The 72,089-nt window shown below is 36.1% G+C and overlaps 1 protein-coding gene across 5 annotated transcripts; it reads right to left on the reverse strand.

Annotated features, from left to right (window-relative positions):
* Nucleotides 1-3,958: 3,958 nt before the first annotated feature.
* On the reverse strand, nt 3,959-52,053 carry LOC131036087 (uncharacterized). 5 transcript variants are annotated; one of them, XM_057967891.2, is made up of 12 exons: nt 51,841-52,053; nt 14,888-16,275; nt 14,361-14,699; nt 13,768-14,278; nt 13,003-13,674; nt 12,617-12,684; nt 12,232-12,526; nt 10,952-11,943; nt 9,420-9,524; nt 9,070-9,195; nt 4,671-7,014; nt 3,959-4,400 (listed from the first exon to the last, which is right to left on the reverse strand). In XM_057967891.2, exons 1-11 carry the CDS (start codon nt 51,935-51,937, stop codon nt 5,152-5,154), a joined length of 6,456 nt encoding a protein of 2,151 aa, XP_057823874.2. In that variant the 5' UTR covers nt 51,938-52,053; the 3' UTR covers nt 3,959-4,400; nt 4,671-5,151. The 5 variants fall into 5 exon arrangements, with proteins under 5 accessions (XP_057823874.2, XP_057823873.2, XP_057823872.2 ...); XM_057967890.2 differs by having other exon boundaries at nt 12,617-12,672; nt 13,003-14,278; XM_057967889.2 differs by having other exon boundaries at nt 10,952-11,937; nt 13,003-14,278.
* Between the last annotated feature and the right edge of the window lie 20,036 nt (nt 52,054-72,089).

Below are 72,089 nucleotides of genomic sequence, written 5' to 3' on the forward strand. Positions count from 1 at the left end.
CTAATTCATGGATTTGATCACATGTCTAATCCACTAACAAAGTTAACACATCATTGCATTGAATATCTTGTCAGAGTTAACATTGGGAAGAGACCAATTGGTTATCCCACGATGTTTCCACGTCATAATGAACAACTTGTCGCATTTACAAGTGATTGTATCCATAAGGTACATCTAGTCAGCACACATAATAATAATGACTCCAAAATTGTTAATATTCAAATCCCAAAATAATACTTCTTGCTCAAACAACAAAAATGCCCAACTTTTGTTAAGAGTTGAAAACCTGGAGAGATCATAATATTCATGATGTTGTCTCTAATATTGTCAAGTACCTATATTATATGTCTGTGCACACACACACACATGCACGCGCACACACACAAACACACACACACACACACACATGGGGCAAAATTTATATACCTATATGGGTTGATTCTCATTTAATTTTTGGTCCAATTTGAAATAATGTATTAATACAATTACATCACAACAAATGACACAATCTCGTGTGAACTTGGGCACGTGTCCGAATCTTTCACCTATCTCCCTTACACTCCCATGTATTTGAGCTTATCTCTTCCACATTTCACACTTTCCTACACATTTTGTCATTTTTACACCTGTCATTTTCACATGTCTAGACTTCTATCCTAGAATAGATCTTTTTGTTTTCCTATCTCGATTCATTCCCCTAATGGAATGATCCAAGATAGGGAAATAATAAGATCTAGGCAATATGAATTTAATTACATGAGAATGTTGTAAGGGGGATTGGTGAAAGATTGATAAATGAAACTGTCGCATGAGATTGTGTCATTTGCTATATAAGAGAATGTATTAACACAATTACATATCAACTATCCCTCTTATACACATTATTAGATATTTGATTGTATCCCTTCCACATCCTCATACTTTTCCCACACATTTTCTATTTACTACACTAATCATTTCCCCTCTATTTGGACATCCATCCCCTTACTAGATCTTATCATTTCCCTATCATAATTCATTCACACATGAGTGGGATCAAAATCACACCCAAATATTTGACATGAAATTCAAAAGCTCATATTCATTTTTTCACCAACTTCTACCTATTTTATTCATGCATTGAACCACCTTGGTACATATTTCACATTATTATTGTTTTATGCCTATAGTCAAAAACCATCAAGGCATTAATTCATAGCTTGAAATCATGCTAAAAGCATGTGCATACAAGGAGCATTTATTAGAGGAACACTTCAATTGGTGCATTAAAAGAAACATTCACTTGAGAATTGTCCTTGAGGACACTTGAACTCTTGCTTGCCAATCTTTAGCACAACTATAAAGCCAAACTCTCCTAGAGGTTGACCTAGGAAAACTTGTCCACTAATAATCTAGTAGCCTCCTTAAGGTATATTTATTTACCATTATTGTTTAATGACTATCTAGCAATGAAGAATGCAATGAATCAAAGAGTAAAAATATACAAACAACAATCCATTGGCCAAAGGATAAATCCACACTTCAAAATTTAAAAAAAATGATCGGTGTAATAGTTTTTATTAATAATTCGAGATTTTAAGCCTGGTCAAAACCAAGTGGGGCTACAAATGGGGAGTCACCTCCCCAAGAAAACCAAGTACCAAAGTGAACAAACCCATAAACAAGTCAAGTCATTATATCTTTTGTTTTGCTTCCCCTTTGGTATGTGATTGAAGAAGCATATTGCAAAGTCTCACCCCATCACTTATCACATTATGCTTCCCCTTCTTTGTTATCCAGTCTTCCTCCTACCCTAACACTTCCTTCAACTCCTCAATAGAAACTTCAAAGGAAAGAATTACCACATCTTACAATTTGTATAACAAACAAGGTTGTCATTCTTCTCAACCCCAAAGCTACAACTAGCATTAACATTGTCATTATTTGAATTTGTTGTCCATTTCAAGACCTTTGATATTCAAAGGTCCTTACTCTGTTTTTCATCAACTCCTTTGAGGAGCCCAACTTCTTTTCCACCGAATAATGATGGGGGGAAACCTTCCTCCAGCAAGTAGCTTGTTTGTTCACATTCCTCTTTGCACACTTAGCTACAACATGTCATGTTTGATAACATCGTCTACATCTAAAAGGGATACCTTCATAATCCGTAAGTTGCAGCCAGCTTCCATTTGAAGATTTCAAAGCTAACTCCACTAAAAAAGCTTGGGTCATATCCATTTCAACCAATATACAAGCATAAGTAGTGTACCAAAAACCTAAGGAACCCTCATCCATCCCCAAAAATCTACCCAAAAATATTCCTACAACTTCAAAGTAAGCTTCAAATCAAATATTGCAACTAAAAGTTTGGAAGTCTTATCCACAATGGAGTCTTGTCGAAAGATTTAGTGGCAGGGTTAAAGGTCAGGTACCATGATTTCAATAGAAACAAGTGTTTGTCCTCCTAGCTCCCCTATAATTTGCATAACATTTTATTAATGTCTTTTTCATTCTCAAATACCACCACAAAAAAACCCCGAGCACTCAAGTATATCTGAACATCCCCCACCAAGATGAGCCTCCAAAATTATCATATCTATTTGTGTAATTTGCCTAGGAAAGCCTTTAAATCTCCCTACCAAACCCAACTAGCCAAAAAAAAAAAGAAAAAACTTCGCATTTTCCATCACTTCATTAGCTATTTCATCTCGCAAACACACCAATGGTTTGTCCATTTCTAACATACCCCATTTGTTTTTGAAGCGACCGCATCATTTGTATTAGATAGGAGTCCCATGTAAGAGGCTTCAGCTCTATTTTTAAGGAAGAGTGGGTCCATAAAGAGATTATTTTTCTGCTACTAGATTATTTGGAATCTTTTCCAAAAAAAATTGGAGCCCCTACTTTTTAGACATCTTCAATAAGATAAAACTAAATTTATCTACAACGAGCTTGTTTAAATTAAGAGTTTAAACTTAAGATGAGACTCCAACATCCTTAAATTTAAGAGCTTGAATTTTTAAATTGAAGTATAATACAAAATTAATGGAACCACCAACTTTTAAAATATTCCTTAAAAATCTCAACAGCTCCCATTCCATTTTTTTAAGGAATCCCTTCATAAAACTCTTCCCCTACGCACCGCCTTCCCTGCTGCCCATTATCCGCCTGCAGCCTCAGTTCAATACTCCTATCCTTCCTGCCCCACTCCTCCTCCACCTTCCACCCCGTCAAGTGAGGATTTTGAAACATTGCCAAAAACACCTCTATTGACAAACCTTCCACTGTCTGATCGAGCCCTATCCGCCCAAGAATAACCAGAAGATCTCCCAACATGATCTGATACCACCGTCTAACGTAGAGATCTTCGCCATTGAGGCAGTCCACATGTCAGAGCTTCCGCAAAAACCTTAGAACCGGAAGGGCACCGCAGCGACTTCATCCTCCAAAAGCAAATCCACACTCAAAAATTGATTGATCCACAAATCCAACTATAAGACAACAACAATTCAACATAAAATTTCGAACAATGAACACTCAAATTGTCTGATTTTTCTATATTCAAAGATAAGCATTTATGCCACATCAGTTTCTTACTTAATATTTAACAACTATCAATAGTTGAAAATTAATTTGTATTTGATTGTCACGTTTCCTTGATTAGCCTAAATTAACACTCAAATATTATCCAGACATATCAATTTCAAATTATTTTATTTGGGCATGAGTTTGTTTCTAAATTCAATTGTATGAGATAATTTTAGTATCAAAAATTTGGATATCAATTTGAAATTATTTTATATGGAAATGAGTAATTTCTAAATTCAATTGTATGAAATATTTTTAGTATCAAAAATTTAGGTGACACTATAATCCATCATCAAGATGCTAGAAAGCTAAACAAGTAGAATTAATGAATTGCCAATTGTGAGTGTTAATTATCTTAGTTGTCACCATTCATTGATCATTGAGCCTGCAATATTGAAATACCTTTTCCCATTGGACGTAATGTCTTTTCAATTTGGACTTTTACACAACCTCTCCGGTTTGTTTTAAGAAACATTTTTCCTGTCAAAAGTTTTTTGACACTGAACCGGACGTTCAAAGAACGAGAGAAAAAAGGGTCCACAAGGACCATCACCTAACAAGGTCAACAAAATTCTCTGAAACTAGCTTGCTAGCAGCCCCCGTGGTATACCAGTCTATCTTGCCACTACTCAACCATCTCCATCAGCATGAACAAAACAGTTATAAGACATATAATACAAATTATAAGATCCCTATTCATAGTTAATCCAAATGAGCTCCTGCTTGGATTGCCAAACAAGATTTAATGTCTAACAGCTCAACAAAATCCGCGAGTCCCAGTCAAAACTTGAAATGAATCCACAACAGCCTCCAAATTCCTGCACAACATGGTGCTAGTAATACACCAATAACACAAAAAGAAGCGAACAGGTTAAAAATGCAATTATCCAAACACGGGGTACTATATAGCATATAGACAATATGAAAGGAAAATTCAAGGACAGTAAATATGCACCAAACTATCCAAACTTTACAGATGCCAAGTGAAGATTATAACTCACCTGCAAAACAAAATGCAATTTGATTATTTGTGAATGAAAGTCAAATATGCGGAAATCAAAAACTTGAACCCTGTATAACTGAGATATCTTATCAAAACCAACCTAATGAAGAATTTTGCAGTATCACTGGATAGAGCAGTCTGCTTCAATTGAGTACTCATACAGGATAAATATTCTTGACGTGACATACTTCTTTAGTTAATTCAGAAGCACCGTCACATCCTTATCTATAAAAATGAGAGAATGAAAAGAAAAATGTGTTAGGTTACACTTTTTTCAACATCAACACTGGTAGGCAAGCTAGAAAGGTAGTAAGTGACCACGGTTAGGTAGCATCCTTATTGCTGTACAGAACAGAATATACAACCTTCATGCCAACATACCTTCTTTGTTTAAATTCCAAAGAAATTAAATGTACTATACCGGTTCCATGCACCTCCATGTCAAGACATTTCCAGGTACAAATTAAAGATACAAGTAGAACTTCTGCCGATCTTTGACTTTCAGGTATGTCTTCTCATTTGAAGATAAAGGCACATGAAATAAACCTTTTCTTTTCTCAAATGAAAATTATTAAATCCATTCAATCAATGTTGATGCCCCGCTCCTTTGCAGTTTCAACCACTCCTGCTAGATTTTCAGAACCCCGACGGAAGTTGAGGAAAGAATGCCATAAAGCAACAGAGAAAGGGTGAACAGACAAAGCCTGCTGGTAAAACTCTTCAAGGATAACATCAACATCTAAAAGCTCTAGGAAATTTACTACTTCTAACCAGGCATTTTCTGGGGCTATGGGGAATGATTGAAATATAGAGTTGATTAAAAGTGAACTTGCCCAGAAAAGGGCAGCCACAGATGAAATGCTCTGTGAATTGCATCTCTGAACTACCATCCTACATATAGAGAGAACCAACTTAAAATTTGCTGGTGCAAGTTCAAGAAGAGCTTCGATAAAATCGACTAAGTCCTTGAATGCACCAAAATGTTCAGGTAGAAGAGATGGGCCATGCCAAATTTCTAGAATTGAATTCAAAAGTGAACAATCTACAGGTATAGGACCCAAAAGATTCTCAATAAAAATTCGGATTTTCGGCTTTTTGATGCTTTCAGTGAAAGCTCGCGACAATGGCTTAGGAAGAGGAAATAACTGGTATCGAAGGAAGCACTTGTCAAATAATTGAAGCATTCTGGTATCAAAGCCATTCTTCATTGGCTCTGATTCATCGGGAACACCAAATAAAGCTAATGCAGCACATTCTTTGATACATTGCTTAACATCTCCATCATCTAAAGCAACTTTCAGTGCTTGGTCTACAGCAGATTGAGCTTTTTGGGGATCATTATTGAGGAATCTATATATTGCAAGATTGAGTAGCGCAAACATCACATCCTGGCACCAACTCCTCCTATCCACCTCTGTTTCTGAAAAAAAATCATGATCTTTTTTCTTCCTGTCCTTATATTCTTCAACTTCCTGCTTGCCCACTGCATGCCCTAGAGGAGAGCATGTAAGATAGTCTATGTCTCTTAAGGAAATAATTCTGTCTAACATTTTATGTTGATCCATATAAAAATACCATTTGTCAATTATGTTCTTGGCAGAGTCGGCTCCTTTTGACTCTAGCACATAACCAACATACTGATTCCAGAAACGCTGAATACCAGGTTTGCTTTCTGGCCAATTAGATAGTGACTCATCAAAGAATGCAATGCCTGCTCTGTCATTCCCACTATGTGATTCAATGGAAGAAGAGATGAGAAGAAGTTCAATACAGAATGGATATAGCTCTCTATACTGTAAACACAGTTTACGTGCACTCCCTAATCCTTCAATTGCTAACACACATTTGACGTGGTTGATAACCAATGCATGTGCTGGTAGAAGAGAATTGCCATCATTCTTCCATGACTGAGAACTGTGATCATGACAACCATTGAGATTAGAAACTGCATTATCCATCATTTTCAAGATACAAGCAATCACTGTTTCTGAAATCTTACGACTCTGCCACTCAACATCAAATGGTAAATTTTGCTCAAATTCAAGCCGCCCCAGGATAGCTTTAGGAAGTTCTCCATACACTCTGTAATATGTACAGCTGACCCAAAGAACACAAGCATCCTTCTTCGTCAAACATGACAGCACAGTAAAGACACTGCTAAAATCAGACTGTTCATTCTTGTTAAAGCCTTCAGTTGAACAGGATAGTTCATCGATCCATGTCATAGCTTTCTCCTTATACCCAGAAAGTGAGAGAAAATTAAGCATCTGCAAGACTAAATCCAGCACATATGAACTACTAGATTTATCTTGCATTTCACTGGCACAAGCTTTCAAACATAATGCAGATATTGCATTTTGGTAAGCTTCCAATCTCTGGTCCATTTGAAGACGACTGTTTATAAAAAGAAGCCAAAGTTCATATGATCCTTCGTTGTGCTGCACCTGTTTCAAATGAAAAAAATTATGCAATATGGATACTGTGTAAGAGTAAGTCTCATAAAAAGAGAGCAGAAATACATTTTTCTGTAGCAGAAATTGCAGAGGACTTGGAAATTACAGTGGAAAGGTAATGCCATGATAAAAGTGCGAAAAAGCAAAAAATATATAGTGCACCAAATTAATGTCTCCCCCTAGGAGCAACATGAAAATAAACAATGATGGACCTTAAAGAGAGCATCTTGTCCTGTTAGAGTGAGCTGGAACAGTGGTAGAGGTAATAGTGGAAGATTTACAATTTAACTTACCAGAAAATTATTGTTGTACAATTGAAAGCGACGAGGCAATAAAGCTTGGTTCATACCAGGTAATTTTCTTTAAGACAGGCTCTAAAGTGATAAGCACACTTTTAAATTCTAACTGCCCTAACAATGATCATTGGAAAATGTATGCGCTTGTGAGATAATATTATAAAAGTACTATATTTATCAAACTTATTTATTGACATGTCAAGCAAAGTAAAAATGAAGCAGCAGATAATCTCACCAATTATGTGGCTGATCTGGCACTTGGGATGATATCCCTTGGTTTCAATGAACTGGTATTGGTATAAGAAATAATGAAGCAATGGTAGTAGGACCCTTGCTGGAAGATACAGCGACCCAGGAGTGGATAGTAGATTTGACATTTGTGGTGAAGATCTGAAAATCCATGAGGGATACTAAGGAATATTAGGCCTTGAAATTGGTTAAGGCATATCCCTTGGTTTCAATGAACTGGTACTGGTATGAGAAACAATGAAGCGATGGAAGTAGGACCCTTGCTGGAAGATATAGAGACCCAGGAGTGGATAGCAGATTTGACATTTGTGGTGAAGATCTGAAAAACCATGAGGGATACTCAGGAATATTAGGCCTTGAAATTGTTTTTAAGGCATTTGATTCAATTCCCATGGTGAGTGACAAGCTGGATGGATGAGATTATTGTACCTAATAATTTTTTAGCTCCCTGCACGAAAGGAAAATGTCAGTATTTCAGTTAGGGAAGTCGGGCATATATTGAAGAAAAGGAAGGCACGATATGTTTTTACTCTGAACCAGCAAAACACTTTTTGAGGGGAGAAGTGAAGTCAAGACCTACAACTTGGAGAGATCTGAAGTATGATGGTAAGGGATTTGAATAGCATGTAGGTTTAGAAATAGACATGGGTCTTTGGTTATAATAGGTGAAGAAATAAACTGTTCAAAACCACACACCCCTTCCACTGCTAGGTGGAAGACATAATCAACCTCATTTAAAACCCCTCTTCCAAATGATCCTTTCCATTGGATGTTTATATATAATACAAAGAAACTAAAAATCAAATTATGGAGTTGCTTGACAAACGCCATATCAGCCCAGTGCTACTTAGCGTGGTACCATTGTTCTCAAGCCAAAGGAAGATGGAAAGAAGAATCTGCATAGAATCTTATAACCCTGAAAAAAAGTCACTTTCAAAAGGTTAAAATATCAATGTCCATTATTGCATTAAATGATCTTGAATGTGTCTACAATGTCCAATACTTCTTCTAGATCAGTTTGGTGATTGGATATAAAAGATAGTAATGCTAGAATGCTATTGGAAGACAGTAATTATAATTCTCTGACTTTTGCATATTATGTAAATATTACTCAAGATCTGATTTCAAAGTATCTTTGAACTACAAAATAACCTACAGTAAAGTGATTTCTAAAGACTGAACTTCCAGAATAAGCAGTTCTAATGCAATCAAGAAAAGCATATGGCATCCAGTCCAGAAAGTCTACAATTAAAACCTCACACCGGAAGGAACAATAATGTCTCTGTAACAAAGAAACTAATTTTAACAAAAAAATAAACTCACATATTAAAATGGATGCATAGAAGTATTTGTGAGTCACTATGTAGAGTCACTCGTCAAAAGTATACCCTTAATAATACTAACAAAGTTTAAACCAGTATTGCATGTCAGAAAACCACTTTCCAGTTACCACATGATATAACAGCATTTAGGTGAACACAAAAGAAGATGCGAGGCATACCGCATGATAGAACATATCATCCTTGCCAATCACTTTTTCCTTCCTGTAGAAAATATGAAGGTACACCACCCATAGAGCTACAGAATTTGGATTGGCCTCAATTGCTCGTGATAGCACACACAATGCCTACACACCAATTTCCAGTGCTGACTGTAAAAAGAAGTTAAACACTCTACAAAGTAAAATTTTGACAAGTCAAATGAATTCTCTCAATTATGAATTTCATTTACAGACCAAAATTTAACATCAGGGAATATAGTATTATATAAAAGTAAGAAATCGGGATTGAATCTTGCATAATCATTATGTTCTCTTTTGTGTATTTCAAGTATATTATCAATTAAACTCACTTTTTTCCTGCCATCCAATTTATCAATATTGCTGTCGAAGTTCATTGAATCAATTGCCAACTCCAACCAGCATTCTACATTCTCAAGTCCTCGGAAAAGATGCTTCTGAAAACAGATTAGCCCAAAAGGTTAAGAAAGAATATAAAATGACTAATAATTCCATTAAAATAACTCTTAAAGGAACATTAAATTAACTAATACAAGCATAGACTCCCTTGAATATCAATATAGGTTCTGAAATCAACAAGCATTTGATCTAATAATCCAGACCTTTAAAATATGTTTTCTTAGCATATTCTGGTAAGAATATCTTTGCTAAGCTAAACTTTTTTCACCATTCTAAACATGACTTCTACAGTTTATTATGGAAAATCATGCAATTATTTACACGAGGATTTTACAAGGCAGAGTTATTTTTCATTCAAAGGAAATAAGATCATATAAGAATTATATGTAATATACATACACCTAGCAGTCTAGCACCAATATTACAATATCTTCTCTTAACAAAAAAACTGGTAAATTTTAATCACAAAAATGGAAAAGCCAGTGCAGAAATCCACTGTTAGGGGGCACCACCAGGTCAAGGAAAAAGACCCATAGAAGAAAAGCTTAAAGTTGAAAATTGAAAAAGAATCATATTGATTAATCTACAGAGCTGATTCAGTATAAGATCAAAAGTGTTGGTTGCCATGAATGGATACATGTTATTTTGAGGAAGTTGATAGGAGGATTGACAGCATCAAGCAGTCCTTTGACCATGGCCATGCAATTCAAGAGTTCAGCAGCTGCCATAGGATTCAAGGGTATGCAGGCAGGTGCTTAGAACTTGTTAATATCTAAACCTTATTTCAAAAATTTCTTCAGAAAATCACATGGAATTATATGTCCATATTTGTTTCTCCATACTAATTAAGTTTGTTTTGGTAAGTTGTTAGCTTCTGTAATTGATGGTGAGGAAGCCACCAAAACTAGTATCTGTTGTAGCTTGTTTTCCAAAGTTTTTATAAATGGTTCATTGTTTAAATATATTTAACTAATTCTGACGGTCCATGTACCACAATACACTATCTATGGCCTGTGGGGAGTCTGCTTTTATCAGGGCACTTAATGTTTCCATGAGTAGCCTTTTTTACTGCTCCCTGGAGATGCTTTCAGGACAGGGTTGAAGCAATCAGATTTATGATGGTCTTATACAGTAGCCCAGTAACAAAAAAAAAAATCATTTACCAATTAAAAATTGCATAAGCATATTTATCTTAAGTCTAAACTCCTCTTCAATTAGTTTAAAATTTTTCCATTTAGCTTTCAATAATCGAAGATAACAATTTACTTTCATAAAAGCATCTGCCTGAAAATGTGTTTAACTGAACGAGAGGAAAGTGGATCAAGAAACAAAACTTGTCTAATTCCTCTTGCCCAGAGATCCATGGTTTGACGCGTGTATGAGACACTCAGATGTTACAATTAGAAAATAGATTATCAACAAAGTACATCAATATTAAAACTGCAAGCATGAAAGATATATTTACCCAAGCCTTTGTATCATCTGGATTCACACTCGAACTATACAAACAAGTGGGCAGTCGACTGTTATTGCCAAGCATCCACTCTCTAACTGCTACACTGTGCAAACATGCCATGTCTGGAAGTAGAAGTCTTTGATTGGCAAATGGAATAGCGAAGGATTGGCAAAAACCCAATTTCCAAAAACGCCAAGTGCTCTGTGCTATCAAGGCACCCACCATTGGGACATCTGCTTTTATAAGATGTGATCCAATTCGATATACTGGTACTGTCAGTCCGTAATTGCTGATGATACGACATGAAAAGCCTTGTTGAAGTACAGAATTTCCAGCAGTTAGTGCAAAGTGAAATTTGAAGCCCCTAGTGATCGCCTCTTTTGTTTGTATCTCAAAGCATACATCTGAATCTTGATTTCCACGACTTACACAATTTCTAGCTGAACTATCCATTTCAGTATTACAGTACTTCAAATGCTCAGCAAATTGTGGAGGATTTAGATTGTAGTCTCTAGCATGCTGCCATGGACATTCCTCATTATTGCATTTCCCACGGTGCTCAAACTTGCAAAGCGGCCAGAAGGGATTAATAACATGACTGCAAGTAATCGATTTGTCAGGGGTTCCATCAGCAGCAATAAGGTTGGAGTAGACACTATATGACTTAAACATATCCAAAGGACTCTCATAAAGTAGAAACCTTGGGAAATATTCCGGTATATCCTGCAATATGACTTGTGTCATCTTTCCACAACAACCACCAATGATTGCATTATTATTTGCAAAAATCGCTTTTGCATAGCTAAATACAACCTTCAATTCAGAAGACATCAACAAATTGCTCTCAAGTAGTTGATTGCTAGCCTCTTCACAATATTTTCTTCTCTTGGCAAAATTTTCTTCAAGGGTCTTTTGACCAGAATAAGCAGAGCCAATATGTTGCATGGAGGAGTCTTGGTTTTCCATATAAGCCACATCAAATGCTACAGATCCACCTGGAACTAAAAGCATTAAATACGTCAACAGATCTTCACAACATAATTTTTTATGAGAAGAAGATGCAACAGAAAGAATTTCGCTCTGTTTATTCTCAAAAAAACAAATCAGCAAACAATATCCTGTAAAAGGCACCCTATCGTCCATCATAAGACTTGTCATGTTAGATGTCCATCCATAATGTTCACTTTTTTAGTTTACATGCATTATGAATTCATTACTAATCATATAATTACAATCCACAAATATTATCAAATCTGACAGATTAGGCTGTTCACAGTCTGGATATTAACCTGAATTGCCTGAAGTTGCCAGTTCCTGGAGAGGGTTTTTCCATGCTGCCATAGTTTCTTTTTCTATGGCACAACCTTCATCAATGCCACTGCCAGAGTGACACTTTTCCTCGTTGCTTTCTTCAAAATTAACCTTCTTACATATTGAACTGGAAAAGTTTGCAGTAAAGCTCTTATTGTTAGCCTTCCCATTCTCAATAGCACTAGCATGAGAGTTCTCACTATGGCATGTACCAGTACTATTTTCATGCACATCATCACCAGTCAAGTGCCCAAGAGCAGTTGTCTTCACAGTCTATTCTCAATGAAGCACAAAAAACGCAAGTCAGAAAGAAATAGTGTAACAAGCAAAACAGTTGTCATTAGCAAAATGCTAGAATGATACCTCTTCAGGCACCTCTTGTGATAGAGAACAAGCATGGGCAAACTCTTCAATTTTTCCTGCAAAGCAAACTACGAAAATCATAAAGAATGCTATCTTCAAATGGAATTATCTTGAGAGACAAAATCCCAAATTATTCTGAAATTACAATGGATTAAAAAAATGTATTTTTTGAACAAAAGAGTGAATAGACAATACAATTACAAATAACAGCAATCTAACATACGAATAATTAGGCTTTAGAACAGAAAAATACACTTAGTAGTCACTATTTTAAAACAAGAAATCTTTCTGATAAGTGATGGTAAAAATGAGGTTTAATAGAATGGCCTCTCAAATTTCTGGTTTATGCACCTAAATTAAAAGAGAAGATTACATCACAGCCATACCTGGGAGCTGAATATTGCACTCTTGATCATAATTCTGAGCATGAAGTGACTCTGCACTTGTTTCTGCACCTGGACTTGCAGTACCCTCTTCTTTGGTTTTCTCCTTTAAGGAAAATAAGTCCATACCCAAATTCAGCTTTGAAACTGATGTGTTTGAAATTTTTGCAAGATCATCAGCACTGCATTCAGAAACTGGAATTTGGTTAGATCGTTTCCTCTTTTGAGGTAAACAAATGTGTTCTGTGGTGACTTGTTCAAAATTGGGTCCTCCACTCTTCTCCACAGCTGGCGGTTTCTCATCTGACAGAGCAACAGGAGTGATAGATGATTTTGGCTTTAGTTCACAATTTTCACCATTTTCTACTTTGGTGTCTATTACACTGTCTTTTAAATTTTTCTCTCTTATCAAACCATACTCACTGATTTTGCATAGTTCCATATTCTCTGAAATTTGTGATTGATGACTTTGAAAGGCTTCAGACATTTCAAATGTTAATTCCCTACTGACAGGATGCTTTTCTTCCATTTCATTTTTTTGTCCACTTGTATCAATCAACAATTCAGGTTCACATGAGTCAATGTCTTGGTTCCGGTTAGCTGCTACTCCTGAATCTACAGAGTCATAAATCTTGCCCATGTCTACTTTTTTGTTATCCATGCATAATCCATTTGCTGCATTGCCAATCACATTAGCTACAGTGAGTCTACCACTGGAGTTCTGCTTAACAGACTGAATGCCATAATTACTTGAAGACCAATTATTACCAATCAATGGTTGCAATGAAGGGTTAATAGCATTGTCCACAATGGAACTGTATTCATTTAACTTGTAGGCTGGCTGTTCTGAAGCCTCCAAGTGATCTTGGAGAAAAGGGGTGACCTCCACAGCATTGCTTAAATTTTTATGACCTGAACAGCTTTGAGGCTCATGAAATTCTTCTTTTCTCCCCACAGCTCGCTCTGGAGATCCTAGAGAAGAGTAAGTTCTCAATGCAACAGCTTGTATTTGAGCAGACAACATTCGTCTCTTCTCATGAAGATTCATACACCTTTCATTAATAGCTTGAACAGCAATTTGGGCATTCCGATAAGCTTTCCAAGCAATTTTTTCTTCCATTTCACACCTACTTCTATGCTGTCGTGCTTCTTCCAATTCTTTGTCAACCGCTTCTTCTTCTTTGATCAAATATTGCGCAGATGTATTTCCACTCTGTAATAAATCATCTTGAATACGAATGCCAATCAGTCTTGTGTTGCTTTGAGAATCTCTACTTCCCTGCATTGCATGGAAAAAAAATGTTAAGTTCAAAGAAAACCCCTAGAGGAGATTAAGCTTCCAGTTAAACAAGAAGCTATACCTGCCAGTGCACAAGTTCCCTAGATGTGAAAAACACTGAACCCCCTGTCTTTTGTTCTCCTTGTGTAATATCACCAAAGGTATCAGAAATAGATTTATTTCCACGAGCAGGTTCCACATGTTGCCTACCATATGTTAGATATGAACAACCTTCTTTGATAAACGGTCGAACGCTGCTTCCATCCTTTTCTTCTTTAGCGTTTGTCCAGCAATTCACAATGGACTGTTCCAAACCTGAATTCATTTTCTGAGAACTATTTTCAATATCTGCCGTTTGAGCAGATTCCCTCATGAACTGCCCCTTAGTCTTTTTAATCTCTAACTGCACTTTTTCACCTTCCTGAACAGGAAGCAATTAAATAGTTGTAATGGATACATGACACCAATTTTGACCATAAACTCCAAAAGTCATTTGACACAAATATTAAAGAAAGCTACATATCTATGAATACTATTAACCCTGGCTCAGGAATAAATCAGATAGAAGCTTATTACTCTTGAAATGAACTTTACATTTTCGATACTCACTTTGTTTGGGAAGCCTTCAACTGAACTGTGTCTTTGATGATCTGGAGTATAATGAGTAGAAGACTGATGATTAGCTAAATGAATATCGCTTCTTGATTCCAAAGATGGTCCATCTGTCTTGCGCTTTTTTATTCCTTCTCTTTCTGGAAAGCAATTGATGTTTGCATGATGGAAATTCTCAGGCATTACCCGCTTTGATGGTGTTGTACAATTCTTTTGAACAGAATCGGAATTTGACTGGATAGTTGCTACTTTATTTCCATCAATAACGTCTGCTGCTTTTTGACATTTTCGCTCTACAGGGTTATCTTCTGCATGTGGTCTTTTATAACCTGCTATATGAAGATTTGTTACAGGATTGTTGTCAATAGAGGCATCCTTTGCAAAATTATAGTTGGTGTCAGTGTTTAAAGTGTTTCTCCTCTGCTGTTGTAGACTACTTTTAATAACCTTCAAATCAGGGAGTTCTTGCACTGTGACATGCAAAACTTTCTCGTTTTCTTCCTCCATTTCCTTATCAGATGTGCCTACCAGATTCAGTGAGGCTGAACTGATACACATTTGTATGCTAGGAATTCCAGAAGTTGATTCTCCAATTCCTGGTGGATGTACTTTGCCATTTGGAGCCGAGACCATGCCTTGTCCCTTTCCCAATTTCATATGCCTCTGGACCTTGAGTTCATTTTCTTTAGTTGCAATTTGCTTCCTCAAGTTCTCTAAATCAACAATACCTTTGTTTGTAATCTGCTTTCTTAATTTCTCTAGATCAGTACCACCTTTTGTTGTAATTTGTTTTCTCAAGTTATCTAAGTTACTGCCACTAGGCTTTGTTACGGATGCACCAGGTTTGACCCCACGTTTCTGTCCTATTGAATTCTTTTGACCAATAACAATCTTTTGCTTGGAGGATGACTTCCATATTGAACCATCTGCAGATGCCCCAGAAGCCGCTCCACGGACTTGAATAGCACTTGACATGCTTGTACGCATTGCAGCTAGCTGCTTCTTCATCATAGCCATTTGATTCAACATTCCAGGTGTATGTTGTGATGCTGATGTCACCATCTGGGAAGAAGCTGCAGGAGAATGGTTTGCAGAAGACCCAACCATAAACCCCCGAAAAGACATATCGCCATGCCTCTCATTCATTTTCAAGTGATTTTCTTCAGCATCACTGTCACTCTCTCCATCAGAAAATCTAATTACAAGGTTATCATCTCTCTCTTCTGCTGAAGAAGATCTCGCAGATTGGTGCAGATCTTGCAAACTGGATAAGAGGGCATCTCTTTCCTTATGGCTTCCACTAACTGATGCAGGAGATGGTGCACAAGAAATCACTGGTGTTTGTACAACATTTGTGTCAAACAAATTACTTGCAGGTGACTTTCCTGCAGTTGCAAAGGCAGTATTTGATGAATGATATGGTTGCAGAAATGGCAAGAGCAAAAAAAAAAACCACCATGCAGAAAGTAAATATGATCCAGCCAAATGTCACATGCTACCAAGAGGCATTTTACAAACCCATATCAACCACTGCTCTTGTTGGGACCTATATAGAGAGGGAGATATGCAGCTCATTCAAATGTTTAGATACTTATAGTTGACAACATAGTAGCAAAAATCTTTAATAATCATTATAAATCACTGCTTAGCCCAGCCAGCAATCCGATCTGTGAATCAGGTTGCCAATTTTTTCCTCTGATCACTGGCACAATTCCCAAGGCTGCCAGTTTTTTTCCTCTGATTGCTGACAAGATTCGCAAGGCCAGTTTAATTGCAAATAAACTACAGTCTTTTCATCCAGTTATTTCAATTTGCCTGTCAAATACTTGTTCTTTAAATTTTCTGTCAAAACCTCAAATTTACATTGCAGATTTGGATTTTGCCCAAGCAACCAAACATTGGATCAATTAAATTGCACTGAAAGGTACTTATCCTTCAATGAATATCCATTCCTTTCTCATTTAGTTAGGTCCTAATAACTGCTTTATAGCCTTCATGCTTAGTTTTTTTAAGGGTTTGGAGATTGGTTAAAAGCGATAAAATTATGAAAAACCATGTGCCATGTGCCATGAAGGTCCATGTGACCCTAAACCCATGCTCTATTTCTAAGGATAAAGAGAAAAAATTGTTTGGGCTGCACCAGAAGGAAAAGTACCCTTTTTCCCTTATATTTCGTTACTCGTATGAAAATTTTAAAAACAGCATTTTTTCTCTATTTTTATGAATTTTTCAGCATTTTTTAATTTCCCAATTAATTGAAAGTCTTTTGTCTTTTGATCTCCAGAGTCTATGCCGAAAGATTTTTGATACTATAATTGAATTTAACTAAAGGGTAATTATATTTGTCTATAGGGTAATTATACTTGTAGTAATATAGACAGTTTGTTGTATTCCAAAGACAAGATGGTTAAGCGTCATTAAAGGCTATTTTTTCTCTATTTTTATGAATTTTTCAGCATTTTTTAATTTCCCAATTAATTGAGAAAGTCTTTTGTCTTTTGATCTCCAGAGTCTATGCTGAAAGATTTTTGATACTATAATTGAAATTAACTAAAGGGTAATTATACTGGGAAAGATGTTACCTTTTGGCATGATTCTTGGAATGGGCTTCCTCCTTTAGTTAATTATGAGATTTTGTTAGAAGTTGTTCCTATCTTCATTAACCTTTGGGGTTCCAAGCTTTGTGACTACATCGCTGGTGTGGATACTCTTTCAAATCAGGTCATTTGGAGGGACCCCTCTTCTCTCCCTATTTCCTCAGATCATAAGAAGTTTTTTCTTTCCATCCTCAACTCCCGTACAACTTTTATCTCCAACGGTATGGACAAATTGATTTGGAGCCCTTCCAAAAGGGAAATATTCTATTAAGAAGGGGTATAATGCAATTCAGCAAATGACTTCCCAAGTTCCCGCTCAGAGAGCTTATACTTTCTGCTGGGTGGTGTTGTCCTTCTTAAGGCTGGGGTTTTTTCCTGGCTTGCATTACATAAGAGGATCCTTACTAGTGATAGATTGGAAAGGTTGAATATAGCCCAGCCTTTTGTTTGTGTGCTTTGTGGTAATTGCATTGAGTCCGTGGACCATCTGCTTCTTCAATGTGAATTTGCTTCCCAATGTTGGTATTTTGTTATTGGCAAATTGTCCTTATCCCTTCCTCTTCCTAATTCTGTGTGGAACCTCTTCCAATCTTGGCCTGTCCTATATTTTTCCTCTTTATTCTCTTGTATCTGCAAAGTAATCCCATCTACTATTATTTGGTCAATTTGGTGGGAAAGGAATAAACGAATCTTCAGAAAGAAGTCGTCCTCCCTATCGGCTAATTCCCTTCATCATTTTAATCCAAACTCAGTATTCACATCTTGGGATGGTCATATCATGAATGTTTGGAAAGGCATTTATATTCCTACATCACCCTACTTTCCTAGAGTGAGGTCCAATACTGTTGATCGTTCTATTATTAAGTGGTGTCCACCGGAACCAATGTTTTTCAAATTAAATTTTGATGGATCCTCTAAGGGGATCCTGGGTGAGGCAGGAGTAGGAGTGTGTATCAGAGACCATTTAGGATGCCTCAAGGCATGCAAATCTCTGTCTATCCCTCCGGGTACAAATAATTTCGCTGAGGCTCATGCATTGCTTCAGGGTGTCTTACTAGCCAAAAGTTTGAGCATCTCATGCATTCATATTGAAGGAGATTCCATGTTAATCATTAATGCTTGTATTTCAAAGAAAATTATTAATTGGCAGCTCAGTTATATTTTCGAGCAAATATGGCCCTCTTATTGCTTCTTTTGATAAATACGTTATTTCTCATGTATACCGTGAAGGTAATCGGGTTGCTGATTTTTTGGCCAATCTGGGAAGCAATAAAGAGGAACTTGATTCTTCGGATCCACACTGGGATTTAGCTCGTTTTCCAGCTCTTAATAAACTTCTATCTGATGAATTGGTTTCTATTTGATTCACTTGACATGGTATCCGGCTTTTATATGTGGTATCCGGTTTTAGTTTAAGCCCTGTTTTTTCTCTGCGAGTTGGATTTTTTCCACTCTGTTCTACTAATTGTGTCCGCTCCAGTATGGCTCGGCTCTACTCTCAAGTTGGTCACGGTCTTGATTACCCCCCGTGCCTGGTCTCTATTGTGGGAGCTTTCTCGCTCTTGCCGCCTGATCTGGGTCAACCTTCATCCGCACAAATGGAAGAATAAGTTCTATTTTTTGGTTTTTGGTGTATCTGGTTTCTTGCTTTTTGCAAGTCGACTTGGGCTTTCTGTGACGAGGCACTTCATTCTGCGTGACATTATCTCTGCTGCAACTATGAAAGGCTAAAATGTTATTGATGTTTTGTAACTCTATTCTTCTGGTTGCATACTCTACTTGCCCAATGTTGGGATTTTTGTAATGTATCTGCAAACTCTATTGTAATCCAGCCACTGGCTAGCTGGATATATTTGTACTTATCATCTGGGGGGTTTATAGTTTTTAGGTTTGGATCTCTCTGATCATTACTTGTATCTAGCCTCGGGCTATCCTGGGGGGCTTCTTTATTAGCTTTAGGAATCTATATTTTGCATTTTCTTGTATACGAGCAATGATCGGAGTTTTTCTTAGTTTTAAAATTTAAAATTAATATAATATATATATTAAGCGGTATCGTCCACTTTGCGCAAAAAACAATAAACAAAAAAAAAATATAGACAGTTTGTTGTATTCCAAAGACAAGATGGTTAAGCGTCATTGAAGGCTATATTTGTGGTCTTTTTCCTTGTGCCAGTTAGATTCTCAGAGACTTTGAATGGGTTGAAGTCTCTCAACTTTGACAGACTTAACATTACGTTAAGAAAACTGATCCCCGTGAAAGCTACTATAAAAGAACATTTAGATATCAACAAAGGAATTACAGTAGCATAAAAATATCAGTATTTTCAATTTAAGTGATCCAAATTCCAATGCTATCCACTCAACAATAATCTAAATTGTTGTAACTTATATGTCTTGCAAGCAGAATAATATAATCAAATCATAATAACAAATTTGGTATAGATACAAAAGCAAAACTAAACAATTGACGAACAAATAGAATATTGAATGGGACCAGTCAATTGACCATGCCTATGAAAAGTAGTTTAGTTCTATTCTCTGTATATGAAAAGAGTACATAATATCACAGCTCACAATACAAGTACCAATGATTGTTGTGGAATTCACATACTCCATTGTTAAGACATCCATCGGGAGTTATGAGAAAACTCCCAAGTCCCAACCAACCATGCGAGAGGCATGCCTATGTGATCCCATGGGATGCATTGATATCTCCATCCAGGAGAAAATAATCTAGAACCTGGGACAACTGACACAATATCTGCATTTAGTACAATAAGAGATATATGGATGGAAGAGATGAATGGATGGATGCATAGAAGTTGTTGAGGACAAAGAAACTGTAGGAGAAAATGAAGCGGTTGCTCTTTTCTGTACAGCCCTTTGTCTTCAATCAGTTACAGATGTCCCCAAATGGAAACCCCTCAATTTATAGGCACCTCTGCCCGCAAGGAAGAAGAGAAGGATGCAAAGGTAGTGAGGCATGTTCTACGTGGAATATTCTCTCCAATGTTGACGATAATTATAACCATAGATGGCACACTCGCCGAAAACTCGGCGAGTGACAAAAACTCGCCGAGTTTTTGGACCTGGCGAGTAGTAATGACTTCTACTCGCCAGGAAAACTCGCCGAGTTTTTGGCGAGTTTTTGTCAAAAACTCGGCGAGTTTTAAAGAAAAACTCGCCTAAGTTAGCATAACAGCAGAAAACGGCCAAAAATACATGCATTATTTGTTTTTCTATATGGTTTTGGGCTGAGAAGGGGGAAACTCACTTGGAAGGGCCACGCTGAGAGCCCACTATGCCCTCAAGTAATCGCCGAGTTTTTTGGTCTATCTGTCAGGATTCATATATGGAATATAACATTTAAGTATAAGTTCTTATACTTTAAGTTATATTCCATATATACTGTCAGGATGTTTGAGAGTGGTTTCGGACCTCCAGGAGTTATAATGCAAAATCTAGTTTTTGGAGGATTCTTCAATTTTCCAGACTTAGTCAAATTTCAGGATCCTTCGGCGATGCCCCTTGACCCCAACTTGGGGCCCTGCCCCCAAACCCCCGTCAAAAAATATAGGGGGAAATTGCGTTGATGGAAGTAGGGAAAATTTAACCTCCGAGTTTGATTAGGCTCCATATAACAACATAATTAGCATTGAAGAAATCCTGGTATTATACATTTTAGAGTTGAAAGTTTGAAACTATGAGTATGAATGATGAAAGTTTGAAACTATGAGTATGAATGATGAAATTTCAAATATGATGAAAGTTTGAAAGTAGTTTTAGCTAGAGCTGGGAAGAGGAAGTTGTATTTACTTTTGGTTTTACAAAAACTATTTACTATTTTGCTTCCAGCCATCAGCATTTCTCATGAGGATGCGATTTTGTAGACACTTTGCATTTAAATATATCTAGAATCAGCTTGTTTCTTTTGTGTTATCATTTATTGACTCATTGGATGCATCTTCTCATTAAATTTTGCAAAAAAAATGCATTTTTTATTAAAATTAAGCGTGTTTTTACGTTGCCGAGTTTTTCGCCGAGTTTTTCCCGAGTTTTCGCTGAGTTTTTTTTTCAGGGGCTTGGCGAGTCGAGCCGAGTCGCGAGTAGTTCAACTATGATTATAACAATAAGAACCACGCTTCCACCTAGATCAATTCAGGTCTACTTTAAGCAGACAAAAACAAAAAAGATATCAATCCAGACTCTGGAATTTCTGGAACGAGAACAAGTACACAAATACTTGAAATTAGGAAAGGATATGTAAACATTTAGTTGTACTCTTCAAGATACATATTGCAAACGATTTCAAAACTCTGATTTAATATATCACCAATGTTCCTTAAGTCAAACAGAAACATTCTTAACCCTGATTTTATATATTACCAAGGTTCCTTAAGTCAAACAGAGACATTTTAATTGACTATAACTGTGTTGCATTTAGCCTGATAGAAGTGATTAACATCTAGGAAACCATCTTTTAATCTTCTCAAACTTGATGGGGCACAAGCAATCTAATTTAGAAGTTACATAATTGATAATACCATATAGGCTGATAATGGCATTGTTGGACTGTAATATCCCCTTTCTAAAATAGAATTTAATATTAATAATAAATTTAAATATAATAAAAATAAAAATATAATTTAAATTAAAATATAACATAATTAAAATATGAATGGTCAAAGGACATGTAATGGAGATTTCTAAATTTCAGTTGATCATCTTATGTATGAACTTATAGAGTTAGTTTTAAGGACATATCCAGATATATATAGTGCTGCTGTGTAAAGTTGCTTCTGCAGAAATTATATTATATTCGATGACATTTACCCAGTGAACAATATTTTACTGACATTATTCATTTGAGAACATTATATCCAATTGCTGCAGAGTGGTATCAATTGGTATAGGAGACAATGTCTGACACAGTTTCTGACACAAGAAAGTTGTCTGACTTTTCTTCTAAACTGCTATACAATATACGTGAAGCCTTATCATCATTTAACTGGAGTTTCGATAGGAGTAGTTAATTAAAATTAAAAGGCAGCGATCAGTCAAAAAGGGCAAATAGTGGTCAAGACGTAAACAACAATAATAGCTAGTCAAACAAATAAATTAAGTACAATAAAAGGGTGCAATTCTAGGGTTGATGAACACACAGTTTAATTAACAAAATATATTGAATATAATGACTAATTCAGATATATCTCAGAAATAATTACTACTTTATTATTATACAAAGGTGTGATTTAAAAAGTGAAAGCGTTGCGACTCTCCCTTCACGAAGGGATAAATAGGGGAGAGATTCATTTGTAGGGGAGGAAGGAATCGATCAGATCAGATCAGAATTGTTATTAAGTTACAGGCAGTAACATCCTTGTTCTTGGTGATATGCATGAGGATGGCTTAATACGTATGCTTAATATATGAAGTCTGATAATGTTTTATGCAGAATTTAATACTAATATTAATATAGATTACAATATGTAATTTCTTATGCAGTGGCAAACCTTTTAGGCAATAGGGTATTAATAACCTATATAATAGGTAATTAGAAAATATATATATATTTGATAATATAATTTAATTCATTTATTTATTTACATTCAAATCAGAAAATATATGATATTTATATTAGCTTGATATACATATATAAATATATTTAATTGACATAATATCAATAAGATTATATTTATATATTTATAAAAACATGAATTATAAATACACATTATTATGAATATGATGGATGGTTTTTTATTATTTATAGAATATGATATAAGAAGAGAATTATATGAAGACAGTGGAATAAATCAGATAATAAATATATATAATCTATACATCAGACGGAAGACTAATCAGATCATACGTAGCGACAATTAATAACATTAAGGCATATACGTCAGGTATACAAATCAGAGGAAGTTATCCAGATAAGCTCCATCTCCCAAACTAGTTTTAGAATCTTAAGTTAAATATTATAATGAATAGTATTCAGTTTGATAAAATTATATTTATTAATATGTTACAACTCTCACTTTAAGTTAGAATTGTTGTCTAGAGACTAAATTACATAAATCCCAAAAGGGGACATTACAATTTAGGGCTAAATTAGGGCATTTACATGGACGAATTTGGGTTTGGGTTTATAATATTACAATAATTCATATGCGAATCTATTGAATGTTCATGTGAAACTACACACACCTTTCAAATGACATTATTTAACTGTGATGAGATTTATACCAAGTCTCCCCCCATTGAAATGATTTGTACTCGAATTATTGTCAACAAAATCTTGCTTCTAACTTGATGTTTGCAAAACTTCAAAGTTCAATCACATACTTTTGTTAGTTGTGTTTCTATCTGTCTTTCAGATAATCTCAAATGAACTTTTTTGCCTCAGTCATACCCAGGCCAAATCCAACAACCAGAAGCAGGAAGCAGAACCAGGTCCAGGCTGGTTTTATTTTGACCATGGTTCCTTCAGAATCCAGTAACATAGCTTAAATCTGCAACCATCTCTAGAATGTTCAACTTCATATGTTGCCACAATGAGAATATATACCAAAAACAATCTCTGATAAGGCAAGCCACTCCACAAGAAGCATGAAAACCTCATCCAACAGTATGTGAATCTGTTGAATTTTCATGTGAAACTACACAAACCTTTCAAATGACATTATTTAAATGTGATGAGATTTATACCAAGTCTTCCCCCATTGAAATGAATTATATTTGAAGTATTGTCAACAAAATCTTGCTTCATACTTGATGTTTGCAGAACTTCGATTACATTCTTTTATGAATTGTGTTTCTATATGTATTTCAGATATTTCCAAATGAACTCTTTTGCCTCTGTAATACCCAAGGCCAAATCCAAAGACCAGGGGCAGGACCCTGGGTGAGCCCCAGCCAGACCTGGACCATGAGCAGAACGAGGTCCAGGCTGGTTTGAGTTTGACCATGGTTCCTTCAGAATGCAGTAACATAGCTTAAATCTGCAACCATCTCTAGAATGTTCCGCTTCATATGTTGCCACAATGAGAATATATACTGAAAACAATCTCTGATGAGGCAAACTACTCCACAAGAAGAGCATGAACACCTCATCCTAACCGGTGGTCCAGCTAATGTCCACAATCTTGTGGATCTTTGGAGAGAAAACCAAGTCACTGCCATTAATAATCTCCTAGTAAGTGCCTAAATAAGACCATACAACATCAGGAGTATTCCAGCTAGCAATGGGGATATCAATACTCGCTCACAGGATCCAAGCATTGCTTCATTTAGTAGACCACATGCATCATCACCAAGAGGTACAAATAACAAAATCACAATTGGAAGTGACAGATTGCCATCCATTAATTGCTAGTAAAACTTTTTTTCAGTGCTTTTACGAGTTCTTCTATTTGTAGTCGCAGTGTAACATCTTCCAAATAAATCTTATTGGAAGTGAATATCTTTGTTTAATTTCTCAAGACATTCAAGCCAATCTTTGGTGATTCAAACCAAATGCTATTTTACTGATTCGTAGGACTGCAGGCCCAGGTCCTTTGGTCAGGTTCGGATTCTAGGTCTGTTTGCCTATGGAAATATGCAGGGTCTAGTCAAAGGGACAAAACTTATTCCAGACAAAGAGGAGGAAGTAAATGCAAAAGACAAAAACCATTCATTATTGCTAAACTTCCATTCTTTCTTCTCATTACTCAAATAGAGTTATTCCTACATGTGTTATTCCTATAAACACTGTTGAAGATTGATCGTTAACGATTTTAAAACAATTGGATTGCTGTTCCTACACATGCACAAGAGCCCATTTTCTACTAAGGAAATCATAGAGAAATATATGTGCAAAAGAGATAAGTTTTTAGCTTTTTTTAGTTTTTGATTGCTTGTTCTGTTTTCATTTTTTTATGAATTTATGTTTAATATATATATATTTTAAGTTCCAAGGGATGGGGGATATGTTTGGATTTTTAGTGTATGAGAGATATGCAAGCTCATACAATCAAGTCAAAACTCATTTGTGTGGTGTTGCTGGAATGGATATCAAAGCTTGGTTCAAACAAGAACAATGCACACATGCCATCATCTCAAGTGATAGAACGTATTAGAGAACATGGAAAAGCAAATGGAGCAGTAGAACATAGAATGAGTCATCGTTTCGAACAGATCTCAAGCAATAAAACCCATTCTTTCCCCTCTATTCCTGGAGTGGTGCTAAACAATAGTTTGTCTTTTAATGCTGTCTGCTCACCAATTGACAAGAAATGGTGAGCAAAATTGATGAGGCTCGAAAAGGGTACGAGGGCACAAGTTTTTAGCTGTGCAGCACCTTATTGAAAAGGGAGGTGAAACTTATAGAAAATTCTTTGAAAATCATTTAGGATTCATGGAAAGGGACGAGGGTGTCCAACATTTCCAATGAAGGTAAGGATGTCAAAAATCAGCCCTTGATCAAAGTGATTACAGTAGGAGACAATGGTTTTTGGAGTTGTGGATAGTGAGGGGCAAACAATGGATACACAATTTATTGCCAACATCCTCATGGGGGGCATTGAGGAAGTGAGGTCTCATAACATTGTCCAAGTCATAATGCACAAGGAAAAAAATTGTATAGCATCTAGAACTATTAGAATAATATCTTTCTCTTTGTGTTATTGATGGTCATTTAAGTTGTTTCTAATTTCGCCTCTAGTTAACGATTGTTTCTTTTAGAAACATCATCTTTGTAACTCTATTTAAAGGAGCTTTGTCTCCTTGATTAATTGAACAACATTGATTCTTTGAAATCCATATGCTTTTGCATTTGTATTATGGTATCAGAGCAGAGAATTAAAAAATTTTGAAATTTCTTTGTTATTCTAAAAATTTTCGAAAGGAATTTTTTAGCAAAAATTTCAAAAGTTTTTCGAAGTGGTTTGCTTCCAGTTCGTGGATTTTTTTGGGTGACTCGTTTCCATGGCTCAAATTTTGTGCCAATGAATTTGCCTTGGAATTTGTGCATGTACTTGTCTCAGTGCATTGAACTTCGTACCTCGGGTTTTGTGCATTCAACATATTCTCAGTATCTCATTTTTCGTGCCTCGAAAAGCGTGAAGATGGCTTATGGGCATCGATGTTTGTTTCGGTTTTTAATATTTTTTTTACCTGAAAAAAATTCTAATGGGTTTTTAATTTTTTTTTCCTTTAAAAAATTTGTGGGTTTTAATAATTTTGTCCTCAAAAATTATCTGTGGGTTTTTAATTATTTTTTGTCCCTAAAAAAAATCATGGGAGGGTTTATGATTTTTTCCTCAAAAATTGTACTTTGATGCAGTTTGTTTTTAGTCACACTTGGAGTTGTTGTGCGAACATCTGCACTAGTCTCTTGTTTGCAGTCTATTTTTGGGCATCTTGCTCATCTGCAATAGTTTGGAGGGTTTGCCGATTTTTTCCTCAAAATCGTGATAGTTGTTCTTGGTGTGTCTCTGGATACAGGGAGGGACAGTTCTCCAACATCAGGTTAGACAGTTGGTGTTGTTTTGGGTATCTCCAAAAGTTTTGCAGTTTCTGGGAGGGTCGGTGGCAAACTCATCTCAAGTGGTAGAGTTAGTGGCAAGCTCTCGTCTTCTGTTGCAGCGTGTTCTGAGAAGAAGGGGGCAACCTTCTCTATTATTTCTCTTGGTAGTTAGAATAATGATCATTAAGGGAGGGTATTAGAATAATATCTTTCTCTTTGTGTTATTAATGGTCATTTAAATTGTTTCTAATTTCGCCTCTAGTTAACGATTGTTTCTTAAGAAACATCGTCTTTGTAACTCTATTTAAAGGAGCTTTGTCTCCTTGATTAATTGAACAACATTGATTCTTTGAAATCCATATGCTTTTGCATCTGTATTAAGAACATTGGTTGAAAGCACGATATTTACACATTTTTTGAACACCTTATGTTATCCACTCCCTCAACCTTATGTTATTAAAAAGAAATGGCAACAAAATTAATTGAATCAAATAGATACATGCCAAGGCTAAAGAGTGTAAGATTTGGCTATAGATATTACTACCCAGGATCAAGGAGCTTCAATGAAAGCACAAAAGACACACAAAATGAGAGAATAATTCTATTCTATCAAAAAGATGCAAATATACAATATATGGTAAATGCTTAATGATAGCTAAAAATGGATATATATACACCACAAAGAAATGCAAATGTACAACCAATCTGAGATAATAAGAGATGGAGCCATATGAGTGGACATCTCCCCCAAAATAACAAGTGCAAGTCACATGATGCAAATGCAACCTACCTAAGTAGATCCCTACATAAGCAAGCTTGTCCTACCCTAAGTGCACATATGCAATAAAATAAATAAAATAACAGACCATCACCCCTCATAGACATAGCTTAGGTGGTAGACAAGATGGATGGGTCCTAACAAATATGTAACCATATTAAATACCCACGTACGAAATATGTCCCTCAAGGAACTAGGAAGGATAAAACCTCATAAAAAGGAAAACTCCCCCATAGAGAAGCCCCTCCCCCAAAAGAATAGAGAGCTGCCCCACTCCAAATAGAGAGACAACAAGAAAGACCATGAAATCCCCCTCAAAATGTAGTCTCCTCCTCTGATGGTAGATGCTTGATTGTGATTGTTGCAGATGATCCATGAAAATTGAACTATATTCCTCTCCATTCAAAGAAACAAACATAAAGATGCATGCAAGATATCTTTTCATCCCGAAAAAAACGTGCGAAGAAAGGTAAAAATGTATAATGTATCTGAATGTTGCTTATAGGTGTCGCCATGTCATTTCTTAGAGGTGCCACAATCAAATCAAGAGTCACAAACCTAACAGAAGAAATTGAAAATCTAAAACCTTGAAAACAAATGTAGAACAAGATGCAAAGTTGAAGTGACATCAAAGAGGATATGGATGTCTTCAAAGATTGTCTTCCAAATTTGCAACAATGGACTCACAAAAATTCTTGTGAGTGTTGATTATTTTGTCATTGATGTCAAAGGTTTGTTGAAAAGAGAATTGGACTGAAATACTAGTCAAGCTGCTAATTATATCAGATTTTCATCAGCTACCTGGTTGTGTGCTTGAGCTACTTGGCTATCTGATTGAGCAACTTGGCTGTGTACTTGAGCTACTTGGTTGCCTAGTTGAACTTGGTTGTGTACTTGAGCTGCTTGGATATCTCTTTAAGCTGGCTGCTTGTGCACTTCACCTGCTTAGTTAGCTTATCTGCCATCTCAACTTTTGAATGTTGACTTCTAAAGGCATGTTGATTCACCTTATTTATGGGCTGTGATAGCTTCAAAATGGTGGGTCAGCGGTGTCAGATTTTATCCTTACTTAGGTGTGATGGCCTGCAGGTTGTAACGCTTTGGAGTGGGGCAGCTGCAAACTTCTATAACGTCTTTATGAACCGACAAGGGTTTTTTTTTAAGATATCATGGATGGAGAGGTCTGCGTTTTTTTGTTATCTCTGTTTAAGATGTGTCATTCTGTTATCAGGTTGTTGTTTTTGGTGAGACTATTTTGAAGAAGATATGGCATTCGCGGATAAAAAATGTTTTTAATCGCATCACATTTCTGAGTTTATGCTGAGAAAAACGCTTTGGCAGAAGCTATTATTGGGGGTGACTGTTTCCAGGATAGTGCGGTCTGTTTTTGTATGGAAAAATAAATGTGTGTATTTAAAAACAACGATTGAAATTTTCGTTTTGTTTTGTAATGCTTATGGGACTTGGTGATTGGGAAATTGTGAATTTTTCCTGTGTAAAAGCTCGAAAAAAAATTTATGAAGTTTTGGCAATTCCATCTATCGCATTTTTTAGATTAAGAAAGCAAGACGTGTGTTGACTAGTACGTGCGATTCTATGTTGGAGACGTTATCATACAAGTGAGTAAGGTATGAGTTTTATCGAAGACTCTACACTGTTCTGGTGAGCGGAATGATTTGCAGGAGATGACATAGAGTCAAAGATCCTGAAAGAGTCCCTTTTTTGAATAAAAAGTCTGATATCTATAATAAAAAGATGAATGCAATTGGTGCTTTGATGAGAGTTGGTGCTCTCTATGAGTGCTCACTTATGTAATCAGAGTTGGTGCTCATTTATGTATTTCTGAGTTGGTGCTCATTTGGCAATTGAAAGCTATTGATGTGTCATGGTTTTTTACCCGAAAAGGTTTTCCACATGAAATTCGGTGTTTGCATCTTGATGTTTGTGTAGTTCTATGTTTTATGTGGTTTCATGTATTTAAAAGTGTTAAAATATTCGATGTTATTAAACAATAGAGCGAGAGATCTATTGTAAGAATTTACAAGAGACGATGTTTCTTTTAGAAACAATCGTAAACTAAAGCTGAAAATAAAAACTAATTAAAGACGACTAAGAAGACCATTAAAGAAACATTACAATATTCTAATACCCTCCCTTAATGGTCATCGTTTTAACTACCTAGAGAAAAATAGAGAAGTCTGCCCCCTTCTTCTCAGAACGTTCTACAACATGAGCCTGCCACTGACCCTCCCAGAATCTAGAGCGCTTCTGGATAACACAAATCGTCCACAAACTTTTGCAAATGAGCATGACGCCCCAAAACAGACTACAAGAAGACAGGATTTTTGAGGAAAAAATCGCCAAACCCAAAATCTGAAGTTTACAATGCATTGTTTTTATCGGAAAAAACAATAAAAACCTAAAGACAGGAACACCTGTACCCATGATTTCCTAAAGACAGGAAGAAGTCTACATGACACAACCTCCTGGACTCAAGGTTGTCGAAAAAGAACACCAAGTGCTCAAACTAGTGAAAGCACCCTATGGCCTGAAACAGGCTCCTTGGGCATGGTACATGAAAATTGACAAGTATCTCGCAGATCAAGGTTTCCAGAGGAGTCCTCCTGACTCAAATTTGTATGTCAAGACTATTGGTCGTGATATCATCCTTCTAGTTATATATGTTGATAATCTGATCATCACTGGCAGTTCGGCATCTTTGATTCAAGGAATCGAGCAAAATTTATGCCACTCTTTTGACATGACCGACTTTGGGCTTTTGCACTACTGCCTAGGTGTTGAGGTTTAATAGCAATCTCATGGCATCTTTATCTCTCAGTCCAAATATGCCAGGGCTTTGCTCGACAAGTTTTGAATGCAGGACTACAAACTTGCAACTACACCTATGGAGAAAGGCCTGAAGTTGTCGACCAAATCCAGTTCTCCCATTGAGAATGAATCTGAGTTCAGGCAACTAGTGGGCAATTTAATATATCTCACTGCCACTAGACCTGATCTGAGTTTTGCAGTGAGTTACATATCTCGCTTCATGACAGCTCCTACATCATATCATTGGGCTGCAGCGAAGCGGATCCTACGCTATGTCAAGGGCACTTCAAACTTTGATATCAAAGCGGGCCAATGGGATTTCATAAAATTTGGCGAATCTCAAAAAATTCTTAACCTCTTCTTACTTGGAATTTTTTTGATTTTTCGATTTTTTATAAATCGTTGGAGCTTTTGTTGAAATCTTTGGAAAATTTCATGGGCTCTTTTGGAGCTATAATTCAAATTTTTTGTGTGTTCGTGGGCAGTTTGGTTATGTCTTCAGTTTGGGCACAGGTGTTGTAACTTGGACCAGTAAAAAGCAATAGGTCGTAGCTCTTTCCTCGACAGAAGTTGAATATCGAGGAACAGTCAAAGTAGCTTGTGAGGCAGTTTGGCTTCGAAGGATGATTTCAGACATCCAGATGTCTCAAGCAGGTCCTACACCCCTCTTCTGTGACAATCAAGGGGTGCTCAAACTCGCCAAAAATCCAGTCTTCCATGAGCGAACCAAACATGTTGAGCTTCATTGTCACTTTATCCGCAAGCTAGTTGAAGATGGATCCGTGGATTTGCAATATGTTCCTACTAAGGACCATACTGCAAATGATCTCACCAAGTCCCTACATTCGGATAAGTTTGTTAAGTTCAAGGGGCTCCTTGGTGTAGTAGACAAATTGACCATTAAGGGAGTATTAGAATAATATATTTAGTTATTTATTTAATGGTCAATATTGTAAAGTATTGTAAATATTAAGTGTTTCTAATTTTGTTTCAGTTATCGATTGTTTCATATTGGAAACATCGATCTTGTAATCTTATAAATGATCATTTGATCATTCATTTAGTTCATTCAATTTTTACCAATTACCTGTGTAATAAAAAGATTAAAATACTGATTCACCCCCCCCCCCTTCTCAGTGTTTTTTGTGTGCATTTTAGTAAGATCTATCAAGTACTCATCCCAAGAAGTTGTCTCTAGAAGAATGATCGTGTTGCATAGAATCGTTGGAAGCCATGGATGTAGCAACAATAGACTAAGCAAAAGCAACAAGAGATAGAGATGGAATGTCAACACATTCTAAAACTTTAGTCAATGGAACGAATTAAGTTTGAAACTACCATATTGTATCTCCTCCAAAGTGTCCATACTAAATGTTTGAGTGTGAACATCAACCAAAGGAACATCAACATCAAAATGTGAGGAAGCATATACAATCTAGACAGATCATCCAACTCCTCAACTGCAATAATATCTCTATTCTATAAATTTTGAATAAACACAATCTAGTATCAATTCTGTTGTTTGTAACTAGGGTTATGTATGGGTTCGGATTGCCTTAAGGCAACATCCGAACCCCCTTTAGGTCCGGGCCCTATCCTAGGGTATCGTGACTCTAATATATGCCCAGCCCAATCCTAAACACACCACCTAATTAAATTAGCGCCAAAAAAAAAAAAAAACCAAAGGAGGCCGACTTGCAATCAAGGATTTCAATGTGTATAAATAAGAGACATTTGCAAGTCTATAATCATCAAGTTCGAATCTCATACAAATGCGAATTAGCTCTGTTGTGCGAACTCTTCAAGAAGGGTGCGAACTTAACTTCAAGGAAGAGTGCGAACCTATCCAAAATGGTGCGAAATTGTCCAAGAGGACATAGTGGATTTTGATGCAACTTTTGAAGCATGCAAAGGGACAGATCTGATATGTGAAGATCAGATTCAAGCTAAGTATTGTACTTATGATTTAGATGAGAATATATGATCTGACCTGTGGGTCTTTCATGCTGGGTTTTTCCTCCTTGGAGGTTTTCCCAGGGTATGCTTGTTTGTCTACCGTTTTATTTTTTATTTATGTTGCCTTATTAAATACTGCAAATCTGATTACAATCTAGGGCGTAATTAATTTATGTTGGCTTATTAAAATACTGCAAATCTGATTACAACCTAGGGCATAATCAATTATATAAATCTGATTAACATACCTAAGGTTTAAAATTACATGGTATCAGAGCCAAGGTTATTCTAACCCTCAGATTTCAGTAAGCTCTTACCTTCAGGTTGCTGTTCGTCTTTTATTAAGATAATGACAGGGGTGAAGTTAGCGGGCATCATCAGGTCTTCATCAAGGAGTCATTCTTTAATTCATTGTGGAGATTCGAGTGATAAACAAAAAAAGGTGCCTTCTCACAAATGACACGAACTCTTGAGAAGAAGAACAACCTCTCATCATTTGAGGTAGGATATAAGACACCATTCCAGCACCCAAGGAGACATAATAAGATTCAGATTTCTACATCTCTCTCAGCAGAATTGGGTTGAACTCCAGTGATATCGTTTCCTGTACACATACATCTAATTGATGACCATTTCTCCATAAGGGTATCTGTATATTTCTGCATATTCATTATATTGTATTCTGTATATTTTAATTGAATACTGCCGTTCTGGATATCCTTGTTGAACAGAAAAAAATATTATGTTCATACCTGCTAAAATAAATCTGAATTATGAGATATTACTGTTGGTATTCTGAGTATTAATTTTATGATAGAGGAAGAGAAGTGTCAGTTAGAGGAAAACGGTGATGGGGTCACCTTCTAGGCATGCCACCTCATGGTATAAGACCGGGGAGTCCCATGAGGCCAAATGGGTACGAAGGGTGCTGCCTTTGGGCCTATGAAGGATGGACTTCCAGGGCACCCTACTGTGACAGCCCTCCTACTCTTCATCATAATGAATTGATGTGTAAATCATGAGGCATAGGGCAAGGATGGCATGATTAGGGAAAATGGTGATAGTATACCTCACTGGGTTCTCCACCTCAGATGGTATGGTAGATTTATTTGCTACTAGTCATGCAACTGGTATTTTGTATTGCTAACAAAATCAGTTGTATATCCACCAATCTTCAAACCCTAGCTGACTGTACTAAGGCACATCAAGAGGAGATTGTGAAGTATGGCTTTTGAAGATAGACTGCAAAGATAGTTTCTTTTGGGGAAAGCTTTCGGTTCCAGTGTCAGTATTATCTAAACATCAACAGGTGTGTTTTCCTTAATTCTTTATTAACTTTGTGATGAAAGACTTTATGATAATTAAAGATTAAGTATTCCTGTTGAATAACTTTGTCAATTTGTTTACATAGGGTTTCATTTGCTTTTGTGTTTATTTAGTAAAACCCTTGTTGGGTTGTGTGAAAGGAAAAAAGATATTCTCCTTGATTTAACCCGTGTTGGGCCAATCATGTTTTGAGGTTCCCTGTGACAGGTGTTTATCCTTGTAGGTTTGCAAGCAAGTTTGCGCCTGTGTTATCCCAAGTTAACATACTTATTACATTTAAGCTCATGTCATTAAATGTTGTGGCAAATGCAGTTTTATTATGTGTCAGTTATCTGTTAAAATAACTGCATGACAGATTGCTTTCAGTTAATTGGTTATGATGATGCTCCTTCCTACATAGTAGAAGTTAGAATGTATTGTTGATTTCTTAGGACTTTTCTATCGATAACATTTATTGGCAATCTTGTTGTGTAATCTCTTGATGGAATTTATCCCCATCTTATCTCAACAATTGTGCTATGGGTCCACCTTATTGAAAGATAGATGGACAGGAGCCTTGAGATTAACATAAAAGATTGATTGTGCAGAAGTTAAGGAGGAGCATCTCCTTCTGAGTTGGTATACTCTAACCTATGTTGGTTGATTACCTTTTATTATGAGTATTAGCATGTAATTCTTTTAATGAGTCAAGCATTTTGTTCCTTTTTCAATTTCATCATAGAGTATGATTTCCTATCCCAGAGTACAGGAAATCGATTGGATCTTTCAGTGGCTTGGAATGCTTCTGAAACAAGGCATACTAAATCTTCAAGGGAAATTATTGGGATGGCAATACACTCAAAGGAAGTTCAAGTACCTTGGAAGCTGTGATTGGACACAGCTGCTGCTGAGAAGGAGTTCCAGCTATTTTGGTATATCTTAAGGGGTTATGAGATTCAGGTTTGCAGATTGAAGAAAGCTCTGTATGGCCTCAAACAAGACTCTCATGCTTGGTATGAAAGAATACTTGTTAAGTTTAGAATTTTGTAAAATGATGCTAACTCTAACATCTACTTTAAGTCATCCAATGATGAAATGCTAATTATAGTTCGATACGTGGATGATTCATTTCTTACTAGTAAAGATGAACTTATCATTAGATGTTAGAAAGAACTAGCTTCAGAATTTGATATGAAGGACTTAGGTTTAATGCATTATTTCCTAGATCTGGAAGTATGGCAAAGGTCTAACGAAATTTTTCTAAGTCAAGGAAAGTATACTATTGTTATTTTTGAAAAGATTTAGAATGTCTACTCCTATGGAATCTAACTTAAAGAAGTTAAGTGTTTCTGCAGCTAACTCTAATTTTGCAGATCCATCAGAGTACAGGCAGTCGATTGGATCACTGATGTATCTAGTTAACACTAGACCAGACATATGCCTTGCAGTGAATGCTCTCAGTCAGCTCATGAGCTTGTCCAAACATGTTTATCGTGTTGTAGCCAAGCACATCATAAGATACTTGCGAGGCACAGTTGATTATGGGTTGAAGCTGCTTAAGTTCAGATTGGTCAAGAAGTGTTACAGACAAGGAAAACTCTTCAAGCATTCACCCACTGCGATCTCTTGGACCTACAGGGACAGTCCTCAATGGCATTAAGTATTACTATAGATAAATACATTGTTTCAAGTGTTGCATCAAGAGAAGCAGTGTGATTTCTTAAAAGTCTTGTTGTGCTATTTTGATTTATTATCAGGGTTGTATATTGATGCCTGACAATTCAGTGTTTTATGGCAGGACAATCCTATGTTGCAGATGTCCTCACCAAGTCTCTTGAAGCTTGAGATAGACTTGGAGCTGTGGAGAACACCGCCTTGGTTGAGAGGGAGTCTCAATCTCTGTGATACATTGTGTTGTATCAACCATCCTCTGCGGGCAATGTAAAATGGTAGAAAAGATCCCCTCCACCCTCTGCAGGCAATGTAAGGTGGATCCAGTCTATGCTTGTGTGCGAGCTGGAAGACTATGTTATGTAGTTCCATTCTATGCTTGTGTGCAAGATGGAAGACTACAATATTCTGATTATGTCTATTCCATTTCTTGCTTGTGTGCAAGATGGAAGATTATGATGTTACATTCTTCTTTGAGAGAGGACTGAGGTAAAGACAATAAATGATGGATATGCGTGATCGATGACATGGAAAGACTCCATGATGTGCATGAATAAATTATGTATGTATTCATGCAAAAGACACAACCTCGAAGCAATAGGGGGGTATGAGAATAAGAGGACGTGGATTGTAGAAGACCATCGAACAAGAGCAGAATCCCTCATATTCACAGCAGGCTGATCAGAATAGCAATATTGAGTTATTGTCCTATGCAGAAAACCTTTAAATATATATATATATGCAGTCTGAATATCTGAATTTAACATAAATATCTCTGTGTTTAATAATGTGAGTTTTTGTTTGCAATAATCAATCATTTTGTGGAAAACGAAGGGAATGTGCAAGGAGGGGGAATGGCGAGGAATAGCTCACTACGCATGCCACCTCATGAGAACGGTTAAGGACCACATGAGGCCAAGGGGAGCAGAGTTTCCGCCCTTGGGCCTAGGTCAAGGGTCAATTTAGGGGCACCCTATTGCATGTCTCCCCTACAAACCCCATATCAATCAATTGTTGACATGAGCTAGAAGGGATCCTCAATCATAAGAGGAGAGAAGGATGGCACGATAGAGGGAAACAGTGTACAAACCCCACTAGGTGCACCACCTCATGAGAAGGATTAAAAACCACATGAGATCAAGGGGGGTGGAGTTTCTGCCTATGGGCCTAGGGTAGTGGATATTTGGGGCACCTTATCATGTATCCCAACTCTACCCTCATTATGGTTGAACCCCACATAGTTGGCTAGATTTGTTATCTTAACCCTAGAATGGATGTGTCTCATGATCTATATCTGCATTATTATCTAACTCGGTTACGGGTTTCCAAACAGACTTATCCTATCTTATCTTGGAAGAGAATTAAATCCCTAACCATATTACATTCTATGTCTCATTTGGATTTGTGAATTTAGGGGAAAATATAGGGTAATCCCAGATAGGGACATTACACTATGATGAAGCCATAAGATGTTTAAGCTCCAAAATTAGGGGTCATCAAGTGCCTGCCCCTTTTGTCTCTCTAACTTTGAATAAGAAGATGATGATGACCCATTGTCATAGTTAAACGACTTGTTTTGCATAACATTGATGTTTGTCACACCCTAGTTTCTTAAAATATTCACATTTGGGCTTCTCGTTTGATGATTCCCCTTCTGAGGAAAAGAGGATTTGGAAGCTTTCTCTTTTTCTTCTTTTGTTTCTTTTTAGGATTATATGATTCTTTCTATCATGTAAAATCACAACCCACTAATACATGTTGCTTAAATGACTTGTTGAGGCCCATTTGAGTTACCTTCTCTTCTTGAAATAGAGAATTGGTAGATGCAATCAAAGGTAGGCACAACATATGTAGCTCTCATAGAAAGCCAATTTGTATAAAAAAACATAAACAAAAATTTAGTACTCTGGACCAAACTTAGATAGCACATTCACAATCAATTCTAAATCCTCTTTATCAATCTTATAATCCTTTAGCTATGTTCTTAACTATTCAACTTTGGAGATATAGTCATAGATACAATCAAAACTGTTATGATCAAGATCCATCAAGTCATTATCATTCTAATATCCCCTAATCTTGTTAGTTTTACCATAGAGTTTTTCATTGCTCCAAGCCTTCTTAGGTGTTGAACATGATTCAAGATGAAATTGCAGATCACAAAACACTAAGGAGCAAAATATAACCAAAAGCTCTCCCATGGTTTATCTTCCACTCCTCTTTTACTCTAGCATCAATAGGTTCAACAATAGTTTCATTTACATATCTAGTACAAACGAATTGCCTTGATAATTGAATACTAATTGTTTCCATTAGAAAAAATTACAAAGAGTTAGAAGATCAAATTGGGTTTTACCTATTGCAAAAACAAATGGTGTAAGAATTGAAATCAAATACAACACACACTCCAAAAGCACTTGATCAAGAGATCTTCCCCAACAAATTATGACAATAGCAATTTTATACTTAATGCGATTACAGCTGTCACTCGTTAAATAATTGAAACAAGCCAATGCTGTACACAACCATATCATGCCACCCTGCTAAAAATGTAATCTTTTGATAGAATGGTATGAATCAAATTATAAGCATGAAAAGCGCACACAAAATTATACACTTTCAAAAGATTGCACCTTAAAACGTTACTATATGAGCCCAAACAAAGCCCCAGAAGTTCACAAAATGAAAACAACCCACCATCACCAATGAAAATCTACATTTTTATTAAAATCCAAACAATAAAATCAAAAACCATTTGCACCACTACAAAGCTCTCAAAAAGCTATTCCAATTCAAAATAGATTTCTCGGTAAAAGAAGCCAGTATGACCAAGAACATAGCCTTTGAAGATTGAGTGCAAAAAACAAAACTCAAGTGGTGAAGAGGGGTGAGATTGGGGAAGGAATTGATGACATCACACTAGCACCACGCTGACATCAGCAAGCACACAACTTGAAATCACCATTTGGGTGGCAAAAAACAGTCTTATGCAATGGAAAACTCCTATCAAAAGTGGAAAACTACTTTTTTTTACTAGCAACAAACTGCTTTCAGGCACATCAAGAAGGGTTAAAGGGCTATACGTTGGAAAAAAGTGGTGTTTTTGGAGGGAGTTGACCAAGTATGCACTACTTGCACAACCTAAGCCACTGCTAAGTGACTACAGATGACCACCAATATAAGATCAATTAGTGACATCGTACTCCCACAAAGGCCCACATTGGTACTTGCTACCACATGGCCACCATATGAGGCCCAATAGTACCTTGTTAAGTACTCTATAGTATGACTACCTATGAATAAAAATGTTATTGTTAATATTTTTTTAAAACAAAATTAATGTTTTTTACTGCCCCGCGGCCTATACATGTGATTGCATCTATGCAAAGCATCTTTTACTTGTGCAAAGAATATTCTGTGGTATGATACATGTAAGGGGAAAAGGAAAAAGTTTTCCTCAAGAAACCAAGGCAAAGTGCTTAAATTTTGACAATTTGACAATCAATCTATAAGTTTTCGAAGCCTTAGCCACAAAGGTAGTGTCAATTTTGCCCCAAAATACTCCAAAAGATAGGTGATCTATAAATACCCAACAAAAAAAGTCTTCTTTCAAACCCTTGTAGATGTGGCCTCCTATGACCAATTTGGACACAACAAACGACAAAACTAACTTTCTAAAACAAACTGAACTCAATGTTATGATCAAATTTGCTCCACCAAAATCTACAATGCACTTGCAATACTAAGCCACAATGAAGAACCCCTCAAACACAATCATTTGATCCAAGAGGAGCATACTCAACTTTTCAAAAAGAAAAAAACTCTGCAACCTACATCTCTAGAAAGACTAAAGAAGCAAAAGCCCATAAGTTTTGATAGCATGTAAAATTTGGTTATAAAGACCCAAAATCAAGGATCTTTAAAGAAAGCACAAACAAAGAATCGAAATGAGATAATAATTGCATTCTACCAAAAGATGCAAAAATACAATTTATAATAAATGTGCTCTAATGAGAGCTACAATTGGTTTTTACAGGATATGCCACTAAGATACGTGAATGTACAACCAATGTGGGATAATAGAAGATGTAGTCACATGTGTGCACAACACCTCCATCAAAATAGGAAGTAGGAGTCACATGATGCAAATGCAACCTACCTAGGTAAGCTTATCCTATTCTAAATAAAGTAAATAAAATAATGCACAAAAAAAGAGATCCAGATGTCATCACCAACCACCAAATGTACTAGGGCATATTCAAAACATTCTCAAAATTGAAGCTACTGAATTTATTTGAAATCATAACAATTTTATTTTTCACTTTAGTGATTTATGCTCACAATAGGTGGGATGTCCAAAGCCAAGCATTCTAGCACCTCTAACTGCTTGCCATCAAAGTTTGATAGCAAACTTTTTATTTTTGTACTCTAAAAGACTCAAAACATTTTCAAGTTTGAAGTTTCATGAATGATTTTACAACTACCTTTGCCACAATAGATTTCTAGTTCATTTGCATCTAAGCAAAACTGGACATGCTTTCACTTCCCAACATGCTTCCTTTGTGGAAGAGTCAAATAGCCAACATGCTTTAATGTGTTGTGGGTGCACTCCTTGTGGTTCTTCTAATCTACCTACATCATATAATTTCAATGATAATGATCTTTTCGAGGACCCATATGACATTGATTGATACAAGAGCATTTGGGCTCACAAGCAATCTTGCATCACAACAAATATATTTTCTTTTTTATGTTCATATTTTGCATTTTTGGTGTAGGGTTGAGCCTCAAGAGTATCTTGTGAAGTGTTGCAGTGATAAAACTTTCATTCATCAAGACTTGGCTTCCATTTCAAAAATCAAAGGCAAAACTAGCTTGTTTAATATGATTACAATTTCAAGGTTTCAAGGTTTCAAGGAGTCCATTGACATGGTAGAGGAAACTTGTAAAGGAATATAAATTAAAAGTAAATTATTTGGATGCCTAGAGAAGCTTTCATAAGGCAAGTGACCTTTGGCATTCCATTCTTGTCTTATTCTTTCAATTTGGATGCTTAAAATGGAGGGAAAAGCTAGTGGTTTTTGAGAAAATATTTAAAAACTCTTCAATTTCCCAATAAGCACAACTTGGTTTACGTTTTTATTCATTTTTCAAAAGAATCTACAGCAACAAGGCGTTGGATGTGGTCAGCAAGCTTGGATGTCATATTTGGAAGCATTTAATGAGGAGTTTCAAGCATATACAAGGGAATTTCAAACAATAATTATAGGGGTAAAAAAAAAAGATCATATTTAGGTGCCTCTTTTTGATGCCTCACAAGGGTTATAATATCTATAAAATGAAGTATTCAATTATGTTAAAAGGCAACAATCAACAGCAGCAAGTTTGAAGAAAAGATTTTGTAGGTAGCTATAAAAGATTGCCCGAGAAAAGTGTAGGAAATCAGCTTGCCAAGAGGAGAGGAATAGAGGAAAGAGAAGAATGAATTTGCAGGTGTGTTGGTGGTGTTCAAGGCAGCCATGAGTGCTGTGGAATGAGGTTAAAATCAGATTTTGAAAGAGAAGTGAAGCCATAAGCATGTGAGGCATGAAGGTTTGAAGATTTGAAGGTATGAAAGGCCTAGAAACATTGTAAAATTTCTGAATTTTGTTTCCTGTTAAAATCCTGTAAAATTTCTGAATTTTGTTTCCTGTTAAAATCCTCCATGTATGTAATTGTTTTTGAGGTATTTTGTTGCATGAATGTATAAATGTAAGTTACAATAAAGATATGTCTCGGATTTTATTTTCATATGATGGATTAGATGACATGTTAAGGCTGCAAGATTGAGTAGTTTGACAAAACCCCCCAATCTTGTTTGCATCATTGATTTCCAATATTATTTTTTTAATATTTAACAATGAATATCAATCATGACATTCAAGTTCAACAAATTGACATTTAAGTAGTATTTTTAATTTTTATGGCGCTTTTGTTTATTATATGATGCTATGTATATTATCATTTATGGAATTAATTCCTATTTTTAGACTGCAAATATGTATATGTGCATGATTTTTATATATTTTTTGTACAAAGTACAAAGAAACCCAACCACCAAAAACATTTTGCCAAATCCACATAATAAACCCCATACCTAAAGCCAAACCAGTAACATAGACCAAATGATTAAGGTGAACATTGGAAACAATCAGACTATCTCCTAAGATATATCTTTCAATTTCAAGGTTGCTACAGATAGAAAGACAAGCCTATCTACAAAAGGTAAATAGGAGTACGCAAGCCATGACCCAAAGGTCAAATAGCATTTCTTGTCTAGCCCTCTCATCTTCAAATATGCTCAAATAGTACCTCAACTATAAGTCATTGGTTTCCCCTTTAAAATCTATTCACCTCTCTATTGCACCAATCTAGTATTTTTGAATTGCTTTACTTATTAGCATAATATCTTCGTTATATTTCTTTCTATTCTGTTTAATGGTCAATATTGTATATTCTGTACATATTAGATTCTTTCTAATTCCGATGATCGTTTCTTAATAGAAACATTGTTTCTTGTAATCTATAAATGATCCATTGATCATTCATTTAATTCAATCAGTTATTTTACCAAATACTTGAGTATTATGGTATCAGAGCATTAGGTAAAGAAATTTTTTCGAAAATCTTATTCAGCTTATATTTAAAAAAAAAATACTAAGTCTAAAAGAAACCCGAATAGGGTTTTTCGTGGCTCCTGTGACTTCCGTCGCAATTTTCTCATCGCTGTTGAAACTCGCGCGACATTCTTTCTGGAAAAATCACGACGGTGTTTTGCGTCGGCACTTTTTCGGTTGGGGTTTTTCTGTGTGGTTTTTTCGCACTCAACTTCTGCATTTTTCTAGCTTTTACAAACCCGCGCGAAGATTTTCTAGTGTCTACTAAAATCGCGACGAGGGTTTTATTGTTTCTGGTGGTGCCTTTTTTTGTGTATTTTTGTGATTTTTCGTAGTCGCGACGCTTTTTGTGCGGCGATTCTCTGAAAAATTCGCAGATTTTGTTTTGGCACCCATTTTTCCTCTGCTCACGATTTTCTGCATCTCTGCCTTGACGGGAAGACATTCTTGTGGCCTCAGTCCCTATTTACGCCACCTTGATTTCCACGACTAGAGTTTTCACTATAACCCTCTGTTTTGAAGTCTGATTCAAAAAACGAGTGCAGATTTATGGTGGGTTTCTCGAAACCACAACTGGGTCGCCATCAAAAAATTTCGGGTGCACAAAAATCCGTACATTGGGATCCGTGCCAAAAAATCATTTCATTCCGCTTCAAAATCCATGCCTCCTCTACCTCAGTTTTATCAACGCGTCGCATTTACGTGATTTCACATGTCTTCTACCTTGATATTTGTGCTTTGACCTCAGTTTTTCTTGATGGCATCTTTGACGAATATTCTGCTTGAGGGAAGTCAGAAATTCAATGGCAGAAATTATGACCCCTGGAAACAGCGGATGCTCACAATTTTTGAGTATCGTGTTATTGATCAATTGATTCTTGGAAAGGCCACCCGTCCCACTACAGCCGATCCTGAACAGACAAAGTTTGATGAATAAAATCGTGAAGCAGTCACGCTCATCAAGCTCTCTGTGACCGACGATCAGCTTCCTCAGATACCTTCCAGCAAAACAACTGTCGAGATATGGGACCACCTTAAGTCGCTACATGAGACGTCCGATAAGAGCAGAGCTACAATGATTAAGGGGATATTCTAACTCATGCTCACCGGCTACAATGATAATCACAAGGCCTACCGACTGATTGACATCGAGACAGATCGTCTCATCTTCAGTCGTGATGTGGTTTTTTATGAGGGTCAAGGGCCATTTCAGCTCTCTCCTCCAGTTGTGGATTCTGAAGATCAACCTTTGAAGGCTTCAAACTTGGGTGTCCATCTTCCATTAGGTACACCTGAGGGGAGGGCTCCAATTGTTCCAACTCCTGCACCTACCCCAATTCCTTCTCCTGCAGGATCACCCAGACACGCAGTTGCACCACTTGATTTTCCTCAAGATTCATCCGATCTTCTGTTTGATTAACCTGATCCTGTTGCACCTCCTGCATTTGACGTTGGCACTTCTACTCTCCGGCCTAAATGGTGAGCTAAGACACTAGCTGATCTTCATGATGATGAGCTCATCGAAGGTAGAACTGCTCGGAAGAAGAGCAAGCAGCCTGATTATGTCAATTTTGCTCTCATGGCCAACATTCATATTGTGTATGAACCTCAGTCATACACAGAGGCGAAAGGAACACCTGAGTGGGAACAAGCTATGGCAACTGAGCACCAAAGCTTGCTGAAAACTAACACTTGGGTTCTGTCAGATCTTCCTCTAGGGAAGAAACACATTGGATGCAAATGGGTCTATAAGGTCATATACAAGGCTTATGGTACTTCGGATAACTACAAGGCTCGTCTTGTTGTCAAGGCTTCTCTCAACGTTAAGGAATTGATTATGAGGAGACCTTTGCTCCGACTGCAAAGATGAGCACCATCAGATTAGTCCTAGCCATGGCAGCTCAGTGTGGCTGGAAGGTCCATCAAATGGACCTCAAGAGTGCATTGCTAAATGGTGAGCTTCAAGAAGAACTATACATGACGCAACCTCCTGGAATCAAGGTTGCTAGAAAAGATCACCAGGTACTGAAACTGGTGAAAGCACTCTATGGCCTGAAACAGGCTCCTCGGGCATGGTACATGAAAATTGATAAGTACCTCACAGAACAAGGTTTCCAGAGAAGTCCTGACTGAAATCTGTATGTCAAGACTACTGGCAGTGATATCATCATTTTGGTGATTTATGTTGATGATCTGATCATCACTGGCAGCTCGACATCTTTGGTTCAGGGAATCAAGCAGAATTTAGGCCAGTCTTTTGACATGACCGATCTTGAGCTTCTGCACTACTGCCTAGGAGTTGAGGTTTGGCAGCAGCCTCATAGCATCTTCATCTTTCAGTCCAAATATGCCAAGGCTCTGCTAGAAAGTTCTGAATGCAAGACTACAAACCTGCATCTACACCTATGGAGAAAGGCCTGAAGTTGTCGGCCAAATCCGATTCTCCAGTCGAGAATGAATCCGATTTCAGGCAACTAGTGGGCAGTTTAATCTATCTCACCTCCACTAAACCTGATCTGAGCTATGCAGTTACATATCCTGCTTCATGACAACTCGTACATCAGAACACTGGGCTGCAACGAGGCGGATCCTGCGCTATGTCAAGGGCACTTCAAACTTTGGTATCCTCTATGGCTGAACCAAAAATCCCAAACTCATCGGTTACACAGATTCGGATTGGACAGGCTCTATTGATGACAGAAAGTCTACATCCGGATATGTCTTTAGTTTGGGCACAGGTGCTATCACTTGGACCAATAAGAAGCAGCAGGTCGTAGCTCTTTCCTCAACTGAAGCTGAATATAGAGGAACAGTCAAAGCAACTTGTGAGGCAGTTTGGCTTCGACGGATGCTTTTAGACATCCAACTGTCTCAAACCGGTCCTACACCCCTCTTGTGTGACAATCAAGGGGTGTTGAAACTCGCTAAAAATCCAGTCTTCCATGAGTGGACCAAGCATGTTGAGCTTCATTGTCACTTCATCCGCAAGCTGGTTGAAGATGGATCCATGGATTTGCAGTATGTTCCTATAGAGGATCAGACTGCAAATATCCTCACCAAGTCCCTACTTCCAGATAAGTTTGCTAAGTTCAGAGGGCTACTTGGTGTAGTAGACAGATTGACCATTAAGGGAGGGTATTAGCATAATATCTTTGTTATATTTCTTTCTATTATGTTTAATGGTCAATATCGTATATTTTGTACATATTAGATTCTTTCTAATTTCGATGATCATTTCTTGTAATCTATAAATGATCCATTGATCATTCATTTAATTCAATCAGTTATTTTACCAAATACTTGCATATTATTACTTACATTAAACAAATAATCTACTCATGAAAGTCTAAATTACAATATACTACCAACAAGCCATTCCACTTAGTAACAAAGAGGAGTGACCTACGGCCATGAGAAGCTCGTGACAAATAAAATACAATTGAGAACATATGGATGTTTTTAATTTATCGTGCAAGCAAAAATCTGAGAGAAAAATCCAATCATTGTTAAATCATGATTACTCTTTCATGTTCAATTTTCTTAAGTAATTAAAAAAAGTAAAGCATGCACACCTCTTGTTAGCAATATTGGATTGGGTGTGATTTGGGTACATCCTTACAAAAGCATATAAAAAATTATCAATATATACATATTTTAGCCTAAAAACAGAAATTAAGTTTAGATAGCCACATGATATTCATAGAATAATCAAAACAACAATCAAAGTTTTATAAGATCGAATAGCCTTCAATATTAAAAGTTGAAAACCCCTTTGCATGGACACTTGGAAGGTGCTAAAAAGTAATACAGATGTTTTTTATAACATGAAGCCAATACTAATTGTTTTTGCAGAAATGCAGCAAGTAATATACCAGTGTTTCTCCGAGTTTCCAAGATGGGGGTACAAGGAGATGGGGGAACAAGTTTCCAAGGACAGCAAAAAATTTCCAGAAATTTAGGGATGGCAAGGGGACAGCTATATATTATATATAATAATATATTTTATAAAATCATATAAAATTATATAAAATATTGTATATAATATATAAAAATTAAAATATAATGACATTAATGTATGATAATATATAATTTTATAAATTTAAACTTGAAGTATAGCATATAAATATACATAATGAAATATATAAATATAATAATAATAAATTTAAATATATACATAAATTAATATATAAATAATATATTAGCCTTATTGGGGTCTGGCTTGGGTTGCTTTTTCCATTTTCAAGCCTCCTCAAGCATCTGTTAATCCAATAACTGTAGAAAGAAAGTGGATTATGGGTGAAAAGGACACAGAACTAAAAATAGGAAGAGCTGCACTCAAACAACTCTCTTCGACCCCCATTATGAAGTTGAGCTCCTACACAGATTGATTGAATCTGCACCTTTTACATTTGGAAATTTGCACAACTTTGGCAAATGTCATGCTATATATGTGATGGGAGAAATTGACAAAGAAGTGCAAAGCACTGGGCACTAGAGGGGCCTGCAAAGGATGCCAACATAGAGGGAGGGGCCTGAGAAGGACACTGACACTATGACAGACCTATTGCAGCACTTGTAAAGGAACAACTTGCTATGTTTGGCCACAGGGGTCATCAAGACATCCCCAAGACAGCTTGGAACTCCCCTAGAGTACCTAAGGGATGTTTCTCCGGTAAAAGGGGCATCCTTGGGACATCCCCTTTTTTTAATATACTCCAAAATTTGCCATAAAAAGACAAGTCATAAAACATCCAAACAGCTATACAAATCCCCAGAAATAAAAATATAAATATAAAACAGCAACATTTGAATTTAAAATATCAGCAGTGCTAACAATAATAACACTGCCACCAAAATACAACCACATACACATCGACTTCAGCGAATATTCTTTCTACAAAACAGCAGCAGCATAAATGGCGAGGAAAAGCATTTTTTTATTCTTTCCATGAACATAATGACCAAAACAAAACTTAAGAGTGTGAAGAAAAAGACAAAAAAGTATAATTTAAAAGCCCCTGCCTGCACCCACCCAATCTGGGAACAAACCAGACCTGGACCCGGGTGTATTTTAACCAAAAGCGGATCACATAAGGGAGTAGGAAATTTGTAAGCATAAGAAGCTGCCAAAGTCTCATTGATAGCAAAATAAGCATATCTTTTTTGTTTCTGTTCAGAAACTAATCTCAATTTTAATGTTCAAATTTGCTTAGGTTTTCATGTTTCATTTTTTTGAGAATCATGGAAATATGATTAGGTTGTGACCTGCATTTGGATTCTTAACTAAGGTTAGTTTTGTGTTTTAAAGTTATCATTAGGCAACACCAGAAGATTTCAATGCTTATATTTTTATTCGCAAATAATCTAACTTCTAAGTTGTAATAACCAAATTACTGATACTCCAACAAGCCATTCTACTCATTAACAGAGAGAAGCAATCTGTGGCCATGATAAGCTCGATAAACGTAATTGGTATCACGTAGGCATATTTCTTAATTGTTGTTGAAGAAGATGATAATAAGCTGAAAGTAATGTTCAATTATTATAAGGGTTTCATGTTACACCATTTCTCGAGTCACTTAACCAGGACAAGCATGTAAACTAATCCAGACAAGCCATTCCACTCACCAGTAGTGAGGAGCGAACCATTGGGTATGAGAAGCTAATGAACAGCAATTGATAATAAGTAGGCACGTTTAGTTGATAATGAGCTCAAATTATTTGTTCAATTTTCTTAAAGGTTCATGTTCTATTATTTGTAATGCTGCTAAAAGAACCAACACATACATACCACTACTTGGTGATATCTATCTAAACAGAGCATTAGGAATGATCCCAAGACTTGAAAGGTCATATCATAAAAGAAAATAACCACTAAATTGCAAAGATATTAGATATAATTTAACATTAGACATAATGTTAAGGCTACACCTTGTACATATAGGCAATTATTACTTATGTTAATGATGTAATAACACCGTATAAGTTATGTCTAAGAAGTAACTTACAATATTGCAGTTACAACTCCAATGTAACTCCACTATTCAATAATAAACACACACATACACACATTGAAGTGTTTGCCATCCAATTTTATTGAACTCCATGCATTCACTCTTCAAACAAAAGAAATACATTTTTTGGCTTTTTTCCACCGTTGGTGGAATGCTCATTTTCAAAAGTGAGAGAGAAAGAGAGACCCACTCTCAACAAACCTATTTGAGTTTTTGTGCCCTAATCAAAATTTTTAATTTCTACATGAAGAAGGTCAATAATAGGTTACAAGGATTGAGATATTTATTTGAATTAGATTTGCAAACCATCTTTCTCACAGAAACTCCATTTTTTTCAATCAAATATATTTGACATTATTTTGAGTTTCTCGTTTTTCATGTACAAGTGTGGCTCTATGGTGTAAATTGATTGTAAGAACATAATCTATTTGTATGATCCTAAAAACAGAATACTCCGGTTAACCAATTCTGCTCACATTTACAGTGAGGAATAATATGTGGCTGGCCATGAGAAGCTCAAAAAAAGTAATTGAAAACAACATAGGGAAAAAAAAATCGAGTTCAGTCCAAGGTACTCCAGAGAGCCATTTGCTAATTAAGAGATAGGAGTAATCTGTGACTATGAAAATCTGACAAAAGCAAAATAACTAAAAACAGAGCCATTTTTCTCATTCCTATCCAAGAAGCTGATGATAAGCTGAAAGTGATGTTCAATCACACAAAGGGTTTTATGCTCCACTATATCTTAGCTCATTTGAAGTCATAACTTAATTCATCAACACCCAAAAACAGTCCAATCAGAAAAACATTGCAGAGAAACAATTCCACTCATTAACAGAGTGGAGCAACATATGGCAATGTGAAGCTGGGGAAAATCAATTGGTATTGACATGCCATATCTTTATAAGTCTTAATCCAAAAATCTGCAATAATCTCATTGTATTTCTCAGTCATGTCTGGGGTTTGACATTCACACCACTTATGGTCATACTCTAGTACATGAAATTTTAATCCAAATTAATCAAACCAATAATCCAGGTAATCCATTTTGTTCAGACGAGTAGAAATCTATGGCCATAAGAAGATAGCCAAAAACTTAAATAATAATAATAATAAAATAATAGGCAGATTATTTAATATTTGTCCAAAAATTGATAATAAGCTATAATTAATTTTCAATTATGCTAAAGGTTTCGCATTCCATTTTTATCAATTCATTGAAGTCATAACCTAGTAAATAAACCTTTGAACTGGGACAATTGAGCAAATCCAGTAAAACAAATCACACATAAACAGAGAGGAGCAATCTGTAGCCAAGAGAAGCAGGAAACAAATGATTGACAACAACATAGGCATTCTATTAAGTTCTTGTACAGGTAGTTGATAATTTAATCTAATATATATTCAAATTGGTATTGAGTTTTATGTTCAATTCATTTGCAATTATTATGTACTACAACAATTCACAAAAAAAGACAATTAAACAAATAAATCGAACAAAACATTCTGTTAATTAAAAGAGAGGAGCCACCTATCGTACTCAGAACTCAGGAAAAAGCATTTGAGAACATGGGCATATATTTAACTTTCTGTCCAAGGAGCTCATAATAAGTTCAAATTTATGTCCAATTATGCATAGGATCTTCTCATTTTAATGTTGTTTTGATTCATGAACTAGTATATGAGATCTTATACCAAGACGAGAATAAATAATCCAGACAAGCCAAGCCATTCCGTTCATCCATAAAGAGAATATGAAAGAAAATGAATAATCTACAGCCAGAGGAAGCTGAAAGAAAATGAATGACAACAACATCAACATAAAATCAAAATATGATATTGACATTCAATTGTACCTGGGAATTCATGATTAAGTCATTTGCAGTAAAAATATAGTACATAAGGGACATCCCTGCAGCGCAACGGTAGTTGTGAAGCCCTGTTGATAGGGCAGTCTCGGTTTCGAATCCCCTGCAGCGATCACGGGAGGAGTTTCGAACGTGGCCCCCACATGCTGAGGAGAGGATAGATTGCTGACGGTGCAAGGAGACACGTGGAGCAGCAGCCGCTGGAAGGTGAAGGCAAGGAGGGAGTTCAATGTCAAAGGAGGAGCTGACTCGGGCCTCGTGTGGAGTGATAAAAGCAGAGATCAAGGTGGATTGGAGTAGCCACGTGGAGTAATAAGGGTTGGAGGGATAAGGAGAAGGATGGAAGAAGGAGAGATAAGGAGCAGATGGAGAGATAAGTCGCGGGAGTTATAAGGTGAGGATGGAGAGATAAGGGAGCTCGGAGTGATAAGGGGAGTGCGTGGAGTGATAAGGAGCGGGAGTTATAAGGGGAGTGGAGAGATAAGGAGTGATGTGCAGGAAGTGATAAGGGTGTAGGTGCTTGGAGGGATAAGGGTAGGTGACAGTAGATGATGCTTCAGCGGCAAGAGACAAATCTACAGAGGTGTTAATACCTCAGTTGTAATCTCGGGGAGGGGGTCCCCCATTACTGTGACCCCCACTGGTTCAAAGCTCCAGTCATAAAAGCAATTACCGACCAAAAAAAATATAGTACATAAATCTTAACACGACAAAAAAATATAAATATTCCAGTCAAGCCATACTGCTTGACTGTCCATTGACAAAGAGGAGTGATCTATCTCTCTGAAAGGCTGGAAAGAGCAATTAAAGGTAATTTCACAGTTATTTCAATTTTTTGCGTCACTGTCAAAGCCACGTGCCAGTTGAAATGTGAAAACCACTCATGGAAACCCGAATTTTCCACTTACTTTATATACTGTTCAAACTTTGTGTCCTTGGGTTTCGATCTCATGACCATACTCAGAAGTAAAGTGGACCCACTACAACCCAAACAGGCAAATTTTAATTTTCGTCCAAAGATCTGGTAATGCTCAAACTAAAGTCCAAGGGCTTGCAAGGTGTGCTGTACTTGTAACAAATGACACGCTACACTACTGAGAGCATAATTCAAGTTCGTTTTCCACAAAGTTCTTGATTTTAGTCCACGGAGCTGATAATAAAGCTTCAGTTCAGTTCCAGAAGGTTGTGTGTAGTGATGAAAGATGGTCATAAGAGTGTAACTGAGCTTCAAATACACCACTCATTTCTAAGTTTCAATTAAAAAAAAAAGGTGTCAACGGTAAGCTCCAATTCAATTCCGAGGCATTGTGGCGAGCGAAACTCATAAAAGAACAGCTCAGATTCAGATACCCACAAGATGGTACTAAGCTCGAAATAAATTCCAATGGGTTTGCAGTCTAGCGATAACAAGCAACAGTTGCGAGGGTATAACCCGGGCTCAAATCCCCCACAAATTTCCTAATAATTTCAGTTCATGAAGCTAATAACAATAAGCTGGGTTTAACTCAGCCGAATTGTGGTCTAGTAGTAGCAAACGACATTCGTAGGAGCACAACTCAGGTTCAAAATCCACAAAGTCCGTAAATGCAGTCTGCATTCAACGGGTTGACTCGTACAAAGAAATCTTAGGAATGTGGTCCAAGCTTACACCAAAAGAAACCCAGAGCATAGCCTCGCCCAAGAGTTACCAAGCCGTAGAAAACATAAGCTCAAGTCAAGGTCCACTGATGCTTAGGGTTTCATAAAGAAAAGATAATTGTACACACACCTGGTTGAGGATCTGAGGAGGCTTGATGCTGTTGCTGCTTCTTCTTTTTGTGGGGCATAGAAGCCATGGCCTTGCGCCTCAGCTCTTCGATGTCCATGCTTCCCCCCAATTCACTTCCGTTTGCCCTAATTTTGAAGATGGTGATGATGATTCTTCTTCTTCTTCTTCTTCTTCTTCTTCTTACTTCCTCTGCGCATAACAAAGCATTTAGTAAAGGAGCGGGTCAAAACCCGCTATTTCTTCTCCTCTTAACTCCGGTACAGACCCCCGATCCTCTGCCCAGTACCTAGATGCCACGTGGCGCAGATAATGGGTTCCCACATGAGCATACATTTTGGCCGATTATGTACTGTGGACAGCCGGCTTGACATACTATTCCGTTTGCAATAATTTACTACACTTAGTGTATTGTACAAACCTTTGAGTGTATTTTATCTTTTAATCTTTTCCAAGTGTATTTTATCTTTTAATTCTTTTCCACCAGTATAATCACCTCTATTTAGGATATAACATGAGGTTTAAGGAATAATTCATCTAATTATTTTCCATTTTACAGTTGTTATTTTCTATAATAAAAAAATTTGATTTGTCAAAAAAATTGTAAGTAAGCTTTTGTTAAAGTATCTATATATTGGCACTAAATGATCCTACAAGTTTCATTCTAAAATAAAGTGTTTCTCTTATTCAATTATTTTAACTATGAAAAAGACATATATCCTCTCTTCCTATTCTTCTTTTGACCTCTTCTATTTGTCTATTTCATACTAAAGATGATGTGAGATCATCTTAAATTGGGTTATTCAATTATCTTTGATCTCCAAGATTTGCCTCTATACAAGCCATTTGGTGATGATTGTATGTAGGGTTAAATTCATCAAGATAATATTTTTATTTTACTTTATATCTTGTTTCTTCTTCTACATCAAATTGTGAAATTTATTCATAACATATATTTGTATTTCTCTATTATTATTATTTGGATGTGCATTTGAGTTGTTGTTCCATTTATTCCTCCATTTGATGTTTTGTTGCATTTGACTTTTATTTGTCTCATTTAAAACTTCTTTGGTGAAAACCTTGGGTCGTATATTCAACTTTTTTAAGATATCCTATGAGATTAACCATGGTTATTGCCTCAATAGAATGGATACCAATTTTTGCTACAAGAGTCTTATAAGAAATTAAAGCTTTTTATTTTGATTTCATTTGTAATCAAGTCTTTTTAAGTCCCCCCCATTCATCTCCATTTTATTTTTAAAGTACTACTAGCCAACAATTTACACCCATAAAGTGTCACCAAACTTATTAATAGTCCCAATAGAATCTAGATTCATTTTTTATCTCATAACTTAGCCCCTTTAGTTATGTTTTATAATACAAAAAGTATTCTCCAACTTCTCGAAGTACTCTTCCTTCTACAAATTTCCCTACTATGTTGCTTGTTAAAGTATATCCTTAGATACTTGTACTTTATCAATTCTTCTAAGTTCCCTTCTTATAAATAAAAATAATTATTTAATATGCACTTATTATATTAAATTCCTAAATTAATCGACCACTTATGAGTGTTTGTTTCTTTTTAAGCTCTATGTAGTTCATGAATGGTTTTAAATAAATTTTTCTTTGATAAGAATGAATATTTCAAATATTTGTATCTAATTACATGTTAGATGCTTTGACTATTCTCATTATTATTCCTTATGTCGTTTTAACACTAGTTGTTGAGTTAGTAGGTACAATCTTGCCAAAGGAAAGAGAGTGTAACTCCCCACTAAGGAACTCCATAGGATAACAACTAACTAACCAATCTAACAAGGCAATAATTCTTTTTTTAAAACAAATTACATTAGGAATATAAACTCATTAATGAATTAACCATATCTACAGCACAAGCGAAAGATAAATATTTACAGAATCTAAGTCCTCTTGCGGGTTCCCTAACATCGCTATGTATGCAACACTCTGAACAATATCTAAGCATCTAAAACCATGATGAAATACCATAACAATACATAATGCACGAACATACATATATAGCACTAGGTTCATTTTAGACGTCAAACTAAGTGTTCCTATGATAACCTTTTTACAAAATAAATGATAAAACATTCATCCAAACAAGTCCATCGATCCTCGATGGAGGTAGGCAACAACCTCCAAACCATGTGGAACTCTTAGATACACCCCGCCATGCTCTAGAGTTAGACACAAGACCGAAAAACACAAAGGACGCACATGTACAAACAGGACTTACCACAAGGTTTCACCAGAGGCTACTAACAACACCACATAGGATAGGGTGCTAGGATACAACTAGGAAGAATGGCATCACATGGCATCAACATGAGTTTCCCTAGTAGCCTCTCTAGGCCCCAACACCCATTTGCTAGCACATGTGGAATTGAACAATCCTTTCATGAGGACAAGGAAGTTCAATTGTGCCAGCTCTATGTCCCTACGACAAACAGGCCTTCCCAATCCCATCCTTAGTCTAAACTACCACTCAAGACCATGGATGGGGCACCATAATTATCTTGTTTAATGTGTGTCCCCCCCCCCCTCCCTAGTTCATTTATTATATTATCACTTGTTAAAGAAACTCCTAATGAGATTCCCTGGTAGCCACTTTAGGGCCTCAACACCCAAATGAGAGCCACTCCACCCGATGAAGCTCAGATGAAGATTGCTCTACAGAAATTTAAATAATTCCAGAAATGGGATCAACACGAAGAAAATGACACTTAGTAATTTATGATTTTCTAGTGGCATTTTGTATTTCCAATCGACACCTTAAGTGTCATTTTGTATATGCTCCAGTACGCATGTAAGACTACACATGTCCTAAGTCAAAATAGGTCTCTACTTTTGACTTGGTCACAAATTAGTTGTAACTTTTCCTATTTTTGTGCATCATCCCTCTTCTATATATATGAGGGATTTCATTGTAAATAAGGATATTTTTTCCATCTTTTTGCTAATACATCGAAACTTTACAGAATTGAAAAGCTATCCAAGTCTTTGTGCTTATAGTGTATTCAAGAAAATTTAATCAAAGAAGAAAGGAGTTGCACCCAATCTTTGTCTTGGGACTACTTTATTGTATGAGGGGATGTTTTTTTGTCATTCTTGTCTACTTTCTTTTAGATTTAATCTTGTATTGTTAAAAGTATTAGAATCAAAAGAGTTTAAGTAGAATATTGTGAACTTTGTTTTATGATATTTACTGAAAGAGTTTGTATTAAGTGGATAATAAGGTGAAGTCTTTGTGCTTTGTTGAGTTATCTTATTAGAGTAGAAATTTTTATGATATAATTGGAAAATTTTGTGCTTACAATATATCAATCTTGGGTTACAGTGGTTGATAGGACTTGAGTATTTGAAAGAAACTTTGAGTTCCTTTGTTTTACAAAAGGCTCGTCCCTTAAGTCATTTTCAGAAAAAGGAAGCAACGGGAGGCTTTGTACTCTTATGGACACTTTGCTTTCAATTAGTATAGATTATTAAGATTACTACAAGTTTGAGTTGTTTTATTGGGAAATCTTTTTTTAAATAGAGAATTGGATAAAACTTTTTTCTGAAAAAAGAGAACTAAGTTATTGTATCATCTTAGATTAGTGTAAAGTTAGTAGGTAGATTTAGAATAGATAGAGATTGCAGTAAAGGGGGAGCCTTCCCTTTATAAATAGGAGAGATTATATCTTGTCTTCTAAAAGGTATTATCTCATCAACTGTCAAAATCCTAGTTTAATAATCTACTTATGTATGCCCCCCCTTGCTCAGGATGGATTAGACTTCCAATCCTATGGATGGGTCGAAAGTTCTTTCAATCTACATGCTTTTTATTTCACGTTATTATGTTGTGAGGTTTTTTCAAATGTAAATATTAGATAGTATCAATGCGAAAGAAAAACATACAATGTTCTCTTGTATAGGAAAAAGTATATGTATTTTGTTATTCAAAATTCTTCAATAAAAAATTTGATAGAAAATGTTTTCTATGAAATTATATTAGAAATGGAAAGTATTGTAAAAGATCATGTTGCACATCTATCTATGATGTTTAGTTATTTTACCCATGATGAAAAAAATTGTCAAATGCATAAATTAATCTTGTATTTTGTACGAGTTAGTTATTATTAATTTAATCAAATTGTTGCAAGAGAAACACTTTATTTTCATTACAGAAAAATGCAATCTTACTATTACCATACATAAATAAATGTTTATTCATTTTAGTTAACATGTATTTACTTTAAAGAAATAAAGATTCTCATTGTGAGAACTTATTTAATTCTTGAGTACTAATCATATGACATATTTATGCATATATATATGTAAGCTATCATTAAATTATGACTACACATTTATTAAAAAAAATTATATATTTATCTTTATTTATTAAAAAAATTATACATTTATCTTTATTTATGTATATAAGCTACTTATTAAATTATTGTTGTATATTTTCATTTAGAAAATATATTTTTTATATAAGTTATTTATTAAATTGTGATGCTAATTATGATGCTATTAAAAAAATTTAACTACACATTTAATTTAAAAATATGCATTTATCTATATAAGCTAATTTAAATTAAATATGCATTGGAGTAAATTGGAGTGTAGCAAACCCAAGAAAGTATTAAATAAATTAAAGAGTATTCTTAAAAAACAAGTTAGTTATGGTGGTTGTAAATAATATTGTGAATAAAATTAATTTAAAAATATTAATGAGTATAGGGAAGGGGGATTTAAAAACATATTTTGGGATTATTAATTTTCTTGAAGTTGTCTTTTTATTAAATTAAGTTAGATAGGATTCGTTATAGTTATATTTAGAAATATTATCTTGGTGAGATTAGAATTATCTTTTCATCCTTAGTGTAAATAATTATTAACTTCAATTTTTAGGAGTAACACATTACATAAATTATTATAACAAGAACCATAAATTCTTACAAAACACTCCTTTAATTAAACTTCTCTTCTTTTTACCCTTGATTTACTCTGGTAATATTAAATAACCATAGGGTGAAAATGGGGGATTTGTCTTAATTTACTTATTGGTACTATGAATTATAAATTTCATTAATTCCTTCTTGCTTAAGTAAAATTTCAATAGATAGTTTATTTATGCAAATGATAAATTAAAGCAAGTAATAATCTCAACTACAGTTTATGGATACTTAGATTTGGGTATTTCATGGGATTAAATATAATCTAAATTTGATTAATAATTGAAATTGATCACTAGAATGCAATTTCAACAAACATGGCACAATTTTATTCATTTCAATATCAAATACAATTTACAATAAACTTCATCGACAAAAGTTTCTTTGAATAGCTACATCATCATCTCAATGGTTTCGTCAATATGTCTTTGCCCAAATAGCCTTTGTCTCTTGGTTTCAATCTTTTCTTTCACATGAACCCTTCTTGTTGTTCTCTCTTTTTTTCTCCAAACTAAGTTTGTCCTCTCTACTACAATCATTGTATTTACTTATCTCCAGTATGATCTTCATTCAAGTTCTTTCTCACACCTTACCCACATGTTAGTTTCTCATCATCTTCTATGTCTTATGTACCTCGACTCCCCTCACCTCTAATTGTGCTTTCTATTATCTTCTATCGGTTATGCAAAAAATTCAAGTGCTCATTCATTTATTCTTTTGTTTACATCTTTTACTATACCAAAGTATGCACACTAAGATGGTGAACTAAAAAGTGACCACTAGCAAAAAAAAGCCTAAAACTAGCGAAACACATATGTTTTTTAAAAATTTAAAAAGCTTGTGTGTTAAGGCTTGGAAAATATGAGCCAAAACATTTACATGTTCTTTTAATTAAAAAACATGTACATTTTATTTAAAGTAAAAATACATATGCACTTTTATGAGAAAAAACACATACGTGTTACAGTAAACAAGCAAACCACATACACGTTTTGCAGACATTAAGCTAGAAGATGAACATGGCCTCAGATGCCAATTCCTTTGGCCTTCCCTTAGTTGTTTTCATCAAGATATATACATAAAATATGTTATATTTTCTCATTGTCTTTTATCTTTCTTATAATTTAAGTTATATTTTATGTATATGTTTGAGAATGGTTGTCTATATATCTATATATATATATATATATATATATATATATATATATATATATATATATATATATACACACAATATGTTTGAGAATGGTTTTAGATCTTTAAGAGTCATAATGCAGATTCTAGATTTTAGGAGATCTTATAATTTTTAGACTTAGTCAAATTTTAGTTATCAGTGGGCTTTTATCATCATTCTCTTGCTATCTCTCTATCTTGCACTCTTTGTCTCCTGCAAACTCTAGACCTATCTATTTTTCTATCTCTCTCCTTCTCCCCCCTCTCTACCTCTCTTTATCTCATTCTATCGTCTCTCCCCAAGCTCTAGATCTTATAATTTCTTAGACAATTAATTTTCAATAATCACTAAGCTTGTATTATCATTCTCTCTGTCTCTATTTCACTCTCTTTGTCTCCCTCGATCTCTAAACCTATCTCTCTTCCTTTCATTCTCCCTCTCCCCTTCTCTCCCCCATCTCTCTATCTCACTCTCTCCTCTCTCCCCAATCTTTAAGCCCGTCTCTCTCACCCTTCGTTGTATCTTCCCTCTCCCCTTCTCTCCCCCATCTCTCTATCTCACTCTCTCCTCTCTCCCCAAGCTTTAAACCCATCTCTCTCACCCTTCTATGTATCTTCCCTCTCTTCTCTACCTACCTCAAACACATTCTCTCTTCTCTATATCACCTCTCTCTCCCCCTTCCAACTCTCTCTCTTTCTCCTTCCTTCTCTCTAATTATCGCTATCTCTTCTCTCCCTCTCCCTACATATATCCCCTCACTCCCTCCCGACCTCTACTTCTCTACATACCTCTCTCTCTCTACTTATCTCACTATCACCCTTTCCCACTCTACTTACCTCTTTCTCACCTCTCCCTCTCTCCACATACCTCTACCTCCCTCCCTCCCTACCTCTATTTATTCACAAATCTCGCTCTCTTCCTCTCTCTTGTTACCTCCCTCCTCCTCTCTCTATTTCTCTTTATCTCCCATCTCCCTCTCTCTACCTACCTCTCTTTCCATCCATGTCTACTTTTATCTCCTCTATCTCTCTACCTCCTTCCTCTATACTACTATTTATCTCACCTCACTCTCTCTCTACCTACCTCTCCATCTATTTCTCTCCCTCCCTACCTCCTTCCCTCTCCATTCTCTCTCTCTCTAACTACTCGTCTCTATCTACTCTCCCTCTCTTTGAATACCTCTATTTCCCTCCCTCACTCCAACTCTCCCCTCCACTTTTGTCTATCTCACCTCTCTCTATCTATCTAAGCATTAAAATAAATAGATTATGGGGGGGATGCGGGATAGGTACGTATATATAGATAAGTAGAGAGAAAAGGAGAGACAAACAGATAGACAGACAGACAGAGAGACAGACAGAGAGACAGACAGAGACAGACAGAGACAGAGACAGAGATAGAGAGAGACAGAGAGACAGAGTGGGGAGAGAGGTGAGATTGATAGAAGTGGCAAGGGAAGGTAAAGGAGATAGAGGGAAATATAGAAATAAAGGTCTTGCAAGGAGGGAGATATATGTAGAGAAAGAGAGAGGAGGAGGGGAGATAGTGATGAGTTGAGAGGGGGGAAATAGATAGATATAGATGGATAGGTAAGGAAAGAGATAGTGAGAGGTGAGATAGACAAAAGTGGAGGGGAGAGTTAGAGCAAGGGAGGGTAGATAGAGATAAGTAGTTAGAAAGAGAGTATGGAGAGAGAGAGTAGAATTAAGGGAAGGAGGTAGAGAGTTAGGGGAGATAAAAGTAGAGAGGGATGGAAAGAGAGCTAGGTAGAGAGATGTTGAGGGGTGATAAAGAGAGTAGGAAGTGATAAACTTATAAGGCACTGAGAGGGGGGGTGAATCAGTGCAAGCAAAAACAACAACACAAATCTGATCACCATTTTAAATAACTTAAAGCTTATTAAACATAAAAGAAATATCACCACGTAAGCTAACACCCAATATAGAAGGCTCCACATAACACAAGGATTTATACGTGGAAACCCAAAAGGTAAAAACCACGGTGGGAGTTAATACCCACGAGATTCACTATTTGCAGAATAGAAATCTTTGACCAATTAAAGTCTTACAAATAAGCCCTGTTAGGAGCGGACCCTGTTAGGAGTCACCCGGTTAAGGGATTTACCTCAGCCCTGTTAAAAGTTTTGCCCTGTTAGGAGCAACCTCGCAAGAGGATTTAGATTCAAGTTAATGAGCTACACTGTTAGGGGATTTATAATTTCAGGCCTGTTAGGACCTACCCGGTTAAGGGATTTGACTGCTGTTGTTTATGGTGAAAAGTGGAAACAACAATATTGAAAGGCTAAATGAATTCAACCACAAAACCCTGGCCTAACAACAACAAAGATCCACCATAACATATGAAGATTACCTAAGACAATGCAAATCAAATGAAATCACAAAGATTATACCATCACATGTCCAATAGGGTTTGGATCTCCATTCTTCCTATCTCCATTGATTTTGCTTGATATATTTGCTCTTAGATTTTATATGTGCACAAGAGCTCAACAAAGAACGGAAATGTGGTTGCAAGTAGGCTTGATCGCATATGCAAGTTCGAAAGCGTAATGTAGTCGAGAAGTCAACTGATCAGGGTTGATAATGAAGGAAGCATCTCCTTATATAGAAGACACTATATGAAATGGAGGGATAAGATTGAGAGGTGTAAAAGATAAATGGTCGGTTATGATTAGAGGGTAGGTAGAGAAAATAAGAAAATAATGAGAGGATAGGTAGTGTAGGAATTAAGAGATGAATGACATGTGTCATAGGTAGAAAAGGCTAATGAATTAATTAAATAAATAAAGATTTAATTAATTAATAGAGGAAGTGGGATCAATTAAATAAATAAAAGTATTTATTTAATTTAGGGAAAAGGATAATTTAAATAAATAAATGTAGTTATTTAAATGAGAAATAAGTCTAGAAGAGGATAAATGAATTAATTAAATAAATAAAGATTTATTTAATTAATAGAAGAATTAGGATTAAAATAATTAAATAAATAAAGATTTATTTAATTAGACTGGACAATTTTAGGTGTCTACATTTTGCCCCTCTTTGAGACAATGCAGCTTGTTGCATTGTTTCAAAGAAGATAATATGAACTGATGCAAAGTTGCCCCAAGATAGGAATGATATGCCCCCTCGAGAGATTGGATGAAAATGTCTGAAAATATCATAGACAATCTCTCGATAAGAAAGAAAGGCTAGAATGGATTGACCGGATAGAATAGAGTGACAGAGTCACGAGATAAAGAAGACTGACCGGGGAAACTAGGGCTAGGGTAGTCTATAAGATAGACTACGAGGGAAAACATCGTCATTATCATCCACACATCCAAGAGATCAAAATGCAGAGAGAGAATAGAGCAACAACAGTCAGTAGCGATGGCATTGGTTCATAGATTCGATCACATTCGCCGATTTCAAAGGTAAGCAAATGCAGGAGAGCCGGTGAGTACCGCCAAACCTCCTTGTACTTTGTCGCGATAAATGTTGTCATTAATGCATGTTAGGTAGCACGTTTAATGCTTTTTAGAATATGTCAAGCGAGGTCAAAAAATACTAAGGCGTGTCTGCGTTGGTGTCAGGCGCATCTGGGTTGGCTAGGCGCGTCTGTGTTTATGAATGTGCATTTATGTCTTCAAGGTTGAATCAGCAGTTCTGTGATAAACATACGATGTCGATTGGATAAGTTCCTGAGAGGATACACTCAAGCAGGTCCTCTAGGGAAGACCAGAATAGCAAATAGGGCTAGGATTGACAATTCTGTGATAGAACATATGTTGTCAATCAGGAAACTACTCAAGAGGATACACTCAAGCAGAGGCCCTGGGATAGGATAGAACAAGGCACTTTGAGATGAACAGGGAGTACCAAAAAGATTGACAATTCTGTGACAGAACATACGTTGCCAATTGGATAAGGCTGAAATTGACAATTTTGTGATAGAACATACATTGTCAATTAGATAAGCTACTCAAGAGGATACACTCAAGTAAGTGCCCTAAAAGATAGGATCAAAGTAGCACTTTGTGATGAACAGGGAATGCTACTAGGATAAAAAAGTAGTACTTTGTGATGAACAAGGAGCACTAAAAAGAGTAGCACTTTGTGATGAACAAGGAATGCTACTAGGATAGAAAGCAGTACTTTGTGATGAACAAGGAGTACCACTAGGATTGACATAATTGATTTTTTTTACTGCAGGAGGACCTACCTATGCTAGAGTCACGGGAGAGATTCCCATCAACTCGGAGTTTACGACCAGAGCTGATATTTGAGGATAGGACAACGATTCAGGCTATGGTCCTGCGACATATTTTTGTATGTGCCTGAGTTTCGGGCGAACATGGGATTGTTGACTGCGCTAGCTGAGAGATGGCACTCTGAGAAATGCACTTTTCATTTGTTGATGGGTGAGATGACAGTCACCTTAGAGGATGTATATAGGATACTGAGGATACTGATCGATGGGGAGTTAGTTCCTTACGATCGAGATAAAGACAAGGATGCACTAAGATGAGTGTTTCAGAATCCAGGACTGGAGACGAGGGCTAGACATGTAGCTTGGAATACCATGACACGGACATGTTTGGCACTACCAGCAGTACTGGCAGGAGTGATTAGTGGGTTCCTCTATCTAGATAGGGCGACACGAGGATTGGCTGTGGGGTGGGGGCAGGAGAGATGATCCTGGGGCGGGTCCTTCTAGGGCTCAGACTCCGTCGACGCCAGTCGACTCCAAGGGAGGGAGTTCATCATAGCCTTAGAGGGCTCCCTATGTATCAGTTTTGTACCATTTTGTATGATGACACCTTCTGGTGATTGTAGCCATATGATTTTGACATCATTGTATCATGACACTTATGATTATATATATGTGAGATGATTCATCTTTGCGGCAGCTATATGCATGTGTACCTATGTGATGAGATGTTTCATGATGTATGTTTCGATGTGATGGTTATGATATGGATGCAAATATGTACATGATACAATGCAATATTTTTGTTCTTTTATGTTTTATGTGTTATGCATATGTGAATGTAAATGTATGAAATGCAGATGAATATGATAATGCAAATTATAAGAATGTAAAATGTGCTAACAAGTGTTGTGTGCAGGATGTGATGCAATTTTTGATATCTATATGTATGTATGAAATGCTTAATATGTGATAATGCAGGTGCAACTACATGAACTGCAAATATTTTTGGTATGTCATTATACTCAGTCATGTGATAGCAGGCTACACGGACTCAAGAAGGATGATGGAGGTCAATCAAGAAAGGGGGATGGAAGATAGAAGATATGAAAGTGAAAGAGCTTCTTGTGCGTTATCGTCATTGACCTTTATTATGACAAATAGGTTATGACAATCCAGATATATGTTCAACCTAGAAAGTCATTGTACCTGTTTGCATGGAGATCAGACAGTTACAAACAAGGAATGCCCCAGTTCACAGTACACTCACAGTGTCCTCGTATCCTTGGACAAGTCATAGCATTACTAAGAGACAATCCACAGACAACAAAGAAAAATAGGTGACGATACCCAATCCTCGCCTTTCTAGTCAAAGACATCCTGGAGATGAAATCTTTAGTCAGAGACATCCTGGAAAAGCTAAAAGACATGTCACCAGAAAGATAAAATCAAAAGAAAACCAAGACTCGACACCAACATCCACTGTAGTCCTCAATTTTAGTGTCTCTTGTCACTTGTATAAGTCTTATTTAATTGTAGTCACAATGTTTACTTTCACAAAAGGATAGATAGCGCCGAACCATAATGTTGTCTGAGTCTGTTGAAAGATTTGATTTGTTGAAGCCCATTGTTGCTTGCTTGCTATATCTCATCTGAAACTGACTGAATCCATGAAACTGATACTTTATTGCGGAGAAAATGAAACTTTATTGCGGATTGGCGATGCAAGTGTTTCTTAATTATGGATTGTGCGCGGATAGACTAAAGAAAACTGGAAGAGACTGTACTCCTCAGAACATGTGATGTTCTCAGTTCCACACCCATTACTAGACGTGGGATTTGCCTTAGCCACAAATAGGAGCTGATTTATTATGGATAGAAAGGGATGAAAAGGAAGGTTTATTATGAATGACTAACCAATCTTAGGTAGATCAATGACAAGCCATGATGGGAATGGGTGTTTATTATGAATGGATAGGTTTTGAGTGTGTGCAAAGTGAAAGGATGAGAGTGAATCCTGAAGGAGGGAGGAGAAATGTCTCTACAAATGGCGTTGGTGACCCGGTTTTCACCATGGTACTTGCCCAAGCTGCCACCGAAGTGGTTTTCACCGTTGGACGAAATGTTTTTCTATTTTCCCTTCTTTTTTTTGTGTGTCACAAGGCGCCTGTTTGCCAGGTTTTCACCAAGTAACAATTTTTAAATTTTTATGATTTTTTTAGTATTTTTGAATTTTTTGAATTTTTTTGTATTTTTGAATTTTTTGAATTTTTTTTGAATTTTTGAATTGGGATACTCTGAAGAGCTATGTGTAAAACCTACGAAGGTGCATGTTGTTGATAGGATCCTCCAAAAGTTCGCCATCTGGCTATTGTAATGATGTAAGGACCAAGCCAATTTGGTTTGAACTTGTCCATCTTCTGTATGTCTTGTTGATTTTTGGGATTCTCCTTGAGAACTAAGTCACCCACCTCAAATGTGTGAGGCTTTACCTTATGATTGTAGCTGTATTGTTCCTTGATCGAATTATGTATAGCTCGAGTGGCTGTCTTCCTTGATGAAGGAACTGAGATAGAATTACTAGCGTGTGGACTACACAGGCCTGTATGTGTGTCACCTAAAGAATTTTGGGCATCCCTAATAACAAAGTCCCTCGAGGAAGCTCCATTAAAGGTCCATGATGTATCACCAGAAGGTAATGGATGTGTGAAACAAGTGGATGAGTTATGAAGGCTTATGATTGCGAAAAGAAGTGAAAGTAGGATGGCATGATGAAGACTTAGGATCAACAAGTATTCTTTTTGGCTTGAAATTGTAGAACTTTTGCCCCCAATTATTTTGATATTAGGGGAGATCAACTCTTGTTCTTTTTCTTTCATAGGATTTTTATCCTTGACTTTGATTTTTGTAGAGTCTAATAGCTTTTGATTTTGATTTGGACTAAAGGACTTTTCTTTATTTTTGACTTTTAGATTTTTCTTTTCAAAGCTTAATTTTTCATCACCAATGAGTAAGGGATTTTCTGATTCTTGTTGATCCAAGTCTAGGAGAGGAGCAGAAATGGAATGAGTGGATGATATGGTAAAGCTATGTGAGATCTCAAGAGGGCTGGCGATATGCTCAATAGATTATTTGTTGGAACCACTCTTAGGACTATTGATATCAAGAGCTGCTTGCAACACTAGAGGAGATTTGCATTCAAACTTAGTAGCCACAACACTAGGTGGTTCACACCCAATTCCTTGGCATTGCAAATTATTTGTAGGTTGTTCTTGTTGACTAAATGTCTTAGGAGGTAGTGGGACTTGATCAACATGAAAAATATACTCACCACATCCCATGTCTTTAATCTTGAACTTTTCTTTGATCTCTGCTTGTTTTGATGTAGAAGCTTTCAATGATTCTAGATCTACATATGTTGAAGATGGAACAACTTCTCGATTGACTGGGATTGTTATTTCTAATCTAGGTTGCAGGTTGTTGCAATATATGAATGGATTTGGGTCAGCTTTGACGGTCACTTCAACTCCATTGTGTGGAAACTTGATATATTGATGATATGTAGATGTGACTAGTCTCATCCCATGAATCCAAGGATGTCCTAGCAATATTTTGTATGTGAGATCGAGGTCTAGGACTTGACAAACCACATCCTTTGTAACTGGCCCAACTCTGAGAGGCAAGGTGACTGTGCCTTTGGATGAACGTTCCTCATCATCATATGCTTTGATGGTAATTTTGTTTGTAGAATTCATAGCCTTTTCAGAATATCCCAATTGTTTAATAGTGCTCAATGTACAAATGTTGAGACCAACTCCTCCATCTATCAAGACTCGTTTTATTCGATGTTTGTGTAGGAAGGCTTCAATGTGTAAAGGTGCATTATGTGGTTGGATCACGGAGGCGTCATCAGCTTCTGTGAATGTAAGGGAGTGTGGAATGGAAAGGTATCCCACCATGGCTTGAAAATGGTCCACGTTCAGATCAGTGGGGACGAAAGTGTCTCTCAAAATTTTGTCAAGAATGGCTCTATGTGCAAGGGATATGCATAAGAGCTCAAGGATTGAGATGAGTGCGGGTGTTTTTCCTAACTGTTCTACAAGGTCATACTCAGGTTTGGTTGATGAGGAAGCGGTATTTTTAGTTGGAACTCCTTGCAAAGTAAATTTACCTCGACAAGTTGTAACATTACATTCAGAGGTAGGTTCAGAAGAAGATCCAATTCCTTTTAGGACAATTTTGGGTCTTTGAGTAGAATTCTCAGGCGTTTTGTCCTTGATGATAATGGTAGAGACATAATTGTCCATTGAAATGTGATTGATAGTTGAATCATAGTTATAAGATGCTCTGGTATAGTTGGTTTGGTCATCTATGGCTTTAGCTTTTCCCTTGTCATGTTTTGGGAATGGTTCTTTAAACATTTCATATTCTTGATTGGATGAGTGTCCTTCGATCTCAATGTCACCTCTATCAATGAGATCTTGTATTATGTTCTTCAGTCGATGACAATTTCCTATTTTATGACCTTTTCTCTTATGAAATTCACAATACTCATCATCATTCCACCAATTTGGTTTGACCTCTAGCTCATATGGAGGCAAATCTAGAATTGTTATTATTTTGTTTGCCACAAGCTTCTTGAAAGCTGACTCAAGTGGTTCTCCCAATGGGGTGTACTTCCTTCATGACTTTGAAGTTGTTTGAGTATTCACTTGATCTTGAAAAAATGATTTTGGGTCATACTGTATTGGCATCAACAACACCATCATTGACTGTGTTCTTGTTTTTATTCCAAAATCTTGGTTTATCTTTTCCTTTAAAGTCCTCTTTGTTTTCTTTGAATATCTTAATTACTCCTTGTTCAATTAGGACCTTTTCTGTTGCTAAGCCTTTTTTAATGACGTCCTTAAAGGTGGACAAACAAGCTTTTCTTAGGTCATAACCAATGTCTTTGTCAACATTTTGGGTGAACATCTCTACCATTTGTTTTTGTGGAATTTCACAAGAGCATATGTTGGTTAGATTTCTCCATCTTTGTAAAAATGATGAAAAAGATTATCCATCCTTTTGTTTGGTATTACACAAAGTAGTGACTGATATGTCTGTCTCTATGTTGTATGAGAAATATTGGATAAATGCCTCTGCTAAGTCACCCCATGACTTAATTCTAGGTGGGAGTTGGGAGAACCATTCTATAGCTTGATCACCTAGGCTTTGTGGGAATAATCTCATCAAATATGTCTCTTCTGCTGCTACCTCAATGCAAGCTGTGAAAAAATGTCTTATATGTGCCTTAGGATCCCCTTTTCCTTTGTACTTATCAAACTTAGGTGTCACAAAGTGTGTAGGAAATGAAGGCATTGGAATGCTTTTGTCAAATGGATAGGGACATATGTCTCTCATTGTGTAAGTTGGCTTCGGTGTATTTATGTCCTCCATTTTCTTTTGTAAGTCCTTAATTTGCTGTTCCAAATTGTTCTTAGGTGGAGACCGACTTCTTGGACCATACCCCATGCTTGAACCACCGGGTGGAGGAGGAGAATACTGCATATATGGATGATATTGATCATATACATATTCATATGGAGGAGGTCTATAATGATGTTGTGTATAAGGACCACTTGGTATAGAGTCATGATGAGGAATATAATATATGTTTTGTCCATGTATACCATACTCTACAAGCATGTCATGAGTTTGCTCTAATGTGTTGCCCCCAAATTTGACACGGGGTTTCCTTGTGTCCAAATTTTGAGCATGCCTTTGGATATCCAATTGCTTTGGTGGTTGGTCCTTAGCATTGGTATGTGATTGAGTATACTTTTCTACATAAGACTTCCATAATGTTCTATGAAGGTGAGTACCGTATGCTTGTCCATGTGTGTATGGGACCTTAGGTTTTTGAAACAAAGATGATGGTGATTCAGGCACAAGTTGTGGTCCTCTATTGCTTCCACTATTAGGCCTCCTTTGATCCATGTTGAGGTGAGGTTGTTGCAAAGGTTGATTTTCCATTATTTGAGACATGTCAAAATCATGAGGGATCTTGGCTCCACTTTGTGCCATCACCTGTAAGAAATATTGTCTATCTCTCCTCATTATTTCCTCAACCAATTGATTAAAATGGGGATCCATAATGAATTCTTCCACTTCTGCTGAATGCACTGAAATGTTGTCCATACTATCATTGTGTGTATCATTGTTGTTTATAGTGTCCATGTTCTCAACATTTGGAATGTTTCTATAGGCATCCATGTCAGGTAATGTAGTATGATCAGAATTGAAAAAGGCATCATTGTCATACTCATAGGCACTCATGTTTTCAGACCCTTGAACCTCTTTAGTTTCTCTCCTAGATTTTTGGGAACAAGTTTCAACCATGAACTAGGTATTGACCAAGATGTGTGAGACTAGATGAAAATTGAAAGAGTATGGAAGACCAAGAGTTGGATGGAATGTAAATGAATCTGAAGTTTACTTGCAATGTCCAAAGTGTAAGACCAAGTATGTATGTAGTAGAGTAGGTGTGGCTTCCAAAGAGATGATAGTTTCTCTTGATGAGGTAAGTTGACCTTGACTCTAAGTAAGACCAAATGAGACCCAAAGGTGATAGACCTTGATGAGGGACCACTTAGCAAAATGTTGTTGTATGTAATGTGTTGACAAAGTAAGATGAGGACAAGCAAGTGACCTTTTGACTCAAATTTAGACAAATGTGAATGTAATGCAAGGTGTAAAGCAATGATGAACTTTGTGAGACCCAAAGGTAGGTTGAATGCTAGATGAAAATCTAGAGAAATAACTTAGGAAGCTCAATAATTCTAAAACTGATTTCTCTTGTTTGCTAGATTGTGAGTTTTTCCCAATACTGAACACAGACATGCCTGTATACTTCGCAGACGCTGTTTAAAATCTGAGTGCAATTTTTTTCAATTTGTGAAGTTGCTTGTTGTGACCAAATCTGAATTTGTTTGACTATTTTTCGTGACAAGAGACACAATGTTGATGATGACTCAATGTTTGCAAGTGTTTAGACTCAAAATGACTCAAAGAAAAGTGTGTTGTTTGATGTAAAATTGTTTTTCATACACTTGAAGACACAAAAGACACAATGTTTTGATGTTTGGTCTTGAATGTTTGATTGTTCAAAATAAGACAAGCACAATTCTTATGGTTGGCCAGGACAATAGTTGTTGATCTCACATGAGGCTACGCTATTTAGAGCGGATACTTAGATGCTTGACCCCACTGGCTTCACCCTTGGCACTCACTTCTCCGGGGCAACCAAGCACCAGTCCCCACAAAAACTCCCTATGGCGAACTTTGTATTTCTACTAAGAACTGTATGTGTGTGGGCCGCTCCAGAGGTCCAACCTCCTGCCCCAACAACTAGAAGGATTTTGGCTTCTAAAACAAAAAGGTGCTAGCAAGGGCATCCGCTCATGTGGCCATACATGCAGCACTTTCAACTTTGTAAATACATAAGGATCCCAACCGGTAGGGGTTACGCCCTACAACTGATCAAATAAATTTGATCAAACGGGTTTATGGGGAGACATAGTGTCGGTATGAACTAATCAGCACACGTTACCCATGGTTTTCAACATGGATATAGTTGTTTATAGTGGTTCGGAAGAGGATGGTTTTTCCTTGCTACCACTTAGGTCGTTCTCTCCTCACTAGTAGTCCTAATGACCACACGGGGAGACAGGCCCTCTAAAGATGAAACAAAAAGAGCCTATTGCCCAAGACACAAAAGACACTGGTTCAATTTTAGTGCACCAATTGAAGTGTTTGATAATCTATGAAAGTAAGGCACACAATAAAAAATAAAATCCTTGTCAAGGTCCTGCAACAAAGATCTGTTAGTAGTTTGGATTGTTTCAAATGATCACCCCTTCCTGCAAGCACACAAGTTAGGTCAATTTTAGATCCAAAAGACTTTGTGAAATAGGGGCCTTCGAAAAATGATTTTTTTTTTACCAATTCAAAGATTTGATTCATCATAAAAAAAGACCACCTGTAAAATTTCAAGAAATTTCCAGAAATGTAAGAAAATCCAAAAAATTTGTTAATTTGCTCCAAAAATTAATTTTTTATGAAAAATCATATAAAATGCAAAATTGATCCAAAAAATATGAAATTTTTACTGGACCCTCCTGACGGTCTTTCAAACCTGCATAAAATAAATTCTGCAAAATTTCCAAGCAGTTTGTGAGATATGAACAAAATAATGCAAAACCCTAATTTTCAAAGATCCGATTTTTTAGGAATGGTTTTGCATCAAAATTAAAATCACAAAGAATAGATCCTGTGTATAATTCTGAGAGATTTCCAAAAATGTAAGAAAATCCAAAAAATTCGCTAATTTTCTCTCAAAATTATTTTTTTATGAAAATACATAAAAAATTCATAGAAACTTCAAATAGGCTCCAAAAAATCTGAAATTTTTACTGAGCACCTTTGATAATGTTCTTGACCTGCAAAAAAATTTTATGCCACAATTCAAAGCCGTTTGTGAGATCTGATCAAAATAATGAAAAACCCTAATTTTGAGCGATCCGATTTTTTAGGAAATATTTTGCATCAAAATTAAAATCACAAAGAACAGATCCTATGTATAATTATGAGAGATTTCCAAAAATGTAAGAAAATCTGAAAAACTCGCTCATTTTCTCTTAATTTTTTTTTTTGAAAAATCATAAAAAAATCATAGAAAATGAAAATGTGCTCCAAAAATTTTGAATTTTGGATTGAGATCTCTTGATACTGTCTTCAACCTACAAACAAAATTTTGTGCAAAAATTCCATTCCGTTTGTGAGATCGGATCAAATCTCTCCAAGATCTTGATTTTGTGTCCAAAACCCTAGTTGCACAAGGTTATCCTCCAAATTGTTTTACAAAACAACAATATATGGTTAGGAAAACCTGCAAAAAACACAGATCTAACAAAAATCCATGTCCCACCGGGCGTGCCAAAATGTTTATGGTGAAAAGTGGAAACAACAATATTGAAAGGCTAAATGAATTCAACTACAAAACCCTAGCCTAACAACAACAAAGATCCACCATAACATGTGAAGATTACCTAAGACAATGCAAATCAAATGAAATCACAAAGATTATACCATCACATGTCCAATAGGGTTTGGATCTCCATTCTTCCTATCTCCATTGATCTTGCTTGATATATTTGCTCTCAGATTTTATATGTGCACAAGAGCTCAATAAAGAACGAAAATGTGGTTGCAAGTAGGCTTGATCGCATATGCAAGTTCGAAAGCGTAATGTAGTCGAGAAGTCAACTGATCAGGGTTGATAATGAAGGAAACATCTCCTTATATAGAAGATACTATATGAAATGGAGGGATAAGATTGAGAGGTGTAAAAGATAAATGGTCGGCTATGATTAGAGGGTAGGTAGAGAAAATAAGAAAATAATGAGAGGATAGGTAGTGTAGGAATTAAGAGATGAATGACATGTGTAATAGGTAGAAAAGCCTAATGAATTAATTAAATAAATAAAGATTTAATTAATTAAAAGAGGAAGTGGGATCAATTAAATAAATAAAAGTATTTATTTAATTTAGGGGAAAGGATAATTTAAATAAATAAATGTATTTATTTAAATGAGAAATAAGGCTATAAGAGGATAAATGAATTAATTAAATAAATAAAGATTTATTTAATTAATGGAAGAACTAGGATTAAAATAATTAAATAGATAAAGATATTTATTTAATTAGACTGGACAATTTTAGGTGTCTACAACTGCAACTGTTAGGAAAACAACGGTAAAGTGATATGCATGTAGCACCTTCGTGCTTGATGAGATCTGCTTCAGTTCTGCTCAATACATCAACAACACATCCATACAGAGCTTCTCAGATTACCGCACAATCAAACT

The sequence above is a fragment of the Cryptomeria japonica genome, chromosome 4 (genome assembly GCF_030272615.1).
Source record: "Cryptomeria japonica chromosome 4, Sugi_1.0, whole genome shotgun sequence".
Lineage (NCBI taxonomy): Eukaryota > Viridiplantae > Streptophyta > Pinopsida > Cupressales > Cupressaceae > Cryptomeria > Cryptomeria japonica.

What these genes read in the sequence shown, in the direction of transcription:
- LOC131036087 (XM_057967887.2), bottom strand. Translation starts at nt 51,937, where the DNA reads ATGGACATCGAAGAGCTGAGGCGCAAGGCCATGGCTTCTATGCCCCAC. An exon ending in TTGAAGGCTTCCCAAACAAA is followed by an intron (nt 14,700 to 14,887) that starts GTGAGTATCGAA and finishes CTTCCTGTTCAG; the next exon opens with GAAGGTGAAAAAGTGCAGTT. An exon ending in GGCAACTTCAGGCAATTCAG is followed by an intron (nt 11,944 to 12,231) that starts GTTAATATCCAG and finishes TAATGCTTTTAG; the next exon opens with TTCCAGGTGGATCTGTAGCA.